This window comes from Leptodactylus fuscus, chromosome 1 (assembly GCF_031893055.1).
Source record: "Leptodactylus fuscus isolate aLepFus1 chromosome 1, aLepFus1.hap2, whole genome shotgun sequence".
NCBI classification, from domain to species: Eukaryota; Metazoa; Chordata; class Amphibia; order Anura; family Leptodactylidae; genus Leptodactylus; species Leptodactylus fuscus.
This window is the reverse complement of record NC_134265.1, coordinates 24,073,979-24,146,067: the sequence shown is the minus strand read 5'-3', so window position 1 is coordinate 24,146,067 and position 72,089 is coordinate 24,073,979. Positions and strand designations below refer to the sequence as shown.

General features: G+C 42.6%; 1 protein-coding gene across 1 annotated transcript; it reads left to right on the top strand.

Moving 5' to 3' along the window:
- The first annotated feature begins 35,536 nt into the window (after positions 1–35,536).
- Positions 35,537–64,317, top strand: ST8SIA3 (ST8 alpha-N-acetyl-neuraminide alpha-2,8-sialyltransferase 3). Its single transcript, XM_075268704.1, has 4 exons — positions 35,537–36,006; positions 53,045–53,167; positions 54,434–54,991; positions 63,870–64,317. Exons 1-4 carry the CDS (start codon positions 35,828–35,830, stop codon positions 64,150–64,152), a joined length of 1,143 nt encoding a protein of 380 aa, XP_075124805.1. The 5' UTR covers positions 35,537–35,827; the 3' UTR covers positions 64,153–64,317.
- The last annotated feature ends 7,772 nt before the right edge of the window (positions 64,318–72,089 follow it).

The following is a 72,089-nucleotide window of genomic DNA, read 5'->3' as shown; positions in this document are numbered from 1 at the left end:
TCCTCCATCTCGCTGGCGGTGTCATTTATGATATAGAGCCTATGTATCTTAGTTCAGCAATCTTCTGACTTCTATTAGAAACACCCTGTTAGAATATGAACCTTTCCATAGGAGCAGATTCCTCGGGGAACCCAAAACAGCCTGATAGAGTATTGATTTGTGTGTGAATGAAAAATAGATGGAATTTTTTTTCTGCTTTTGATGTGAAGTCGGCACCTAACGTGCAAATTCTTACGTCTCGTCATCCGGCAGAGAGAAAGCGGACGGAAACCCTAAATCCGAGACGTCAAATCTAAGGATTCATTTTAGTGATGTTTTATCCTTGGACCCTTCAGTCAGGTGATCGGCCTGGAGTCGGATCCTCTTGATCTAATATTGATGACCGTCATATCAAAGTCCTGGAATACGACTTTAATTATACATGACAACATACACATGTGAACACATCCTCATGGAGGGAGCCCCAGAGAAGCTCCAGCTCTCATTAAAGGGGTTGTCTCCACATGACAACTCTTCCTTGAAATCAGTTCTGATCGCCAAGGGAACCTCCAGCTGGCAATAGAATTCCCGCGACGTGGCCACTGGTTGTGTAGGCTAGTGACATCACTACTGTGCTCTCTGAGGTATGTTACTGTGACATCACTACTGTGCTCTCTGAGGTATGTTACTGTGACATCACTACTGTGCTCTCTGAGGTATGTTACTGTGACATCACTACTGTGCTCTCTGAGGTAAGTTACTGTGACATCACTACTGTGCTCTCTGAGGTATGTTACTGTGACATCACTACTGTGCTCTCTGAGGTATGTTACTGTGACATCACTACTGTGCTCTCTGAGGTAAGTTACTGTGACATCACTACTGTGCTCTCTGAGGTATGTTACTGTGACATCACTACTGTGTTCTCTGAGGTATGTTACTGTGACATCACTACTGTGCTCTCTGAGGTATGTTACTGTGACATCACTACTGTGCTCTCTGAGGTATGTTACTGTGACATCACTACTGTGCTCTCTGAGGTAAGTTACTGTGACATCACTACTGTGCTCTCTGAGGTATGTTACTGTGACATCACTACTGTGCTCTCTGAGGTATGTTACTGTGACATCACTACTGTGCTCTCTGAGGTATGTTACTGTGACATCACTACTGTGCTCTCTGAGGTATGTTACTGTGACATCACTACTGTGCTCTCTGAGGTAAGGTACTGTGACATCACTACTGTGTTCTCTGAGGTAAGTTACTGTGACATCACTACTGTGTTCTCTGAGGTAAGTTACTGTGACATCACTACTGTGTTCTCTGAGGTAAGTTACTGTGACATCACTACTGTATTCTCTGAGGTAAGTTACTGTGACATCACTACTGTGTTCTCTGAGGTATGTTACTGTGACATCACTACTGTATTCTCTGAGGTAAGTTACTGTGACATCACTACTGTGCTCTCTGAGGTATGTTACTGTGACATCACTACTGTGCTCTCTGAGGTATGTTACTGTGACATCACTACTGTGCTCTCTGAGGTATGTTACTGTGACATCACTACTGTGTTCTCTGAGGTAAGTTACTGTGACATCACTACTGTGCTCTCTGAGGTAAGTTACTGTGACATCACTACTGTGCTCTCTGAGGTATGTTACTGTGACATCACTACTGTGTTCTCTGAGGTAAGTTACTGTGACATCACTACTGTGCTCTCTGAGGTAAGTTACTATGACATCACTACTGTGCTCTCTGAGGTAAGTTACTGTGACATCACTACTGTGTTCTCTGAGGTATGTTACTGTGACATCACTACTGTGCTCTCTGAGGTAAGTTACTGTGACATCACTACTGTGCTCTCTGAGGTAAGTTACTGTGACATCACTACTGTGCTCTCTGAGGTAAGTTACTGTGACATCACTACTGTGCTCTCTGAGGTAGGTTACTGTGACATCACTACTGTGCTCTCTGAGGTAAGTTACTGTGACATCACTACTGTGCTCTCTGAGGTAAGTTACTGTGACATCACTACTGTGCTCTCTGAGGTAAGTTACTGTGACATCACTACTGTGCTCTCTGAGGTATGTTACTGTGACATCACTACTGTGCTCTCTGAGGTATGTTACTGTGACATCACTACTGTGTTCTCTGAGGTATGTTACTGTGACATCACTACTGTGCTCTATGAGGTAAGTTACTGTGACATCACTACTGTACTCTCTGAGGTAAGTTACTGTGACATCACTACTGTGCTCTCTGAGGTATGTTACTGTGACATCACAACTGTATTCTCTGAGGTAAGTTACTGTGACATCACTACTGTGCTCTCTGAGGTATGTTACTGTGACATCACTACTGTGTTCTCTGAGGTAAGTTACTGTGACATCACTACTGTGCTCTCTGAGGTAAGTTACTGTGACATCACTACTGTGCTCTCTGAGGTATGTTACTGTGACATCACTACTGTGCTCTCTGAGGTAAGTTACTGTGACATCACTACTGTATTCTCTGAGGTAAGTTACTGTGACATCACTACTGTGCTCTCTGAGGTAAGTTACTGTGACATCACTACTGTGGTCTATGAGGTAAGTTACTGTGACATCACTACTGTGTTCTCTGAGGTATGTTACTGTGACATCACTACTGTGCTCTCTGAGGTAAGTTACTGTGACATCACTACTGTGCTCTCTGAGGTATGTTACTGTGACATCACTACTGTGCTCTCTGAGGTATGTTACTGTGACATCACTACTGTGCTCTCTGAGGTATGTTACTGTGACATCACTACTGTGCTCTCTGAGGTATGTTACTGTGACATCACTACTGTGCTCTATGAGGTATGTTACTGTGACATCACTACTGTGCTCTCTGAGGTATGTTACTGTGACATCACTACTGTATTCTCTGAGGTAAGTTACTGTGACATCACTACTGTGCTCTCTGAGGTATGTTACTGTGACATCACTACTGTGCTCTCTGAGGTATGTTACTGTGACATCACTACTGTGCTCTCTGAGGTATGTTACTGTGACATCACTACTGTGTTCTCTGAGGTAAGTTACTGTGACATCACTACTGTGCTCTCTGAGGTAAGTTACTGTGACATCACTACTGTGCTCTCTGAGGTATGTTACTGTGACATCACTACTGTGTTCTCTGAGGTAAGTTACTGTGACATCACTACTGTGCTCTCTGAGGTAAGTTACTATGACATCACTACTGTGCTCTCTGAGGTAAGTTACTGTGACATCACTACTGTGTTCTCTGAGGTATGTTACTGTGACATCACTACTGTGCTCTCTGAGGTAAGTTACTGTGACATCACTACTGTGCTCTCTGAGGTAAGTTACTGTGACATCACTACTGTGCTCTCTGAGGTAAGTTACTGTGACATCACTACTGTGCTCTCTGAGGTAGGTTACTGTGACATCACTACTGTGCTCTCTGAGGTAAGTTACTGTGACATCACTACTGTGCTCTCTGAGGTAAGTTACTGTGACATCACTACTGTGCTCTCTGAGGTAAGTTACTGTGACATCACTACTGTGCTCTCTGAGGTATGTTACTGTGACATCACTACTGTGCTCTCTGAGGTATGTTACTGTGACATCACTACTGTGTTCTCTGAGGTATGTTACTGTGACATCACTACTGTGCTCTATGAGGTAAGTTACTGTGACATCACTACTGTTCTCTCTGAGGTAAGTTACTGTGACATCACTACTGTGCTCTCTGAGGTATGTTACTGTGACATCACAACTGTATTCTCTGAGGTAAGTTACTGTGACATCACTACTGTGCTCTCTGAGGTATGTTACTGTGACATCACTACTGTGTTCTCTGAGGTAAGTTACTGTGACATCACTACTGTGCTCTCTGAGGTAAGTTACTGTGACATCACTACTGTGCTCTCTGAGGTATGTTACTGTGACATCACTACTGTGCTCTCTGAGGTAAGTTACTGTGACATCACTACTGTATTCTCTGAGGTAAGTTACTGTGACATCACTACTGTGCTCTCTGAGGTAAGTTACTGTGACATCACTACTGTGGTCTATGAGGTAAGTTACTGTGACATCACTACTGTGTTCTCTGAGGTAAGTTACTGTGACATCACTACTGTGCTCTCTGAGGTAAGTTACTGTGACATCACTACTGTGCTCTCTGAGGTATGTTACTGTGACATCACTACTGTGCTCTCTGAGGTAAGTTACTGTGACATCACTACTGTGCTCTCTGAGGTATGTTACTGTGACATCACTACTGTGCTCTCTGAGGTAAGTTACTGTGACATCACTACTGTGCTCTCTGAGGTAAGTTACTGTGACATCACTACTGTGCTCTATGAGGTAAGTTACTGTGACATCACTACTGTACTCTCTGAGGTAAGTTACTGTGACATCACTACTGTGCTCTCTGAGGTATGTTACTGTGACATCACTACTGTGCTCTCTGAGGTATGTTACTGTGACATCACTACTGTGCTCTCTGAGGTATGTTACTGTGACATCACTACTGTGCTCTCTGAGGTATGTTACTGTGACATCACTACTGTGTTCTCTGAGGTAAGTTACTGTGACATCACTACTGTGCTCTCTGAGGTAAGTTACTGTGACATCACTACTGTGTTCTCTGAGGTAAGTTACTGTGACATCACTACTGTGCTCTATGAGGTAAGTTACTGTGACATCACTACTGTGCTCTCTGAGGTATGTTACTGTGACATCACTACTGTGCTCTCTGAGGTAAGTTACTGTGACATCACTACTGTGCTCTCTGAGGTAAGTTACTGTGACATCACTACTGTGGTCTATGAGGTAAGTTACTGTGACATCACTACTGTGTTCTCTGAGGTAAGTTACTGTGACATCACTACTGTGTTCTCTGAGGTAAGTTACTGTGACATCACTACTGTGCTCTCTGAGGTAAGTTACTGTGACATCACTACTGTGCTCTCTGAGGTATGTTACTGTGACATCACTACTGTGCTCTCTGAGGTAAGTTACTGTGACATCACTACTGTGCTCTCTGAGGTAAGTTACTGTGACATCACTACTGTGTTCTCTGAGGTAAGTTACTGTGACATCACTACTGTATTCTCTGAGGTAAGTTACTGTGACATCACTACTGTGCTCTCTGAGGTAAGTTACTGTGACATCACTACTGTGGTCTATGAGGTAAGTTACTGTGACATCACTACTGTGCTCTCTGAGGTAAGTTACTGTGACATCACTACTGTGCTCTCTGAGGTAGGTTACTGTGACATCACTACTGTGCTCTCTGAGGTAAGTTACTGTGACATCACTACTGTGTTCTCTGAGGTAAGTTACTGTGACATCACTACTGTGCTGTCTGAGGTAAGTTACTGTGACATCACTACTGTGCTGTCTGAGGTAAGTTACTGTGACATCACTACTGTGCTCTCTGAGGTAAGTTACTGTGACATCACTACTGTGTTCTCTGAGGTAAGTTACTGTGACATCACTACTGTGTTCTCTGAGGTAAGTTACTGTGACATCACTACTGTGGTCTATGAGGTAAGTTACTGTGACATCACTACTGTGCTCTATGAGGTAAGTTACTGTGACATCACTATTGTGCTCTCTGAGGTAAGTTACTGTGACATCACTACTGTGTTCTCTGAGGTAAGTTACTGTGACATCACTACTGTGCTCTCTGAGGTAAGTTACTGTGACATCACAACTGTATTCTCTGAGGTATGTTACTGTGACATCACTACTGTGCTCTATGAGGTAAGTTACTGTGACATCACTACTGTGCTCTCTGAGGTAAGTTACTGTGACATCACTACTGTGCTCTCTGAGGTAAGTTACTGTGACATCACTACTGTGCTGTCTGAGGTAAGTTACTGTGACATCACTACTGTGTTCTCTGAGGTAAGTTACTGTGACATCACTACTGTGGTCTATGAGGTAAGTTACTGTGACATCACTACTGTGGTCTATGAGGTAAGTTACTGTGACATCACTACTGTGGTCTATGAGGTAAGTTACTGTGACATCACTACTGTGCTCTCTGAGGTAAGTTACTGTGACATCACTACTGTGTTCTCTGAGGTAAGTTACTGTGACATCACTACTGTGCTCTCTGAGGTAAGTTACTGTGACATCATAACTGTATTCTCTGAGGTAAGTTACTGTGACATCACTACTGTATTCTCTGAGGTAAGTTACTGTGACATCACAACTGTATTCTCTGAGGTAAGTTACTGTGACATCACTACTGTGGTCTATGAGGTAAGTTACTGTGACATCACTACTGTGCTCTATGAGGTAAGTTACTGTGACATCACTATTGTGCTCTCTGAGGTAAGTTACTGTGACATCACTACTGTGTTCTCTGAGGTAAGTTACTGTGACATCACTACTGTGCTCTCTGAGGTAAGTTACTGTGACATCACAACTGTATTCTCTGAGGTAAGTTACTGTGACATCACTACTGTGCTTTATGAGGTAAGTTACTGTGACATCACTACTGTGCTCTCTGAGGTAAGTTACTGTGACATCACTACTGTGTTCTCTGAGGTTACTGTGACATCACTACTGTGCTCTATGAGGTAAGTTACTGTGACATCACTACTGTGCTCTCTGAGGTAAGTTACTGTGACATCACTACTGTGCTGTCTGAGGTAAGTTACTGTGACATCACTACTGTGTTCTCTGAGGTAAGTTACTGTGACATCACTACTGTGCTCTCTGAGGTAAGTTACTGTGACATCACTACTGTGTTCTCTGAGGTAAGTTACTGTGACATCACTACTGTGCTCTATGAGGTAAGTTACTGTGACATCACTATTGTGCTCTCTGAGGTAAGTTACTGTGACATCACTACTGTGTTCTCTGAGGTAAGTTACTGTGACATCACAACTGTATTCTCTGAGGTAAGTTACTGTGACATCACTACTGTATTCTCTGAGGTAAGTTACTGTGACATCACAACTGTATTCTCTGAGGTAAGTTACTGTGACATCACTACTGTATTCTCTGAGGTAAGTTACTGTGACATCACTACTGTGCTCTATGAGGTAAGTTACTGTGACATCACTACTGTGCTCTATGAGGTAAGTTACTGTGACATCACTATTGTGCTCTCTGAGGTAAGTTACTGTGACATCACTACTGTGTTCTCTGAGGTAAGTTACTGTGACATCACAACTGTATTCTCTGAGGTAAGTTACTGTGACATCACTACTGTGTTCTCTGAGGTAAGTTACTGTGACATCACAACTGTATTCTCTGAGGTAAGTTACTGTGACATCACTACTGTATTCTCTGAGGTAAGTTACTGTGACATCACTACTGTGCTCTCTGAGGTAAGTTACTGTGACATCACTACTGTGCTCTCTGAGGTAAGTTACTGTGACATCACTACTGTGCTCTCTGAGGTAAGTTACTGTGACATCACTACTGTGCTGTCTGAGGTAAGTTACTGTGACATCACTACTGTGCTGTCTGAGGTAAGTTACTGTGACATCACTACTGTGTTCTCTGAGGTAAGTTACTGTGACATCACTACTGTGCTCTCTGAGGTAAGTTACTGTGACATCACTACTGTGTTCTCTGAGGTAAGTTACTGTGACATCACTACTGTGCTCTATGAGGTAAGTTACTGTGACATCACTATTGTGCTCTCTGAGGTAAGTTACTGTGACATCACTACTGTGTTCTCTGAGGTAAGTTACTGTGACATCACTACTGTGCTCTCTGAGGTAAGTTACTGTGACATCACTACTGTATTCTCTGAGGTAAGTTACTGTGACATCACAACTGTATTCTCTGAGGTAAGTTACTGTGACATCACTACTGTATTCTCTGAGGTAAGTTACTGTGACATCACTACTGTGCTCTATGAGGTAAGTTACTGTGACATCACTACTGTATTCTCTGAGGTAAGTTACTGTGACATCACTACTGTATTCTCTGAGGTAAGTTACTGTGACATCACTACTGTGCTCTATGAGGTAAGTTACTGTGACATCACTACTGTGCTCTATGAGGTAAGTTACTGTGACATCACTATTGTGCTCTCTGAGGTAAGTTACTGTGACATCACTACTGTGTTCTCTGAGGTAAGTTACTGTGACATCACAACTGTATTCTCTGAGGTAAGTTACTGTGACATCACTACTGTGTTCTCTGAGGTAAGTTACTGTGACATCACAACTGTATTCTCTGAGGTAAGTTACTGTGACATCACTACTGTATTCTCTGAGGTAAGTTACTGTGACATCACTACTGTGCTCTCTGAGGTAAGTTACTGTGACATCACTACTGTGCTCTCTGAGGTAAGTTACTGTGACATCACTACTGTGCTCTCTGAGGTAAGTTACTGTGACATCACTACTGTGCTGTCTGAGGTAAGTTACTGTGACATCACTACTGTGCTCTCTGAGGTAAGTTACTGTGACATCACTACTGTGCTGTCTGAGGTAAGTTACTGTGACATCACTACTGTGTTCTCTGAGGTAAGTTACTGTGACATCACTACTGTGCTCTCTGAGGTAAGTTACTGTGACATCACTACTGTGTTCTCTGAGGTAAGTTACTGTGACATCACTACTGTGCTCTATGAGGTAAGTTACTGTGACATCACTATTGTGCTCTCTGAGGTAAGTTACTGTGACATCACTACTGTGTTCTCTGAGGTAAGTTACTGTGACATCACTACTGTGCTCTCTGAGGTAAGTTACTGTGACATCACTACTGTATTCTCTGAGGTAAGTTACTGTGACATCACAACTGTATTCTCTGAGGTAAGTTACTGTGACATCACTACTGTATTCTCTGAGGTAAGTTACTGTGACATCACTACTGTGCTCTATGAGGTAAGTTACTGTGACATCACTACTGTGCTCTATGAAGTAAGTTACTGTGACATCACTATTGTGCTCTCTGAGGTAAGTTACTGTGACATCACTACTGTGTTCTCTGAGGTAAGTTACTGTGACATCACAACTGTATTCTCTGAGGTAAGTTACTGTGACATCACTACTGTGTTCTCTGAGGTAAGTTACTGTGACATCACAACTGTATTCTCTGAGGTAAGTTACTGTGACATCACTACTGTATTCTCTGAGGTAAGTTACTGTGACATCACTACTGTGCTCTCTGAGGTAAGTTACTGTGACATCACTACTGTGCTCTCTGAGGTAAGTTACTGTGACATCACTACTGAGCTCTCTGAGGTAAGTTACTGTGACATCACTACTGTGCTGTCTGAGGTAAGTTACTGTGACATCACTACTGTGCTCTCTGAGGTAAGTTACTGTGACATCACTACTGTGCTCTCTGAGGTAAGATACTGTGACATCACAACTGTATTCTCTGAGGTAAGTTACTGTGACATCACTACTGTATTCTCTGAGGTAAGTTACTGTGACATCATAACTGTATTCCCTGTGGTAACTTATTGTGACATCACAACTGTAATTCTGGAGGTAAGTTACTGTGACATCACTACTGTGTTCTCTGAGGTAAGTTACTGTGACATCACTACTGTGCTCTCTGAGGTAAGTTACTGTGACATCACAACTGTATTCTCTGAGGTAAGTTACTGTGACATCACTACTGTGCTTTATGAGGTAAGTTACTGTGACATCACTACTGTGCTCTCTGAGGTAAGTTACTGTGACATCACTACTGTGTTCTCTGAGGTAAGTTACTGTGACATCACTACTGTGCTCTATGAGGTAAGTTACTGTGACATCACTACTGTGCTCTCTGAGGTAAGTTACTGTGACATCACTACTGTGCTGTCTGAGGTAAGTTACTGTGACATCACTACTGTGTTCTCTGAGGTAAGTTACTGTGACATCACTACTGTGCTCTCTGAGGTAAGTTACTGTGACATCACTACTGTGTTCTCTGAGGTAAGTTACTGTGACATCACTACTGTGCTCTATGAGGTAAGTTACTGTGACATCACTACTGTGCTCTCTGAGGTAAGTTACTGTGACATCACTACTGTGCTCTCTGAGGTAAGTTACTGTGACATCACTACTGTGCTCTCTGAGGTAAGTTACTGTGACATCACTACTGTGCTGTCTGAGGTAAGTTACTGTGACATCACTACTGTGCTGTCTGAGGTAAGTTACTGTGACATCACTACTGTGTTCTCTGAGGTAAGTTACTGTGACATCACTACTGTGCTCTCTGAGGTAAGTTACTGTGACATCACTACTGTGTTCTCTGAGGTAAGTTACTGTGACATCACTACTGTGCTCTATGAGGTAAGTTACTGTGACATCACTATTGTGCTCTCTGAGGTAAGTTACTGTGACATCACTACTGTGTTCTCTGAGGTAAGTTACTGTGACATCACTACTGTGCTCTCTGAGGTAAGTTACTGTGACATCACTACTGTATTCTCTGAGGTAAGTTACTGTGACATCACAACTGTATTCTCTGAGGTAAGTTACTGTGACATCACTACTGTGTTCTCTGAGGTAAGTTACTGTGACATCACTACTGTGCTCTATGAGGTAAGTTACTGTGACATCACTACTGTATTCTCTGAGGTAAGTTACTGTGACATCACTACTGTATTCTCTGAGGTAAGTTACTGTGACATCACTACTGTGCTCTATGAGGTAAGTTACTGTGACATCACTACTGTGCTCTATGAGGTAAGTTACTGTGACATCACTATTGTGCTCTCTGAGGTAAGTTACTGTGACATCACTACTGTGTTCTCTGAGGTAAGTTACTGTGACATCACAACTGTATTCTCTGAGGTAAGTTACTGTGACATCACTACTGTGTTCTCTGAGGTAAGTTACTGTGACATCACAACTGTATTCTCTGAGGTAAGTTACTGTGACATCACTACTGTATTCTCTGAGGTAAGTTACTGTGACATCACTACTGTGCTCTCTGAGGTAAGTTACTGTGACATCACTACTGTGCTCTCTGAGGTAAGTTACTGTGACATCACTACTGTGCTCTCTGAGGTAAGTTACTGTGACATCACTACTGTGCTGTCTGAGGTAAGTTACTGTGACATCACTACTGTGCTCTCTGAGGTAAGTTACTGTGACATCACTACTGTGCTGTCTGAGGTAAGTTACTGTGACATCACTACTGTGTTCTCTGAGGTAAGTTACTGTGACATCACTACTGTGCTCTCTGAGGTAAGTTACTGTGACATCACTACTGTGTTCTCTGAGGTAAGTTACTGTGACATCACTACTGTGCTCTATGAGGTAAGTTACTGTGACATCACTATTGTGCTCTCTGAGGTAAGTTACTGTGACATCACTACTGTGTTCTCTGAGGTAAGTTACTGTGACATCACTACTGTGCTCTCTGAGGTAAGTTACTGTGACATCACTACTGTATTCTCTGAGGTAAGTTACTGTGACATCACAACTGTATTCTCTGAGGTAAGTTACTGTGACATCACTACTGTATTCTCTGAGGTAAGTTACTGTAACATCACTACTGTGCTCTATGAGGTAAGTTACTGTGACATCACTACTGTGCTCTATGAAGTAAGTTACTGTGACATCACTATTGTGCTCTCTGAGGTAAGTTACTGTGACATCACTACTGTGTTCTCTGAGGTAAGTTACTGTGACATCACAACTGTATTCTCTGAGGTAAGTTACTGTGACATCACTACTGTGTTCTCTGAGGTAAGTTACTGTGACATCACAACTGTATTCTCTGAGGTAAGTTACTGTGACATCACTACTGTATTCTCTGAGGTAAGTTACTGTGACATCACTACTGTGCTCTCTGAGGTAAGTTACTGTGACATCACTACTGTGCTCTCTGAGGTAAGTTACTGTGACATCACTACTGAGCTCTCTGAGGTAAGTTACTGTGACATCACTACTGTGCTGTCTGAGGTAAGTTACTGTGACATCACTACTGTGCTCTCTGAGGTAAGTTACTGTGACATCACTACTGTGCTCTCTGAGGTAAGATACTGTGACATCACAACTGTATTCTCTGAGGTAAGTTACTGTGACATCACTACTGTATTCTCTGAGGTAAGTTACTGTGACATCATAACTGTATTCCCTGTGGTAACTTATTGTGACATCACAACTGTAATTCTGGAGGTAAGTTACTGTGACATCACTACTGTGTTCTCTGAGGTAAGTTACTGTGACATCACTACTGTGCTCTCTGAGGTAAGTTACTGTGACATCACAACTGTATTCTCTGAGGTAAGTTACTGTGACATCACTACTGTGCTTTATGAGGTAAGTTACTGTGACATCACTACTGTGCTCTCTGAGGTAAGTTACTGTGACATCACTACTGTGTTCTCTGAGGTAAGTTACTGTGACATCACTACTGTGCTCTATGAGGTAAGTTACTGTGACATCACTACTGTGCTCTCTGAGGTAAGTTACTGTGACATCACTACTGTGCTGTCTGAGGTAAGTTACTGTGACATCACTACTGTGTTCTCTGAGGTAAGTTACTGTGACATCACTACTGTGCTCTCTGAGGTAAGTTACTGTGACATCACTACTGTGTTCTCTGAGGTAAGTTACTGTGACATCACTACTGTGCTCTATGAGGTAAGTTACTGTGACATCACTATTGTGCTCTCTGAGGTAAGTTACTGTGACATCACTACTGTGTTCTCTGAGGTAAGTTACTGTGACATCACAACTGTATTCTCTGAGGTAAGTTACTGTGACATCACTACTGTATTCTCTGAGGTAAGTTACTGTGACATCACAACTGTATTCTCTGAGGTAAGTTACTGTGACATCACTACTGTATTCTCTGAGGTAAGTTACTGTGACATCACTACTGTGCTCTATGAGGTAAGTTACTGTGACATCACTACTGTGCTCTATGAGGTAAGTTACTGTGACATCACTATTGTGCTCTCTGAGGTAAGTTACTGTGACATCACTACTGTGTTCTCTGAGGTAAGTTACTGTGACATCACAACTGTATTCTCTGAGGTAAGTTACTGTGACATCACTACTGTGTTCTCTGAGGTAAGTTACTGTGACATCACAACTGTATTCTCTGAGGTAAGTTACTGTGACATCACTACTGTATTCTCTGAGGTAAGTTACTGTGACATCACTACTGTGCTCTCTGAGGTAAGTTACTGTGACATCACTACTGTGCTCTCTGAGGTAAGTTACTGTGACATCACTACTGTGCTCTCTGAGGTAAGTTACTGTGACATCACTACTGTGCTGTCTGAGGTAAGTTACTGTGACATCACTACTGTGCTGTCTGAGGTAAGTTACTGTGACATCACTACTGTGTTCTCTGAGGTAAGTTACTGTGACATCACTACTGTGCTCTCTGAGGTAAGTTACTGTGACATCACTACTGTGTTCTCTGAGGTAAGTTACTGTGACATCACTACTGTGCTCTATGAGGTAAGTTACTGTGACATCACTATTGTGCTCTCTGAGGTAAGTTACTGTGACATCACTACTGTGTTCTCTGAGGTAAGTTACTGTGACATCACTACTGTGCTCTCTGAGGTAAGTTACTGTGACATCACTACTGTATTCTCTGAGGTAAGTTACTGTGACATCACAACTGTATTCTCTGAGGTAAGTTACTGTGACATCACTACTGTATTCTCTGAGGTAAGTTACTGTGACATCACTACTGTGCTCTATGAGGTAAGTTACTGTGACATCACTACTGTATTCTCTGAGGTAAGTTACTGTGACATCACTACTGTATTCTCTGAGGTAAGTTACTGTGACATCACTACTGTGCTCTATGAGGTAAGTTACTGTGACATCACTACTGTGCTCTATGAGGTAAGTTACTGTGACATCACTATTGTGCTCTCTGAGGTAAGTTACTGTGACATCACTACTGTGTTCTCTGAGGTAAGTTACTGTGACATCACAACTGTATTCTCTGAGGTAAGTTACTGTGACATCACTACTGTGTTCTCTGAGGTAAGTTACTGTGACATCACAACTGTATTCTCTGAGGTAAGTTACTGTGACATCACTACTGTATTCTCTGAGGTAAGTTACTGTGACATCACTACTGTGCTCTCTGAGGTAAGTTACTGTGACATCACTACTGTGCTCTCTGAGGTAAGTTACTGTGACATCACTACTGTGCTCTCTGAGGTAAGTTACTGTGACATCACTACTGTGCTGTCTGAGGTAAGTTACTGTGACATCACTACTGTGCTCTCTGAGGTAAGTTACTGTGACATCACTACTGTGCTGTCTGAGGTAAGTTACTGTGACATCACTACTGTGTTCTCTGAGGTAAGTTACTGTGACATCACTACTGTGCTCTCTGAGGTAAGTTACTGTGACATCACTACTGTGTTCTCTGAGGTAAGTTACTGTGACATCACTACTGTGCTCTATGAGGTAAGTTACTGTGACATCACTATTGTGCTCTCTGAGGTAAGTTACTGTGACATCACTACTGTGTTCTCTGAGGTAAGTTACTGTGACATCACTACTGTGCTCTCTGAGGTAAGTTACTGTGACATCACTACTGTATTCTCTGAGGTAAGTTACTGTGACATCACAACTGTATTCTCTGAGGTAAGTTACTGTGACATCACTACTGTATTCTCTGAGGTAAGTTACTGTGACATCACTACTGTGCTCTATGAGGTAAGTTACTGTGACATCACTACTGTGCTCTATGAAGTAAGTTACTGTGACATCACTATTGTGCTCTCTGAGGTAAGTTACTGTGACATCACTACTGTGTTCTCTGAGGTAAGTTACTGTGACATCACAACTGTATTCTCTGAGGTAAGTTACTGTGACATCACTACTGTGTTCTCTGAGGTAAGTTACTGTGACATCACAACTGTATTCTCTGAGGTAAGTTACTGTGACATCACTACTGTATTCTCTGAGGTAAGTTACTGTGACATCACTACTGTGCTCTCTGAGGTAAGTTACTGTGACATCACTACTGTGCTCTCTGAGGTAAGTTACTGTGACATCACTACTGAGCTCTCTGAGGTAAGTTACTGTGACATCACTACTGTGCTGTCTGAGGTAAGTTACTGTGACATCACTACTGTGCTCTCTGAGGTAAGTTACTGTGACATCACTACTGTGCTCTCTGAGGTAAGTTACTGTGACATCACTACTGTGCTCTCTGAGGTAAGATACTGTGACATCACAACTGTATTCTCTGAGGTAAGTTACTGTGACATCACTACTGTATTCTCTGAGGTAAGTTACTGTGACATCACTACTGTATTCTCTGAGGTAAGTTACTGTGACATCATAACTGTATTCCCTGTGGTAACTTATTGTGACATCACAACTGTAATTCTGGAGGTAAGTTACTGTGACATCACTACTGTATTCTCTATTGTAAGCTACTGTGACATCACAACAATATTCCTTGAGATAAATTACTTTCCATATTGTTAACTGTTGTGATATCACCACTGTATTCAGATAAGCTGCTGTGATGTCACACCTGCCTATCCTGGAGATAAGTAACTGTGACATCACAACTATCTTCTTTGTGGTAAGTTACTGTAACGTCAGATAAGTTCCATCACCTGCTATGACATCACAGGTGGGTTTTAGTAAGGTAAGCTGCTGTCACATCACATTACACCCTGTAAAGGGGGCACTTACTATATGGAGGCCCGTAAAGGGCGTAATCTACCATGTGGAATTCAGTAGAGGGGGCATTATATTCTGAGGGGGCAGTAAAGGTGACATTAGACCATGCAGGGTCCAGTAAAGCGGGCATACCATGTGGGCACCAGGGTGCTTTATATCATGTGGGGGTCATATTACCACGAGGAGGCCATTAAAGTGGGCATTATACCATGTGGGCACCAGGGTGCGTTATGCCGTATGAGGACCAGGAAAAGGGCATTGTGCAGTGTGGGGCCCAGTAATGGGGCCAGGAAAGGTGGCGTTATATAGTGTGGAGATGAGCAGAGGGGACATTATATCTGATCTGTTGGGGTGCTTGCTATGGTGCCCATTCTTATCTAGTTATACCCCTTCCTCCCTGTAACACAGTCCTCGATCGCAATACAAATTCTGTTAAAAGTTTTTGATTTTTTTTTTTTAAAAAAATTCAATTTGTTTCTAAATTCATCCTCAAAAATAAAGAAAACCAACAGGATGACGAACAAAACAAATTTACTGCAGATGAAAATTTTTTAGCTCAAACGCTGAACAGGATTGAAACCGGCCAAATTCAAACCCAACCTCTCCAAAATGCAGCGGCCGCAAGAGGCCATTACTCTTTCCTGCAATCAGCGACCCCAGAGCGACCAAATGGCCATAGATATCCTAGAAGACACCTAATCATCTCCTAAATGAGCCGTCTCCTCCTTAAACTGGCCACTTGAAGTTCACTTGATGTTCAATCTTGCAATATCCTGCCACGGTTAGATGCCACCTTATCCCCAGCTCTCGCAGATCAATACGGCATCAGAGCCTGGCCGAAGAAATTTATCAAGAGTCAGAGGTTCAGGGTAATAATCATCCTTAAAAATACAGCCGGGCTCCTCCGAAGACGGACAATGCCCCTCTCAGCAGATTCTGTGTGTAGGTTGCGTGTTCACGTTCCGGATATTAACCCTTTAGGATGCAGATTTTTTTATTTTTTTTGTTCTTCATGCCCCCCATTCTTTTTTTGTTTGATGACATTGCTGTATCAGGTTGGGGGTTTCAACATGTTTTTTTTTTTTTTTCCACACACAAAAAAATATTACTTTTAAAAAAATTTCAATTTCAATTTTTTTTTTCATTTCAGACCTCAGATTATAATAGGTGGAGGCCAAGGTGAAGTGACAAAAAAACAAACAAAAAAAATTCATACTCGCTTTCCGTTACTTCTTTTGGGCCTCTTCATGTCGCCTGGTGCTTTCCTATGATGTTAAGCGCCCGGGGTCACTGCTAAGGCCTGTGTATGGGCCACCAGCAGTCACTTGGGCACTTAGAGCGTTAAAGGGATTCTACCATTAAAACCTTTTTTTTTTTTTTTTTTTTTGTGGATAAGACGTTGGAATAGCCTTTAGAAAGGCTATTCGTCTCTTACCTTTAGACGTGGTCTCCGTTGCGCCGTTCCTTAGAAATACAGTTTTTTTTACCGGTATGCAAATGAGTTCTCTCGCAGTGATGAGGGCGTCCCCACCGCTGCCAGAGAAGTGTCTCCAAGCGCCGCCTCCTTCTTCATCCGCCGCGTCATCTTCAATGTCTTCCGGTGCAGGCTTGTAACCTCTAGCAGAGCAGACTGCGCAGGCGCACAGGTCACGAGAAAATGGCTGCTTGCACAGTATTGTTAGTGGCTATTTTCCCCTGGCCTGTGCACCTGCGCAGTCTGCTCTGCTAGAAGTTATGAGCCTGCGCCGGAAGAAGACATTGAACATGACGCGGCGGACAAAGAAGGAGGCAGCGCTTGGAGACCATTCTCTGGCAGCGGTGGGGACGCCCTCATCGCTGTTTGAGCGCTGGGGCCTGCCCCCATCAATGCGAGAGAACTCATTTCCATACCGGTAAAAACCGGTAATTCTAAGGAACGGCGCAGTGGAGACCACGTCTAAAGGTAAGAGACGAATAGCCTTTCTAAAGACTATTCCGACGTCTTATCCACAAAAAAAAAAAAAGTTTTAATGGTAGAATCCCTTTGATTTAAGTTATGGTTTGACCAAAATTTGTTCGACCCAAAAGCTAATCTTGGACCTAAGCCACCCAAACCCAAAACTAAACAAATCCTAAGAGATTCGCCCCTAATAATTTTATTTTTTATGTCACTATATTTTTTTAAAAAAATGTGTTATATCCTGCGATTTTCACTCTTGCCACTATGCCTAATAATAGACTGACAATTCTGTAGGAATATTCATTGCAGCACTTGGGTCACTTACATAACAGACAAGACAGACAGGATTACAATAGAAGATCACATCACTGCAATCACTACTGACAATAGATGATGTCACAGTTTATCTCCTCCCCCTCCCTGCACTGAGCATGTCTAGGAAACTCTCCCATAGATCTCAATTGCTACCTATGGCCATGAGACTGCTGTAAAGCAGATCACTAAATGCTGTTAACAGAGCAGAGGAGAAGCTCAGGCAAGATGGCCGCCCCCATAATCACGGACGGAAAATAGAATAAGAAATCTACAATCAGAAAATAAAAACCTTAGAAAAATTTATAAATAAATGTAAAAAATGGCGACACATTCCTTCTAAGAGATTAATAAGGAATTTGTAATATCTGATTAATAATTATTAATTAAGAATCATATTTAATACCAATGACCTGTATACGGAAATTCCTCCATTGTGGCGAACATTACTTGAGTGGATTTACACCTCAGGCAAGGGGAACTTGGAACGGAAACTCTACAGGGTCCGTGGGAGGGGGGAGGGGTTAACCTCAAAGATAAGGTCAAGTGGGGTCAAGTGATGTCTTCTATATAATTAGTGACTATTTTCGAGAAGTGGGTAATTGGATACAAAAAATTGTAATAGTAAAACACAGAATAGGTAAAAGGGGCACGGAGGACAAAGGGGAGAAAATCAATGAAGGGCTGAACTGTCTTCACCTACAGTGTTGTGCAAAAGTTTTAGGTAGTAGTAGGAAAATGCTGCAAAATACGAATGCTTTCAGGAATAGAAGGGTTAATTGTTTATTTTTTTCAATTAACAAAATGAAGCGAATGAAGTAAAGAGAAATGTAAATCCCATCACTATTCGGCGTGACCTTTGCCCTTTGCCTTCCATCAGTTCTACTTGCAGACAGTTTTTGGCAGAACTCGGCAGGGAGGTTGTTGAAGAAGCACAGATCTTCTGTGGATGTTGCTTGCTCCAATCCGTCTGTCTCTTTGTGTCATCCCAGACAGACTGGATGATGTTGAGATCAGGGCTATACCTGTGGGTGCCATATCATCACATATGTAAGTGCCATTTTTCTTGTAGCTGCAGGCATTCGCAGTCGGGTCTGTACCAGGCCTAGAAGTTTTCATGCTCCACAGTGACCTCCACATAGTATTATATGCTCACAGTGGCCCCACACAGTATCATGTGCTCCACGGTGGCCCCTACACAGTACTAAGTGTTCCGCAGAGGCCTCCACACTGTATTATATGCTCACAATGGCCCCCACACATTATTACATAATCCACAGTGGCCCCCACACAGTATTAAGTGCTCCACAAGATGCCTTCACCCAGTATTATATGCTCCACAGTGACCTCCACATAGTTTTATATGCTCACAGTGGCCGCACACAGTATTATATGCCGCACAGCAGCACCCACACTGTATAATATGCTCACAGTGGACCCCCACATGTGCTCCACAGTGGCCCCTACACAGTACTAAGTGTTCCGCAGAGGCCTCCACACTGTATTATATGCTCACAATGGCCCCCACACAGTATTATATGCTCCACAGTGGCCTCCACATATGCTGCACAACGGACACCCACACTGTATAATATGCTCACAGTGGACCCCACACAGTATTACATGATCAACAGTAGCCCCCACACAGTATTACGTTCTCCACAGAGGCCTTCACCCAGTATTATGTGCTCCACAGTGGCCTCCACATAGTATTATATGCTCACAGTGGCCGTACACAGTATTATATGCTGCACAGCAGGCACCCACACTGTAAAATATGCTCACAGTGGCCCCCACACAGTATTACATGATCAACAGTAGCCCCCACACAGTATTATATGCTCCACAGTGGCCTCCACATAGTATTATATGCTCCACAGTGGCCCCCACTCAGTATCATGTGCTCCACAGTGGCCCCCACACAGTATTATGTGCTCCACAGTGGCCCCCACACAGCATTATGTGCTACAAAGTGGCCTCCACATAGTATTATATGATCCATAGTGGCCCCACCACAGTATTATATGCTCCACAGTGGCCTTCACATAGTATTATATGCTCCACAGTGGCCTCACCACAGTATTATATGCTCACTTTGGCAGAATTTGGGTAAACTCATATAGAGGAATTGGCCGCGGAGATGGGGGCTGAAAACAAAGAGGAATTTCTCTTCAAATTTGGTAGCTGATTTTGAGGCAAAATCTGGCTCTGTGAAAGTTAAAATAAAATAAAAATATATTGCTTTTGGAACATGGAAGGAAACATTAAAAATGAGAAATGGAAGGGGTTAATATACAAAATGTTCTGTATATAGTTCAGTTTAACAATCCTATATATCCTTGGAAATTCTCGTTTCTTATGGACAATTTAATCTCTTCTATGGGAAGAAGTTAAGACGTCTCATCTTATGTCTCACGTCTGATCTTCTAGGAAATCGGCGATCTCCATTCTTTATGATATTTCACTCATTTTTCCAATTAAACACGGGCCGGCGCTTTATTAACCTTTTGACTTTTTTACAATTTTTGTAGGACTCCATTAGACGTTGATTGTAAACTGGATTCTGAAGCCGTATATTACCCAGGAATTCTGTGTCATCTTCCAGATAACGCGTCATCCTTCACTTAAAGGAGACAGGTTTTCTAATCTATGACCTCCAAGAAACCTTGCGGTGATCATTACCTCTGCAGATATCTCCTATTTGCTCTTCCCAAGGTGTAGAAATAAATACATGTATACCCTGACTCCATATATCAGGAGATGTTATTTAGGGTCAAGTCATTGTTAGTTCTCTACTTGTGATGATCATCGGTAAATGTAATACCTATCTTCTATGTAATACATAGGTTGCTTCTGATACATGGAAACCATCAGCAAGCAGGCTAGGTAAAAATTGCATTAGATAGTAATCTGTATATGAGGAAAATTAGGAATATTGATGATCTCCCCTACAAATATGTTATCAATTCTCGATGTGGGGGGGGGGGGCGTCCGACACCCAACACTCCAACTACTCAACTGTTCTGAACAGCTGATACACAGAGAATGGAGCAGGAAGCAGGCAGCTCCGTTCTCAGTGTAATGGACAGATCGGACAACGCAGATCAGCCCATTTTGTAACAACATCGTTTTCTTTATAATGCTCTTTCTGCCAACGGTGTAGGAAAGTTCTCCCTGGAGCTGACGGCTGACTAGGCCCTGCCTGGAGGGTGTTGGTCAGCTGTACCCAAGCTAAGCATGGCCCCGACAACTTCTGACTCTCTAAACGTGAAGACCTAAGATCCAGGTGGGGAGAGAGCTGAAAGAGGCTAGGGACTGGGATAGTAAAGGCGGTCACCCCTAATGAAATAATAGGTGCAGCTGTAAACAGAAACAACCAGGATGGGACGTGCTGGAAAACAAACAGACGCAGCACAACCATAAACACACAACAGGAGCTAGAAGAGGAGAACTGTGGAGTAGTGAGGAAAGGGTATCACAGGACAGGGGCAAAATAAACCTGAAGCCCTAAACAAAATCTCACTAATACCCAGACAGTGTCAGGCAACCAAAAATGCAGGACAGGGATTGAGTAGAAATGTTGAGGGTTAAACAGACTCTCACACGAGGCAACACTCACACCACTTCCAAATCAGCTCCTGAGACCGTACAACTTCCACTAAACTCTCCCACTAAACTGGGCCAAGAATCCTGGTTGGTAGCAACGAAAACCAGCAAGGACTGAAGCCAACAGTGAGTCTTTTACAGACCCCGGAACTACTTGATTGGTTGATGACAATGTCAAACACCTGAAGCTCGCATCTACTGAGACATCCAGCCAGCTCAACTATATACTAAGGCAGATACCCAACCCCTGACTCCACAGCTCAATGGCAAAGAGAACGACCAGAGAGCCACAGGACACCGGATCAAATCCACAGACAAACACCACCAGCAAACTCAGGTCCTGACACAGTCGTTCTGAAAAGAACTTATTACTTCATATTCAGAAGCATCTTCTTCTGGAAGGAATTCCTTCTCATGTTCCACTGAACGAAGCTTTGGGTCATTTACTGTGCAAAATCTTCAATGGGGATCCAGTTCACCCCCTTCTAAATTAACCTGTCACACAAATTTGGAAGAAGCTGAGGGATCTGCTGCATTATTCATTGTTCAGAAGAGCCAGTGGATGATGACTATGTTGACAAAACTTGGTCTCCACGTGAAGAGGATCAGGGAACTAGTTCTGATGATGAGGTTCAAATTCGTTTGCCAGTGCCACCAAAATGTCATCCAATTAATGCACAAATCCCAGTTATAACACGAACACCAGTAAACGCTTCTCCTGCTGGCACTCTGCGACCCAAAGCGCCTAAACGTGCTAACCTGAAAAGAAAAGCTCCAAACAAAGTGTGTGGTTATATTTCACAAAAGATAAAAATGACCCAATGAGGGTGATATGCAAGACGTGCAAGCAGTCACTTAGCTGAGGCACCTCAATACAAATGCTAGGCCTAGGCATCTGAAATCTGTACACCCAGCACTTCTTAAAATATTTAATCAACAAGAAACTGAAGAGAGGGATGTGCCTGTGAACGTTGGCCCACCACAAGCTTTGGTGAGTTCTTCCACCTACCTTTCCAATGCCAGTGCCACGTACACACCAACTTCATGTGTGTCAGGTAGCAGCGCTGGACAACAATCAAGTAATTGGCATAAAAGAATTACAGGAACCAATGGCCAAAAAGCCACGTCAGAATTCCGCATGCCAATTGCTCCAACATGTTCCTATCTTTCTGGCTCTAATATTCAGCCCAACCTCCAGCAAGTAATAGAAAGGAAAAAATCCTATCCAGCCACACATGAGCGTGCTAAGCTGCTTACCTCCAGCATTTCAAAACTACTTTCCTTGGAAATGGTCCCTTTCCGCTTTGTGGAATCAAAGGCTTTTCACTCCCTCATGGCCCATGCTGTGCCCCAATATGTTGTACCCAGCCGCCATTACTTTTCACGAAAGGCGGTCCCTGACTTGCAGGAACATGTCAAGCAACAGATCAAACGTTCCCTAAAGCAATCTGTTAGTGCATGTGTGCATTTTACAATGGACACGTGGACTAGCCAGCATGGGCAGGGCCATTACCTATCTCTGACCGCACATTGGGTCAACATTTTTGACCCTTGTCAGAATGTGGAAGGCAGTTTGTCGTCTGTTCTTCCAACATGAAGGAGGGTCGTTCAGAAGTCATTGGTGGCATCAGTATCATCACCGCCCTTATATAGAGGGGTGTGATGATGCTGCCGACAACCAATGAGATTACTGCCCATAGCTAACATGGTACCTGAGTTTCAGGCATCATGTTAGCTGTTCCCACAATGATTGGCCAGTAGGCAAGCATTGTGGGAACATAATGTCCGACCTCGATCCTGCCGGAAAAGATCGCGATCATTAAATTTACTTGATCGCCGATCGGAATCCGATCTTTTCCGAACCCGATCGCTCACAACCCTAATCCTTAGGATAGGTGGTCTGATATGTGGCGTTCCCACCATTCAGCTGTTCTCAGCAACTGATACATAGAGAATGGGGCAGGAAGCGGACAACACTCTCAAAAAAGGGGGAATGGTGAGGGCGTGTAGGGGGCGGCGCCATTGGACATGCCAAGTATATTATCAACTATGCCAGAAATCTGCAAGAAATTATGCGGGTAATCAACCCCAGATGGCATAGTGGTGTGTCTCATTTATAGTACACCCTGGCTGGCAATGGGGTTATGAAGACTGACATTGATAATGCCAGTCCTCATATATCTACCCCTATGGGAATCAGGTCACTGTGTGTATATAGCATCTTGTGCTCTGTATAGCCTATAATCCTGTGCGTGTAACATCTGGTGAATATAACATCTTCGGAATAAAGCCTATCATCTTGTGCATATAGCATCCTCTGCATATAGTCTATTGTCATGTGTATGTAGACTATCACTCTGTGTATATAGCATCTTTTTTATATAGCATATCATCCTATGTATATAGTGTATCATCCTGTGTATACAACCTATCAACCTTTGTATACAGCAGCCTATCGTCCTATATATACAGTCCATCACCCTGTATATAGCCCATCATCCTGTGACTATAAGGATAATCCATATGTTAGATCTTCTTACTGACCATATAAAGCGAAGGACACATCAGCTGCACATATTATATGGATGGGGCTGCCATAAAGGAGAGACTCTATCCGGTATACTCACGTCCTACAGATCAATATACCTCTGCAAGTCATAAATCTGCCACTTTTATATGTTGTAAAGCGGTGACGCTCACATACCTGTAAAGACACAGCACGCCATAGAAGTGTTTTTATGATTAATTTCTTGTAATATTCCAAATGTCTCCTGTTTGGGGGGGGGGGGGGGGAGAACACCCAATAAGTGATACAGAAGAGAGCGATGTCCACAACATGGAATTCTCTGTTCTCTTTACTTTATAGAACCTGAGGTGTCCTCTGTTGCGTGGCGTCATCTTTCCTGGCATATATGGGGTTAAAACATACTTGGGGGAAATTTACAGAAGTGAAGCATGAAGCCACAATGGTTTCTTTTTTTTCTTTATTATTATTAATTATTATTATTAATATTATTATTATTAATATTATTATTAACTTAGTATTATTATTATTATTATTATTATTATTTTATTTATATAGGGCACGTTCTCATCCTAAGACATTTCAATCACAAGTAGTGAATATAGTTCCCTTCTTTATATCCCAAAATGAATATAGACCTAGACAATACCCCTTTAATAAATACAACCCCCCATAAATAATGACCCCAGACCCATTAAACATAGTCCTTAGACCAGACTCCTGCATAAATACATACCCCACATCCTGTAAAAAGTATAGACCCCCTAAACAAATACAGACCTCTGGACCAAATGACTTAAACAAATACAGATAACAAATATAGGTTTGTGTACACACATTTGCATATTATCTGATCTGCTCCAGGCAATGCAGACAAAGTGACATGGGCAAACACCTTTAATCCAAATTGGCAGTTTCTCAATTTTAAAGATGCCGGGAATAAAATCTAATTTGTCGCAAACAACAATAGCTAGGAAGGAAGCCAGAAGTCACAGAGTTCTCCTCAAGCAGAGCTGAGGGGGATCATTGACTCCAACACCACATGCATTATATGGCATCACAGTGAGCTGCTGAGATGACGGCACAATTACAGGCACGGTGTAAAGAACAACTTCAGTGCCAGGCCAACTTGAGAGCTGCCGAAACGCTGGAGCAGGCGGATCAACAACGCCCAAAACATGATCATTATATGGCATCCCAGCGAGTTGCTGACACGCCGCAACAATCACGGGCACAGCGGGAGGAACAAGTTCAGCGACAGGCCAGCTTGACAGCTATCGAAAAGCTGGAGCTGGTGGATCATCAACACCAACAAAATGCTCATTATATGGCGTCCCAGTGAGCTGCTGAGATGCTGGAACAATCACAGGCACGGTGTGAAGAACAAGTTCAGCAGCAGGACAGCTTAAGAGCTGCCAAAACACCGGAACAGGCAAACCATCAACGGCAATTTTCTGAATATGCTCATTATATGGCGTACCAGAGAGCTGCTGAGATGCCGGAACAATCACGGGCACGGTGCGAGGAACAACTTCAGTGCCAGGCCAACATAAGAGCTGCCGAAAAGCAGGCGGATCATCAACGCCAACAACACGCTCATTATATGGCATCCCAGCAAGCTTCTGAGATGCCGGAACAATCACAAGCACAGTGCAAGAAACAACTTCAGCGGTGGGACAGCTTGAGAGCTGCCCAAACGCCGGAGCAGGCAAACCATCGATGGCAGCAATTTGCTAAATTTAGGCGGATCATACACGCCAACAACCCGCAGACGATTATTATTATTATTAATAATAATAATAATAATAATAATAATAATAATAAAATAATAATAACAATAATGATAATAAAATAATAATAATAATAATAATAATAACACTATAACAAGTATAATATAAAAATAATAACAACATAAAAAATATAATATAAAAAATGATAAAAAGTATAAAAATGTAATATCAAAAATTACAACAACATAATAATAATAGTAATAATAAAAATACTTAGAATATAAAAATAATAATATGATAATAATAATAAACATAAAGTATACTATAAAATAACAATAACTTAATAATAATCAAAACAACAATAATAATAATGTATGGGCATTAAATAAAAATGTAATAATTGTTCCTAACATATTTATATGTATATATATATTTTATTTTATTTTTTTTTTCTATGATATTTCCTGATATAAATCTGTTACATTCGGCCTCTCTATTCGTTTTGCCTTACAGTTTTTAGCTATCACAATATAATGAATAGTAAAACAAAAGACAAATAATCCAAACCATCAAACATAATCTCCGAAGATAATAAAAAACACAATATATAAACAAATGACCCATTATAAAGTAAAATTACCCCTGAAATTTAATTTGGGGGGGAGAGACATAGATGGCGGAAATGAAATATTCAGTAAATCATTGTCCGGCTCTCTCATCGGGTATTGAGGTCTCATTGATTGAAGGAGTCTGCAGGCTACGAGAGAGCGCACATAGGGGGCAGCGGGAGGTCTCTGGTTGATTGGTTGCTAGGCGACAATCCCCTTCGCTGGCGGGGTCGGGTCTAATGTCCATCGGTTCGGGGGTCTCATTTATCGGCCACTTTCACACAACAAACTCCGCACTAAACGCGACATTTCAGGTTTTATGCTGTGGCGATTGTCCTTGTACCCGAATCAGCAGTAGCCGCCATGATCCTGTGTATTGTCTATGGGGTGTTTACCCAGCGAGGCCTAACTCGATCACCCTGGACCAGGCCTATCCAGGTCACGCCCCAGGGGACGCCGGCCAAATTCAGACTTTCACTAATTAATATGCAATAAGCCAATTACTTTGTGGAGCTCATCCCCCAGAACACCGTGTGCGGGGCCTTGTTAGCTGAGATAATTGGAAGGTCGTCCAAAGAGACAGCGATGTAATAATATAAGAGTGGGATGAAGGCAGCGACATATCATATATTACTGTATGGGGAGGAGGGATGTATATAATATATATAATATAGAAGTAAGATGGTTACTAGATACATATAGTAGGGCGCAAAGGCATAGGATCCATCATGGCTGCCCACCAACATCTGCACAATCTATTCATAGTGTATGTTCCCAATAGCAGGTGATATCTCAGGACGTGACCCAATACAGATGTAGCAGATGATTTATGATTGGGCATGTAAACATTATCCATTCCTACTAAATAGGCCACAGACAAGTGACCATGTAAAATACAGTATACACCCAGTACAGGGATAATACACACAGTGATGTCACAGTACAGGGATAATACACACAGTGATGTCACAGTACAGAGATAATACACACAGTGATGTCACAGTACGGGGATAATACACACAGTGATGTCACAGTACGGGGATAATACACACAGTGATGTCACAGTACGGGGATAATACACACAGTGATGTCACAGTACGGGGATAATACACACAGTGATGTCACAGTACGGGGATAATACACACAGTGATGTCACAGTACGGGGATAATACACACAGTGATGTCACAGTACGGGGATAAAACACACAGTGATGTCACAGTACAGAGATAATACACACAGAGATGTCACAGTACAGGGATAATACACACAGCGATGTCACGGTACAGAGATAATACACACAGTGATGTCACAGTACAGGGATAATACACACAGTGATGTCACGGTACAGAGATAATACACACAGTGATGTCACGGTACAGAGATAATACACACAGTGATGTCACGGTACAGAGATAATACACACAGTGATGTCACGGTACAGAGATAATACACACAGTGATGTCACGGTACAGGGATAATACACACAGTGATGTCACAGTACAGGGATAATACACACAGTGATGTCACGGTACAGGGATAATACACACAGTGATGTCACAGTACATGGTAATACACACAGTGATGTCACAGTACAGGGATAATACACACAGTGATGTCACAGTACATGGTAATACACACAGTGATGTCACAGTACAGGATAATACACACAGTGATGTCACAGTACATGGTAATACACACAGCGATGTCACAGTACAGGGATAATACACACAGCGATGTCACGGTACAGGGATAATACACACAGTGATGTCACAGTACAGGGATAATACACACAGTGATGTCACAGTACAGGGATAATACACACAGTGATGTCACAGTACAGAGATAATACACACAGTGATGTCACAGTACAGGGATAATACACACAGTGATGTCACAGTACAGGATAATACACACAGTGATGTCACAGTACATGGTAATACACACAGTGATGTCACAGTACAGGAGATAATACACACAGTGATGTCACAGTACAGGGATAATACACACAGTGATGTCACAGTACAGGGATAATACACACAGTGATGTCACAGTACAGGGATAATACACACAGTGATGTCACAGTACAGAGATAATACACACAGTGATGTCACAGTACAGGGATAATACACACAGTGATGTCACAGTACAGGATAATACACACAGTGATGTCACAGTACATGGTAATACACACAGTGATGTCACAGTACAGGAGATAATACACACAGTGATGTCACAGTACAGGGATAATACACACAGCGATGTCACGGTACAGGGATAATACACACAGTGATGTCACAGTACAGGATAATACACACAGTGATGTCACAGTACAGGGATAATACACACAGTGATGTCATAGTACAGGGATAATACACACAGTGATGTCACAGTACAGGATAATACACACAGTGATGTCACAGTACAGGGATAATACACACAGTGATGTCACAGTACAGGGATAATACACACAGTGATGTCACAGTACAGGGATAATACACACAGTGATGTCACAGTACAGGGATAATACACACAGTGATGTCACAGTACAGGATAATACACACAGTGATGTCACAGTACAGAGATAATACACACAGTGATGTCACAGTACAGGGATAATACACACAGTGATGTCATAGTACAGGGATAATACACACAGTGATGTCACAGTACAGGGATAATACACACAGTGATGTCACAGTACAGGGATAATACACACAGTGATGTCACAGTACAGGGATAATACACACAGTGATGTCACAGTACAGGGATAATACACACAGTAACTTTGCACTACTGTGTCTCAATGGTGCCCTAGGCATCTGTCTACTTCTCATCCCAGAAATGCAGCAAAAAAATGCAGCTTAAAAAAACGCGAAGAAAACGCTACATTTTCTGTCATGGAAAAAATGCGCATGTACATGCATTTTTCATTGCGTTTTTCAGTTTTGTGCTGTGGAAATTCATATGAGTTTTCTGTTGAGTTTTTCATCGTGTTTTTGCTCAAGTTTCTCATGTGCAATAAAGGTAATTGAATGGCTATGTTGAAAATCCTAAGGAATTATGGCCCTCTGCTATTCATGCGAATCCCATGCCCACTTTGCGGAAAAGAATCGCAGCATGTCAATTATATCTACGAAAACGTCGGCGACTTTCCCGTAGATAAAATTGTAACAGAAAGTTAGCGGAGGAAAACTCGGTGAACTTTCTGTTCAAAGCACTGCAGGAAGAACCGCAATGCGTTCATGCCGCGGTTGTTCCCGCAGCGCTTTAGCGCGTCGGTTCTGGCCCGTGAGGCCTTAACCTCAGCCAAGCAAAACAGTGAGTTTTTGTCTGCAGATTTTGATGCTTTTCCGCGATGTTTCTGCAGAGTTTCCGCAACACATTTATCATGCTGCGTTTTTGGACACTTTCCATAGAAATATATGGAGGGAAAAACTCAGCATTTCCGCAACTATAATTGACATGCTGTGTTTTTCAAAAACTCGAACTCAGCTTTTCCGAGTGTTTTTTTTCCCGCAGTGTGGGGCTAGGATTAGACAAAAATTGCACTCACTATGCTGGTACTGTAAAATGCAGTGTTTTTTTCTGCTGCGTTTCTGCAATGCCCAAAAATGCTGTGTGTCCGCCAGTGGGGCCTTAGGGCTAGTTCACATGGGGGCAAGGAGGCGGATTTTGATAGCGGATTTCACCTCAACATCCGCCTCTATACAATGGTGGTCTACGGAGACCGCTAGCATGTTGCCGATAGCGGAAAAAAGAAGTGAGCTGCCCTTTCTTCAGGCGGATTCCGAGGCAGCAACCTCTGGTGTTGGCTCATTCATTTAAGCCGACTCCGGAAAGGAAAGCCGCGACGGTCGTGGCAGGCGGGTTTTGACCCAAGAGTGATGCGGGGTGCCAAAATCCGCCCCATCATCCCCCGTGTGAATGAGCCCTTAGGGTAAGCCACGTCATTCTCGGGTCAAAACCCGCCTGCCACGACAGTCGCAGCTTTCTCCTCCGGCTGAATGAGCCAACTCTGGAGGTTGCTGCCACGAGGTGGACGTCATGCCGCAACATGCCGCTCACGGGAAAAAGTAGCCTGGCGGTCTCCATAGACCACCATTGTGAGGGGGAGGATTATGACGTGGATTACGCACCATAATCCGCCCCCTCTGTGCCCGTGAGAACGAGCCTTACATGGGATTTTACCTTATTTCTTCCGATGGTGTTCCCGCTATTTCAGCAGTTGCATGCTTTACTGTATCTAACCCTCAGTAGTGCAGACTGATCAGAGCGTAACCTGGGTGTGTGATCGGTAAAATACGGGTGCTGTGAATGTTCTAGTAACTAGCGGGGTGCTTTTACTTCCTGGGTGGCTACATAGAAACTTGTGTATCCAGCATAACACGGCGCGGCGTCTTCAGAATGTAAATGGACGTAATGTTTCAAAGAGCGATTAACATGGGAGTTATTGATCAACAAATTAAAGATTTCTGTAAAATAAAATACAAGCAATCTCTTAGATGTTATAGAGGATACACATGTTCTGCGGTTTGGGGAATAGGATCAGTAAAGGAACCCAATAGTCAATACACAGGCCAGGGCTTGCTGAGATTTGCACACCGCACCACACTGGGGTCCTAAAGACTCTTTAGATGCCTCAGATTAACCACTTCATGTCCTGGCCAATGTGTCTGTTTTTCACATTTTTCAGTACTACTAAATATTTTATGAATTGTTTTCCATCTCTATCATAGATATTTGTATGTAGGTGACACTGAATGTTTGTATCAGCGGGGACAGGCCTAGAACCTGTGAAGTTTGTGACGTTGCCATGCTTTGTAAACATTTTTTTACTGATTTATTTTTTACACATTGTGTTCACATATTTTGGTTGCTCTTAAGCTGTCCTGCTGCTGAACTGGTTCCTCACGCAGTGTCTGTGATTATTCTGGCATCTCAGCCGCTCGTTGGTCATGGTCATGATTAGGAATTGAGGGACCGTGCAGGATTAGTTTTGCAAATATTCTCAAGGTTTGTTCTGGACCAAACTTGATTGTTCTAAATCCGAAGTGCTCTTATCCTACTAATATTATGAATGTGAACGTTTGTGTGTTTGGATGTTTGTTACTCTTTCATGCAAAAACAGCTGAATGGATTTGGATGAAATTTAGATACTTTGTAACCTCGATTAAAACATATTCTACTTTTTTAAATGACATGGCTTCACGAGTGTTATGAATTTATGTTCACATACTATATTACACTGCTCTTGGCAGCAGGACTTTCTCAGTTAATTGGAGTTTGCTGATAAAACCTGGTTAGTAATCTCTCTATGTAAACACACAGATAACACTGAGTCCATTGTGTACAAGCATTTGCATATTATCTGATCTGCTCTAGGCAGTGCTGACACACTGGATGGGAAAACACCTTTAATCCAAATTGGCAGTTTGCTACTTTTAAACATGCCGGGAAAAAGAAAATCTAATTTGTCGCAAAATTCTAAAACAACAAGAGCTAGGAAGGAAGCCAGAAGTCATAGAGTTCTCCTCAAGCAGAGCTGAGGGGGATCATCGGCGTCAAAAACACACTCATTATATGGCATCCCAATGAGCTGCTGAGATGCCGGAACAATCACAGGCACAGCACGAGGAATGAGTTCAGCGGCAGGCCAGCTTGACAGCTGCTGAAAAGCCGGAGCAGGCGGATCATCAACGCCAACAACACGCTCATTATATGGCGCCCCAAAGAGCTGCTGAGATGCCAGAACAATCACAGGCACGGCGTGAGGAACAATTTCAGCTGCAGGACAGCTTAAGAGCTACCAAAACGCTGGAACAGGCAAACCATTGATGGCAGCAATTCCCTGAATACAGGTGGATCAACAATGCCAACAATATGCAGATGAAGTCGCGGGCAAAGTTATACTAATAAGTGTCTAAGGGTATGTTCACATGTGGGAATTTGCAGCAGATTTTTGTGGATTCTGACCCTGAATTCATTGCAGATTCTGCCTGGAATCTGTTTAAGAGATCACAGCAGTGTGCTGAAAAAATAAGCATCCTGCTCGATCTTCCTGTGGAGTCAGATGAGACTCATTCATCTCGGCCCAATTGGGTATCCGGATGGTGTCCTACATTCTTCTTCATTTTCTGCCATGTGCCCTCATAAGTGGTAGGCAGGGGAGGTGAAACCATTTTCCGGTCTCTTCTGTCCTCCTGGGTGGGTCATGGGCCTTGGAGGCCTTTAATTGGGCCCAGTAGTCACACGGGACTTGTCGACATTAACGTACGCATCCTATCAGCGTGCCTCATGGCCTCAGGAGTCACATGGGCCTTGTGATGTTGGAAGAGACTGGTCAATGACCAAAGAAGACTGCGAGGGAGCCCAGGTTAGGTGCCGGAAGGTGAGTGTCAGTATTTATTATATCTCTGCACCTCCCCGGGGCCTCCCATTAGAGTATATATACTAGAGTATAATGATGAATCATGGGTGGCGAGCCCCAAAAGTTTCAGGTTCGAGCATAAAATTTTGTAAAGCTTGTAATCAATGCGGCTGGTTACAAACCGATTCTCTCATCTTTAGTCCCAGTAGAAGCTTTTTGCTTATTTCCTCTGTATCTTGGACAGATATAATACTGCTACAGGAATCCAGACCCCGGCCATGATATGTCTCCTCTAGGACCCAGCAGCTCCTGCACCTTCTGCTACATGGCGGTCACATGACAGCTGGTGGGGAGGACGATGCATCATGGCAGCCCCCATAGCCGTACACACAGCGCTCATTGAGAAAGGCAGGAACAGAATTAGAAATCCCTGCCATCTCTATGGGGACTCCGGCTGTCGGTGACAGTCACCTCCCTACTCCGGCAGCTGCAATCTCTACAATAGACCACCACTATGTCTTTGTAGAGTTACAGCAAGGGCAGTATATAGTATAGTCAATGGCCAGTCAGTATAGGGTATGTAACACATATGTATGCATTGTGCAAAAGTTTTAGGCAGGGATGGTGATGGGGAGAATGCTGCACAGTAAGAATGCATATTGTTACTTCCAGGACTCCCCCTCCAAAGAACCCAGACCCCTACCACTTGGTTTCCCGCTACCAAATATATAAAATATTGCTTCAATGGAGTAATGAAGAGCAAATATTCCCCCCCCATATAAGATAATGGAGGCTGAAATAGGGATCTGTAAATACAGCGTGGAGAGGTGTGAGAAGAAAAATGACACTACAATTCACTTATTATAAGGAAACATCCTCCCGTTCTGTGTATACAGTTCCCATGCACAGCTATGTATCTCCATGTTATCAGCTATCTGTCTCATGCTTCTCACTACTATACTGTGGGTAGGATATAAAGTATCCAGCTGCAAGATCGGACCACACACATGTTACCATGAAGACACATAGGTCTGTATAGGAGCTGTATACACAAACTGTAGGGGATTTTGAATCTTGAATTTGCTTATTTTTTAATTATTTTATGAGTATCGGAACAATAAAACAAATGGTTAAATAAGCGGAAATGGATATTATGTTATTGTAGCTCAATTTTATTCCAAATTATGATGTTCTTTTACACGGAGAGATTATTGATGTAGCGAGAACAAGCGCCATACGATGCCGGACCCCACAGTGTTTGCTACGGTATATAAAGGGTTGGGTTTCCCATCGGTCACAGTAGAGGTGTCCATAGATAAGGCAACCACAGACTGATCCTACATCAATCCCAGAGCCGGAGCTGGGCATGATAGGGGGGCCGGGAATGGGTGCCCATGTGTATCATATACACGGTCCAGTCACATTATTGTGACCACCGCTCAATATCCAGAATAACCCCCTTTGGCAGAGCGGACGCTGTGAGACGTGCAGGAAGAGAGGGGATGTTGTGATGATGTCACTGGGATGTAGAGCCATTCCGACTCCAGTGCCGTGGCCAGATGCGCTAGGTTACACGGTTGAGCATCCATGGTGCAAACCCGATCAAGGTGGTCCCACAGATTCTCGATTGGGTTCAAGTCCGGGGAACTTTCTGGCCAAGGGAGTACGGTAAACTCACCCTGGTGCTCCTCGAACCACGCACGTACACTGCGAGCTTTATGACACGTCGCATTGTACTGCTGGTAGATGCCTTCATCCTGAGGAAAAGCAAATCGCATGTAGGGGTGAACATGGTCCGCAAGGATAGATGCATACTTGTGCTGATCCATCGTGCCTTCCACAATGATGAGTGCACCCAGATGGATGATGACACGTGGCCTCTGCGATTGGTTATTTAACGGTGACGTCAAAAGTAGGCAGTGGTCACATTAATAGGACTGGACTGAGTATATGGGAATAAACTGGATAAGAGTGCGTATAGGGGACGTCCCGCTATGACTACTGGGGATAAAGCAAGGAACTCTGCTATAAGTAGTGGATGAACAATGCTGAGGCTAGTGGATATATATATATATATATATATATATATATATATATATATGTACAGTATCATGGGAGTGACTTTACATGGCAGGTGTTCTGGCACTGTATTGGGTTTTCCAGCCTGGTTTTTAGGAAACAGGTGTAATGACAGATTTCCTCCTATGATATCCCTGGCAATAATAATAATGATAATAATAATTCTATGATGTCTTTTCTTTGCTCTAGAAATAATGATCAGTCTGGTTATACATAGAAATCTGGGGTGTCCTCCTATGGCATCCCTGGCAATAATAACAACACGATGATAATAATAATAATAATAATAATAAAATAAATTATTATTTTATAGTATTTTCCTTTGCTATGGCTATCATAGTGGATCCTGGGGGTGAGGGCAGATCCTCCTATGACATCCCTGGCAGTAACAATAATATTAATGATAATATTAATATTAATACTATTATGTTTCATGTCAGTATGATAGTTCCTGCAGGATCCTGGGGGCAGATCCTCCTATGGCATCCCTGGCAGTAACAATAATATTAATGATGATATTAATAATAATAATGCTATTATGTTTCACGTCAGTGTGATAGTTCCTGCAGGATCCTGGGGGCAGATCCTCCTATGGCATCCCTGGCAGTAACAATAATATTAATGATAATATTAATATTAATGCTATTATGTTTCATGTCAGTATGATAGTTCCTGCAGGATCCTGGGGGCAGATCCTCCTATGGCATCCCTGGCAGAGGAGACCCTTGAGTGTGAGCTGCAGTACGCATGCCCCCTGCCTCCTCCTACCCTCCATATGGAGAGCCTGGCTGTGTGAGGGGATTCCTGGGCTGTCTGGGGGTCTCCTTGTGCTTTGTGTGGTGCATGCAGTGGTCTCCATTATTCTAGCAGCAGGCAGGCACATTAGTCCTGGGCAGGCAGGCTGGCAGCTGGCAGGGCAGGCACAATGAGGGGGGCTCCCAGCACAGACGCATCAGCTGCCATTTCCCCAGTGCAGCTCTGCCCTCCATCTTCTTCCTAAATCTCCCTGGCTCTGGGCTCTCCCTCTGGATTATCTCTTATTATTTCGTCTCCCATCGACCTAGTTCTTATGTGGCTGCTGCATTGAGCAGGGATGAGAATCTGCAAGATGGTGCGGGTGGCAAGTGTGCTGGGTCTGGTGATGCTGAGCGTTGCCCTCCTCATCCTCTCCCTCATCAGCTATGTGTCTCTGAAGAAGGACAACATCTTCACCACCCCCAAGTATGCCAGTGCCGGGGGCCCCAGGATGTACATGTTCCATGCAGGCTTCAGGTATGTAGCACATTGATACATTGTATCAGCTCATCAGGGGAGGGGGAGGGGTGATACATTGTATCTGAGGGATCAGCTCATCACACTATGGGGAGGGGGCCTGGCTGGCTGGCTGTCAGGGTCTTTATGGCACCTATAGATGGGTGCTGGCTTGTCACTGCTGACATTATACATCATAGTCCCTGCCTAATATATATTCTGTGGCCATCATCCTGGCGCAGGCGCAGTGTGGAGGGCTAAGCTCTCATTAGAAGAGGTCATCATATAATACACAGTGATGTTATAATTATCAGCTCCTCCCTGTCTAATACACAGAGGTGACATCATGGTGGAGTTAACCCTTCCCTGCCTGCAGACTGGGGTGCTGCTGTCCCAGGTGCTGATCAATAGAAGACATGATGGAGTCAGTGGATTGTTAGAAATGGACTCCAGTCTGTGGCTGAGGAACTACAACTACCAGCTGTCAGAGTATACTGGGAGTTGTGGTCATGCACTAAATAGGGAGGCACAGGATGGATGCCAGAGCTGTAGAGAAGAATCCTATAGCACAGATGAGGAGTGCTCCTTACTCCTCATATAAAGTTTGGTGTCAAGAATAGTAAGCCAACCATTTCCTTAGGGATCCAGTACAGCAAGAAAAACACCAGCAAAAATTTGGAATTGTCTGTAGATCCTTATCAGAAAGCTGAGTAATAATTAACATTAATAATTAATATAGTCACCCAACTTTCCCTAAGGTCCTGAGAGGCAAGCCTTCCTAGTGGTATAGGAGCTGGAGCGAAGTAGACTGTGTATGAATATGCTTGTAGGTGCTGTAATGGTGGGTTGGATAGCACCCAGCTTTCCTGAGACCAGATGTAACTTGCAAGCAATTTGTAACAACTTAACCAGAAAAGAGCAACATGTGTCAGGTATATTGGCGCATGTCACATCCCTTGTATATATATGTCCGGTCAGCTTCACTTATTGATATTTCTAATAACATAGCAAATATAATATATCTTATCATCCATGTTCTATACTATTTTACATTCCAAATGTTCAGAGTTACATCCTGTATTATACTCCCGAGCTACACTCACTATTCTGCTGGTACAGTCACTGTGTACATACATTACATTACTTATCCTGTACTGATCCTGAGTTACATCCTGAATTATACTCCAGAGCTGCGCTCACTATTCTGCTGGTGCACTCACTGTGTACATACATTACATTACACATCCTGTACTGATCCTGAGTTACATCCTGTATTATACTCCAGAGCTGCGCTCACTATTCTGCTGGTACAGTCACTGTGTACATACATTACATTACTTATCCTGTACTGATCCTGAGTTACATCCTGTATTATACTCCAGAGCTGCACTCACTATTCTGCTGGTACAGTCACAGTGTACATACATTACATTACTTATCCTGTACTGATCCTGAGTTACATCCTGTATTATACTCCAGAGCTGCACTCACTATTCTGCTGGTGCAGTCACTGTGTACATACATTACATTACTTATCCTGTACTGATCCTGAGTTACATCCTGTATTATACTCCAGAGCTGCGCTGACTATTCTGCTGGTACAGTCACTGTGGACATACATTACATTACTTATCCTGTACTGATCCTGAGTTACATCCTGTATTATACTCCAGAGCTGCGCTCACTATTCTGCTGGTGCAGTCACTGTGTACATACATTACATTACTTATCCTATACTGATCCTGAGTTACATCCTGTATTATATCCCAGAGCTGCGCTCACTATTCTACTGGTACAGTCACTGTGTACATACATTACATTATTTATCCTGCGCTGATCCTGAGTTACATCCTGTATTATACTCCAGAGCTGCGCTCACTATTCTGCTGGTACAGTCACTGTGTACATACATTACATTACTTATCCTGTACTGATCCTGAGTTACATCCTGTATTATACTCCAGAGCTGCGCTCACTATTCTGCTGGTGCAATCACTGTGTACATACATTAAATTACTTATCCTGTACTGATCCTGAGTTACATCCTGTATTATACTCCAGAGCTGCGCTCACTATTCTGCTGGTGCAATCACTGTGTACATACATTAAATTACTTATCCTGTACTGATCCTGAGTTACATCCTGTATTATACTCCAGAGCTGCACTCACTATTCTGCTGGTACAGTCACAGTGTACATACATTACATTACTTATCCTGTATTGATCCTGAGTTACATCCTGTATTATACTCCAGAGCTGCGCTCACTATTCTGCTGGTACAGTCACTGTGGACATACATTACATTACTTATCCTGTACTGATCCTGAGTTACATCCTGTATTATACTCCAGAGCTGCGCTCACTATTCTGCTGGTGCAATCACTGTGTACATACATTAAATTACTTATCCTGTACTGATCCTGAGTTACATCCTGTATTATACTCCAGAGCTGCGCTCACTATTCTGCTGGTGCAATCACTGTGTACATACATTAAATTACTTATCCTGTACTGATCCTGAGTTACATCCTGTATTATACTCCAGAGCTGCACTCACTATTCTGCTGGTACAGTCACAGTGTACATACATTACATTACTTATCCTGTATTGATCCTGAGTTACATCCTGTATTATACTCCAGAGCTGCGCTCACTATTCTGCTGGTACAGTCACTGTGGACATACATTACATTACTTATCCTGTACTGATCCTGAGTTACATCCTGTATTATACTCCAGAGCTGCGCTCACTATTCTGCTGGTGCAGTCACTGTGTACATACATTACATTACTTATCCTGTACTGATCCTGAGTTACATCCTGTATTATATCCCAGAGCTGCGCTCACTATTCTACTGGTACAGTCACTGTGTACATACATTACATTACTTATCCTGCGCTGATCCTGAGTTACATCCTGTATTATACTCCAGAGCTGCGCTCACTATTCTACTGGTGCAGTCACTGTGTACATACATTACATTACTTATCCTGTACTGATCCTGAGTTACATCCTGTATTATACTCCAGAGCTGCGCTCACTATTCTGCTGGTGCAGTCACTGTGTACATACATTACATTACTTATCCTGTATTATACTCCAGAGCTGCGCTCACTATTCTGCTGGCACAGTCACTGTGTACATACATTACATTACTTATCCTGTACTGATCCTGAGTTACATCCTGTATTATACTCCAGAGCTGTGCTCACTATTCTACTGGTACAGTCACTGTGTACATACATTACATTACTTATCCTGCACTGATCCTGAGTTACATCCTGTATTATACTCCAGAGCTGCGCTCACTATTCTGCTGGTACAGTCACTGTGTACATACATTACATTACTTATCCTGTACTGATCCTGAGTTACATCCTGTATTATACTCCAGAGCTGCACTCACTATTCTGCTGGTACAGTCACTCTGTACATACATTACATTACACATCCTGTACTGATCCTGAGTTACATCCTGTATTATACTCCAGAGCTGCACTCACTATTCTGCTGGTACAGTCACTCTGTACATACATTACATTACACATCCTGTACTGATCCTGAGTTACATCCTGTATTATACTCCAGAGCTGTGCTCACTATTCTACTGGTACAGTCACTGTGTACATACATTACATTACTTATCCTGCACTGATCCTGAGTTACATCCTGTATTATACTCCAGAGCTGCGCTCACTATTCTGCTGGTACAGTCACTGTGTACATACATTACATTACTTATCCTGTACTGATCCTGAGTTACATCCTGTATTATACTCCAGAGCTGCACTCACTATTCTGCTGGTACAGTCACTCTGTACATACATTACATTACACATCCTGTACTGATCCTGAGTTACATCCTGTATTATACTCCAGAGCTGCACTCACTATTCTGCTGGTACAGTCACTCTGTACATACATTACATTACACATCCTGTACTGATCCTGAGTTACATCCTGTATTATACTCCAGAGCTGCGCTCACTATTCTGCTAGTGCAGTCACTGTGTACATACATTACATTACTTATCCTGTACTGATCCTGAGTTACATCCTGTATTATACTCTAGAGCTGCACTCACTATTCTGCTGGTACAGTCACTGTGTACATACATTACATTACACATCCTGTACTGATCCTGAGTTACATCCTGTATTATACTCCAGAGCTGCGCTCACTATTCTGCTGGTACAGTCACTGTGTACATACATTACATTACTTATCCTGTACTGATCCTGAGTTACATCCTGTATTATACTCCAGAGCTGCACTCACTATTCTGCTGGTGCAGTCACTGTGTACATACATTACATTACTTATCCTGTACTGATCCTGAGTTCCTCTTACTCTGTATGGATTCTGCTGGTATGACTTGCATTATAATTTGCCCTCTTTAGTATGTTTAATGTCTGTGCTGTATAACAGGGCAGTAGATATCTCATGTCTGTCTAGCATAGAATTATTGAAGGCCTGAGCTACATTAAAGGGGTTTTCTGGGACATATATTGATGACTTATCATTAGGATTGGCCATCAATATGTGATCAATGGGTGACACCCACGGATCAGCTGGTTGAGGCACTGAATACTGAGCACAGCGCTATACATATTGTAATGGCTGTGCTTGGTATTGCAGCTCAGCACTATTCACTTGAATGGGACTGAGCTGCTGCTGTACCATGGGACTGATGATGTGATTTCATTAGAACTGGAATGAGGCCTTCACGCTCATGAGCAACACAGCCTCTATATCCAGCTGAATAGCCGGGTCCCCAGTTGTCATACCACTACCGATGACATATTGATGACCTATCTTAAGGACAGGACATCAATATGTAAGACATGGAGAATCCCTTTAATGACTCTCGACATTATCAGGTCTAATAGCACTTAAAGGGATGATTATAATATTCTGGTATGTGATCACTTCAGGATTGGTAGGGGCCCCTAGGACCTCCGCTGATCCTGAGCATGACGGGGCCGCAGCACTGGTCACCTTCACTCTTTTGCAACTTTCATATCCGGTCTAGACAATGCTCTGTGAGCTTAACACAGGCCATGCACATTAGAACAAGAGAAGAGGGCAGAGACAAGGATCGGGAAGTTGGATTTCAGCATGACCGGGGCTTTATGTTTTGGGGCTTTCTCCACACTCCTTGGTCAGACTACTTGCATGCCTGGCAAATCCAAGTGTGTATGTTGGGGGGACATGTCGGGAGAGATAGCTGCTGAATACAGCGTCAGCCTGTAGCGATATAAAGTGTAAGGCCTGCGCATCAGTAACATCTATCTGTCCAGTGTATCATTGAAACCAAGACAGACACTACAACAGTGACTATAAAGCTGACACTATTGTCAGGCTGAGGAGACACGATAAGACTGGCGCCATTGTCATGAACGTCAGGCTGGGACCATGACTAGAGACGGGTGAACTGCACAAGATCTGTTTTGCGAATATTCAGGTTCATCCATTTGGTTCTGGTCCGAACAAGACGCCCTATAGGTGTGAAAACATATTAAAAACTTATTCACCTTCACTAACCCCCCCTCGACTACTTCGAGATGTCCTTTGATCCCTTGGGGTCCCCTTCTAAACTTTTCCGGCCTCATGGGTGACATCACAGGCCTCAGGGGACAGATGAGGCCTGTGATGGGGCACAGTAATCCCATGGTACCCTAACAAAAGCATGGTGACGTGCTCAGTGTGCTCGATGAGGTGCAGGGGTGTAAATAAAGTCTGGTGGGCCCCGGTGCAATCTTTTGTCCCTACCTCATGCCTATAGCGAATTCTTGGTATTGATGGTTACAGGTGCTAAGGAGTTTAATCCGCCTTAGTGTGATTCGGGTAATCTGTGGGTCTCCTTGGTTTATGGGCCACATGGAAGCTGCAATCTCAGTACTGATGTCAGTGCTTATGGGCCCCCCTAAGGCTCCTGGGCCCAGGTGCGACTGCACCCTCTGCACCCCCTCAAGTTACACCCCTGCTGAGGCCCAATAACAGGCTTATGGCCTGATGGCTTATGCTTAGGATGGGCCATCAGTATTACATCTGAGTACGGTCTGACACCCGGGACCCCTGCAGATCGCTGATACCAAGACAAAGCATCAATATTAGATCTGGGTGAAGACCCAACACCCGGGACCCCATCTATTTGAGAAGTTGTGTCTCCCAGTATTGTTTATGCACTTCTCACTCATTTATAATGGCAGGTTTCGCTGCCCCATTGAAGTTTATGGGACGATGCTACTCACTCGCTGCTACACTGTAAACAATGCTCAAAGCCGTATCAGACCTAAAAGGAATGGTTTATCATAATGATAGGCCTTCAATATTAAACAGTGGATATAATCACTTTATGGGTGCACTCACATGGAGTAACGTGCCGCATGACCTGGCACGTATACGCCGTGTGAGATTTTGAGCGCCGTATACGCTCCCATTGATTTCAATGGGAGCCTGGATCGTATATGCCGCGTGATTTTGCAGCCGCAAAATCACAGCCGCAAAATAACGCGGCGTATACGAGACTAACTCCCATTGAAATCAATGGGAGTGTATACGGCGCTCAAAATCTCACACGGCGTATACGTGCCAGGTCACGCGGCACTTTACACCATGTGAATGCACCCTTATAAATCAAAGGGGACAGAAACAAACTAAATATTACAGAATAATAAACCAATCCTCAAATCTTATGGCTCGTTCACATGGGCACAGAGGGGGCGAATTATGGTGCGTAATCCACGTCATAGTCCGCCTCCTCACAATAGTGGTCTGTGGAGACCGCCAGGCTACTTTTTTCCATGAGCGGCATGTTGCCGCTCACGGAAAAAAGAAACAGGCCAGGCCGCCTTTTCTTCAGGCGGATTCCGCGGCTCGCTGAACCGCGGTGTCCGCCTGGCGGCAAAAATCTCCGGAGTCGGTCCATTCATTTGAGCCAACTCCGGAGGGGGAAGCCGCGACAGTCGTGGCAGGCGGGTTTTGGCACGAGAGTGATATGGCTCCCCGCGTCACTCTCGGTGCCAAAATCCGCCATTACGCCCCCTCGTGTGAACTAATGTTGCACACCTAATGAACTAACACTGGTGTGGTTGGGGGGGTTTATATTCTTTATTCACTTTATCTGTAATCATAAGGGACATGCATCAATATGGAGAGCAGGACCTCCCTTCTTCTTGCTATCTGAGGTGCACTACAATAAGTGTCCTTACATACTATCTAGTAGTTATACATTAGCATCAAGTTCTCAGTCATTCCTAACATCAGTGACTGTATCAACATATACTGAACAATACAATATGAGAATATAACAACAACATGGCTGCAGCAATTAATCACTGTACCTGTAATCATAAGGGACATGCATCAATATGGAGAGTAGGACCTCCCTTCTTCTTGCTATCTGAGGTGCACTACAATAAGTGTCCCACCAGAAACACACCTCTGAGATACATGGTCCCACTCTAGTGTCAGATTACAGGACCTGTAAACTGCTAGTCTGACACTAGGTAATATCCAAATTTTTGTGTGGTGGATCTTTCTCTATATATATCTCACATTCTTCCCCACTAAATTAATGTCGTCCTCGACATTCCGCATTTCCACAATTATGTGGGTTGTCTTAAGGTACTTTAGTAATTGAGAACAATCAATTGGTGGTGATATCTCCAATAGAGGTCAATGCCTCATTGTAACATATGTTCCCATAAAATGTCACAAGTTACTTCTAGGTCCGTTGCTAGCTAAGAGACCTAGAAGAGCCAATGTTAGCACTGGTTCTCAGTAGTATTGGACCACCATGCATAACAATGCTACTACAATATCTGAACCTCACAGTTTCTATCGCTAAACAACTAGAAACATTGCCAAATAAACAAACTAATTGTAAACGTAACAGTGCAATTGCTTTGAAGGTAAATAGTCTTTATATCCGCTCACAGTTCTCCAGAAAATATGCTGGTGGTAGGTACCATTCAGGTTGTTTCTCTTGGCCAATGGTTTTCACTACCTGTTTAGCATGAAAACTTCTTGGTACCCTACTTGGTTCTCCCATGGTATCATAAGTAAGTGTAACCGGCCTTCGCCTTTTGAACAGCTCACATTTCTTCGGTGTTAGCTTGATTCCATGCTGTTGGTAGCGCTGAAGCACAGTCCGTACATGTTCCACATGTTCAGTGAAAGACTTACTGTGAACCAGGTTGTCATCAAGATATGGTTGACAGATACTGTCTCTCAGTCCTTCCAAGCATTCTTCCATGCTTCTCTGAAATTCCGCTGGAGCTGAGCTGAGCCCAAAAGGAATACGGATCCATTCATATAATCCCCAAGGTGTTATAAAGGCTGTCAAAGGCCTACTGGATTCTTCCATAAATCCTTGGTGATAGGCTTTCCCTTGATCAAGCACAGAAAACCATGAACTTCCTGACAAACTATTCAGCATATCTTGGATTCTCGGTATAGGATGACGGTCAGGAACTGACTTCTGGTTTAGTTCTCTATAATCACAGCAGAGTCTCAGGCTACCATCTCGTTTTCTTACACATACTATAGGAGAAGAGTAGGATGATTTTGACTTTCTAATCCATCCTCTATTTATCAGGTCTTGTAGGTACTCCTTCACTTCGTTATGAAGCGGTTTCGGCACGGAAGTATATGTCTTCTTAACGGGGGTGGTGTCTTTTAGATTAATCTTTAATTGGAGTGATGGAATATATCCAACATCAGACTCATCTCTGGAGAAGGCATGACATTCTTCTCTTAACATCTGCCTTACTATGCACTGTTCGTCTGCATCAAGATGATCCATAGGAACCGGAGGATCCCATTCCTCTTTAACTGAACACACTTCACCCTCTGCTTTGTCAACATTTTCCACTGTTTGTATGTTTGCAGTCAAAGAAGAAACTTGAACAGGTTTTATGCAAGCTGGGTATACCGCTTTGACTGTTTCCAAGTGACCCAACACGGTTTTTGGATCCAGTACAATATCATGTTTAGTGGAGTTCATTACTGGAATGGTTACCCGAGCATAGTTGTCATAAGGTACAATCACAACTGTCTCATCTGTATATATTCCCTCTGGTAACTGTGCAGTGCTACTTGGCACAAAGAGCTTTTCCTGGTTCTTCTTATGAGGTCCCACATGGACACCACACTTGACACCCATTATAGTACCTGCAGGAATAATGGTACGACGTACTCCAGTTCTTACCTCCTTCACAAATGTTTCTGCTTGGCTCACTTGGACGGCTTTTACCACCATCTCTGCTCTTCTTGTCGGCAGTGAAAATGATGCAGCCAGTGTACTCACCAAAGATGATGAAGGGATTTTTCTCAGGATGACTTCCTCAATCACATTATATCCAATGATTGGCTCTTCAGCTACATTATTGTCACTAGATACTAGAAAAGGCACCAGAAGTTCTATGTTGTCATTACCAGAGGACAGCTGAAAGGTTACTTCTATCCAACCAATGAAAGGAATTTCGGTCTTGTTTACCGCTCTCCCGCAAAATGGTTCAGAGCCTAGTAATTCTTCCACTGCCCTTACTTCTGTTTGAGGAAGGTACTGCTGCCGCCAACTTTCATTGATGATACTTGCTTGAGCTCCAGTGTCCCATAATGCCTGAAGAGGAACCCCATTTAGTTTACATAGGACCATACACCTTTTTCCTATTAAATTGATGAGTTTTCTTTGGCCTCTCGACACACTTTCACTCATCTGTAAGTTAGTTGTCGTGCACTTCCTAGAAGTGACTTGCTGTATATTGTTCTGTTGAAGCTCCAGTTGTTGGATACGATCACATACATTTTGGAAATAAGTATGTAGCAGATTTTCTTTGGCTTCCATACCTGAAGATGGTACTTTCTTTGGTTGGGACTGGGGCTTGGCACAGGTTACTGATTGTCCCTCATCAGCAACCTCCTGTCTTTTAACTGTGCAGATCTGGGTGCACAACATCCCCTAGCATAATGTCCTTCTTTACCACATTTGTAGCAGTGGCGACATGTATGACCTTGATTTGATGTCTTGCAGGCCTCACAAATTGGATTCTGCTTATTTCTGGAAGTTACTTGGGATGAAACCAATCTTGGTTCTTGAGAAGTCTTAAGTAACTTTTTCAATTCTGACATCTCATTCCTCAGTTCTTTCACAGCCTCCTCCCAGTTTGTCACTTCTGTATCTCCTGAAGGTGGAACTTTCTTTGATTTTAGCGTAGGTGGGGCGGTTTGAGTTGTAGATGACTCTACTTTTGTAAGTAATCCTTGTTGTGTGGTACCAGCCTGCATTTCGCCAAGTTTGCTGATTTTGCTGGAAGAGTACTTCTTTAATTTCTGTTCCCTCTCTTGTTCCCAACTGGCAGCTTCATTCATTTTCTTTATTAATACGTCATCAGTGACAGTGGGATCATCCAAATAAGGTTTCATTTGGAATGTAATGTGTCCACTGAGCAGTCCTGTTCCTACTGATCTCAGGAATTTCCTTTGAATCAAATCTGTTTCAAATTTTTCCTCTGCTCCCACTTCTCTAGAGGCAAAGAGAAGTCTGTCCTTTAGTTCTATAGCCCTGAAGAGGAAATTTTGAGGAGATTCTTTGCTGTCTTGCGAGATATTTACCAACCGGTGGTATAAGTCCGAGTTGCTCTCCTCCTTGTAGTGTCCTTTTAGGATAGTCTTCAGCTGTGGCAGTGTTAGATCACTTTTCATCTCTAACATATTTCTTATACTCATGCCGGGGCTTATTGCTTTAACTACTGCCTCAATCACTTCTAATTCACTGTAGCCCTTTTGCAGTCCCATGTCTATCTGGTGCATGAGATTTGTGTAAGACAGTTTGTCTTTTTGACCTCTTTCACCAATTTGACCACTAATTTTAAAGTCTTTCCGTATTGTCATTTCTGGCCACATGTTCTGTGGAGAAGTCCTGCAGTAAGTCTCTCTCTCTGACACCTCTTGCTTTGCTTGACTTGATGTCTCAGAAACAAGGGCTTTTTCTAACAGTTTGCTAGATTCCTGGAATGCTTTCTGCAAAGCAAGGTACTGTGCCTTTAAATCTTCCAATTGAGTCTGGGTCTTAGTCTCTTTTGCCTGTGCCCCGACCTCTGCCTCTGAATGCAGATCTGTAATGAACTGTTTGCACTTTTGGAGGAACAGACAGGTAACATCTTCATCCTCTGTTTCTCCCACTTCATCAAGCAGTTTATTGATAGCATTCAGCAGGTGCCTGCGGGTTCTGGCTTTGGAGATTTGCTCCCCTGGCACTTTAAGATATTTGCTAACAGCACCCAGTTCATCAAATGTTAGATGCATCAAGGACTCACTAATCTCATTAATACAGCTCTCCACATCCATTGTGAGTCTGCTGGGCAGGATCTCACTGAGGGGACACTCACAGGATATCACTGAGATGGCTGCACTGTACAATTGGTTCTTTTCTATCTCTTATTGAGTGAATTCTGCTCTGTATCTTCTATGAATTGTCACTACATCCCATCCTCGTCGCCATTTTTGTTGCACACCTAATGAACTAACACTGGTGTGGTTGGGGGGGTTTATATTCTTTATTCACTTTATCTGTAATCATAAGGGACATGCATCAATATGGAGAGCAGGACCTCCCTTCTTCTTGCTATCTGAGGTGCACTACAATAAGTGTCCTTACATACTATCTAGTAGTTATACATTAGCATCAAGTTCTCAGTCATTCCTAACATCAGTGACTGTATCAACATATACTGAACAATACAATATGAGAATATAACAACAACATGGCTGCAGCAATTAATCACTGTACCTGTAATCATAAGGGACATGCATCAATATGGAGAGTAGGACCTCCCTTCTTCTTGCTATCTGAGGTGCACTACAATAAGTGTCCCACCAGAAACACACCTCTGAGATACATGGTCCCACTCTAGTGTCAGATTACAGGACCTGTAAACTGCTAGTCTGACACTAGGTAATATCCAAATTTTTGTGTGGTGGATCTTTCTCTATATATATCTCACACTAAGCCTATCAGTAGGAGTGAAGGCCCCGCTCACAAGAGCTCACCAACATATCAGGAGATCCCTTTTCCCAATATATACTTTATATCCATAGTATCTGAAATGATGGAACACTTTGTGGTCATACATTGGTGTGGTCATACATTGGTGTGGTCATATATGATGCTAAACTTTATGGTCATACATGGGTGTGCTTATACATGATAGATTTCTTAGGGAACATATATAGGTGTGGTCATACATAATAGAACACTTTTTAGCCATACAAAGGTGTGGTCATACATGATGGATTGTTTAATGGTTATACATGGACATGGTAATACATGATGGAAACACTTTGTGGTCATGTATTGGTGTGATCATACAAGATGGAAGACTCTGTGGTTATACATTGATATGGTCTTACAAAATGGAGCACTTTGTTGTCATACATTAGTGTGGTCATACTTAATGGAACAATGAAGTAGTCATACATGATGGAATGTCCTTTGGACCATAGATTGTGGCCCTATATTGTTGTGGTCGTATATGATGGAACACTCTATGGTCCTATATTACTATGTTCATACATAATGAAACAGTGGTCATACACGATGCAATGTCCTTGTAGTCATACATTTTGGAAAGCTTTCTGATCATACATTGGTGTGGTCACAATGGATCTTCCTGGGCATACATAGATGTGGTGATACATGACTGAAAGCTTTGAGGTCATACGTTGGTATAATAATAGAAGATGAAACAATTAGTGGTCATACATTAGTGGAGTTATACATGATCACTTTATGGTCATACATTATGTGGTCATATATGATGGAACCCCCTGTGCTCATATATTGTTGTGGTCATACATGATTATTTTGTGGCAATACATTCATGTTGCTGGAAATCTATGTTGTCATGCCTTTGTGTGGTCATACATTTTGGAAAGCTTTGTGGTCATACATTTGTGGTCCTGATGGATCTTTCTGGTCATACATGACTGAAAGCTTTGATTTCACACATTGGTCTAATCATAGATGTTGAAACAATTAGTGTTCATACATTTGTGTGGTCGTACATGATCACTTTGTGGCCATATATGATGGAATGCCCTGTGTTCATATTTTGATGTGATCATACATGATTATTTTGTGGCAATGCATTAATGTTGTGGTCATACATGAAGGAATGCTTTGCGGTCATCCACTGGAGTGGTCATACATGATAGAAATCTATGTGGTCATGCATTGGTGTGGTCATACATGATGGAAATCTATGTAGACATGTATTGGTGTGGTCATACATGATGGAAATCTATGTGGTCATGCATTGGTGTGATCATACATGATGGAAATCTATGTGGCCATGCATTGTTGTGGTCATACATGATGGAAATCTATGTGGTCATGCATTGATGTGGTCATACATGATAGAAATCTATGTGGTCATGCATTGGTGTGGTCATACATGATGGAAATCTATGTAGACATGTATTGGTGTGGTCATACATGATGGAAATCTATGTGGTCATGCATTGGTGTGATCATACATGATGGAAATCTATGTGGCCATGCATTGTTGTGGTCATACATGATGGAAATCTATGTGGTCATGCATTGATGTGGTCATACATGATGGAAATCTATGTGGTCATGCATTGGTGTGGTCATACATGTTGGAAATCTATGTGGCCATGCATTGGTGTGGTCATACATGATGGAAATTAATGTGGTCATGCATTGGTGTGGTCATACAAGAAGGAAATCTATTTGGCCATGCATTGGTGTGGTCATACATGATGGAAATCTATGTGGTCATGCATTAGTGTGGTCATACATGATGATAATCTATGTGGCCATGCATTGGTGTGGTCATACATGATGGAAATCTATGTGGTCATGCATTGGTGTGGTCATACATGTTGGAAATCTATGTGGCCATGCATTGGTGTGGTCATACATGATGGAAATTAATGTGGTCATGCATTGGTGTGGTCATACATGATGGAAATCTATGTGGTCATGCATTGGTGTGGTCATACATGATGGAAATCAATGTGGTCATGCATTAGTGTGGTCATACATGTTGGAAATCTATGTGGCCATGCATTGGTGTGGTCATACATGATGGAAATTAATGTGGTCATGCATTGGTGTGGTCATACAAGAAGGAAATCTATTTGGCCATGCATTGGTGTGGTCATACATCATGGAAATCTATGTGGCCATGCATTGTTGTGGTCATACATGCTCGAATGCTTTGTGGTCATACATTCTAATCTTGTTTTCGCCCCAGTCCTAGCCCTGAGCTGAGTATAATTCTGCTGCATTATGATGGAAGCTTTTGTGAATTGGAGAGAGGTGCGGATTCTCTGCATCTCAGGTCTGCGCCCCATCCCCCCATTTCTCATTGTAGTCCTTTTAGAGAACACACTGGTAAAATGCTTGTAATCTGGCATTTGGCAGCTGCTGTGCCTGTTTAGATTAAATGCGAGCATTTACCAGCAGCACGAGCGCAATTCCAGTCACGTGTATCATATAAATCCTCTGGTCTGAGCAGATTAAGCTAAACAACTGGAGTGTTTGAGAGGAACGTACGGCATTGTGCAGGAACAGCTGGGGATGAGCCTCTTCCATCACCGCCAATGGCTCCACAAGTGCAATCGCAAAACGGGCCGTGAAATTGTGATCAGATTATCATCCAGCTGCCCAATGCACCAGGGTATCACACCATGTAGTGAATCGGGGGCTATTGTAGACTCCTACTGCAGAGAGCAGCAGGTACAATGGTCAGGATATGTTGGGGGTTGTAGTTTCCAAACAGCTGGAGAAGCCAAGCTCAAGACCGCAGCTCTAGAGGAGATTTCATACTGCTGCATGTATTCTTTAACATTTTATTTTATTATTATATTTTGCCTATAAATCATGTCCCTGAATTGCCCTCGTCCAGCCTTCTCCTGTAACCCTACATGAATGGCATAGAATTCTGTACAGTCATGTAGATTTGCATCTTCTGACCCCTGGGAAGAACAAGTAGTCACTCTGAATTCTAGATGTAAATACCAAATTTGGGTGAAAACCACTATAGATCCTTTTTTTCTGGGTCCTTTTTATAATGGGTCCTTTTATTATGGGTACTTTTTACAGGTCCTTTTTTTTTTACAGGTCCCTTTTTCTGGGTCCTTTTTGTCATGGGTCCTTTTTATTACAGGTCCTTTACTCTGGGTCCTTATTTTTTTTTTATCAGGGGTCCTTTTATTATGGGTACTTTTTCCAGCTCCTTTTTTTTCCCAGCTCCTTTTTTTCTGGGTCCTTTTTATTATGGGTCGTTTTATTATGGGTTCCTTTTTACAGGTCCTTTTTTTTACAGGTCCTTTTTTATCATGGGTCCTTTTTTAAAGATCAATTTTCCAGTTCCTTTTTATTACATGTCCTTTATTCTGGGTCCTTTTTTTTATCATGGGTCCTTTTATTGTGGGTACTTTTACCAGGTCATTTTTTTCACAGGTCCTTTTTTTCTGGGTCCTTTTTATCAAGGGTCCTTTTATTGTGGGTACTTTTTCCAGGTCCTTTTTTTCCAGGTCCTTTTTTCTGGGTCCTTTTTATCATGGGTCTTTTTATATAGATCTGTTTTTCCAGTTCCTTTTTATTACATGTCCTTTATTCTGGGTCCTTTTCATCATGGGCCCTTTTATTATGGGTACTTTTTCTAGGTCCTTTTTTTTTTTTTTTTCTTTTTTTTTTACAGGTCCCTTTTTCTGCATCCTTTTTACCATGGGTCCTTTTATATAGATCTGTTTTTCCAGTTCCTTTTTATTACAGGTCCTATACTCTGATTCTTTTTTTTTCTTATCTTGGGTCCTTTTATTATGGGTACTTTTTGCAGATCCTTTTTTTTTACAGGCCCTTTTTTTCTGGCTCCTTTTTATCATTGGTCCTTTTTTATAGATCTGTTTTTCCAGTTTCTTTTTATTACATGTCCTTTTTTGTGGGTCCTTTTTATTTTGCATCCTTTTTTCATGGGTCCTTTTTTCCAGGTCCTTTTTATTACGGGTCTTTTTTTTTTTCCGAGCATCATAGAAATGTAATCATTGGCCGACATCAGAGAGCTCTTTGCTATCCAGCTGGTCAAGAGTTTACGAAGCGGTCATCTTGAGACTACTCCATATTGGATCATGTTCTGGGGAGCACACATTTTAATAGGGCCCATCAGTTTGACATGGCTTGATAGAATTGGCACAGCTCACTAAGCATATTAGCCTCACACCCTCTCCTATGACATCTCATGGCTGCAACCCATCACTGGCCTGAGGAGTTTGGGTGGGTGAGGCCAGTGATAGAAAACAGTGGTGCTCAAAATCAGTGGAGAATGTAGGTATTGTAAGCCATGTCTTGAACCTCACCTATGCCTGCTGTATTTTCGCCCATTCTCAACCATGTTCCTTTGTGCCCCCACATAGTAAAATGCCCAATTTAGTGGCCCTGACCTGGTATCATGCTCCTTGTGGAGTAGAACCCAAAGCCTTGAAGCCAGAGCTCAAAATCTGTGACTGTCCTGCAGAATCTGATGGTTAGGAGGTATGGAGGTGCTGTCATTGGCGCTGCCTCTCTTTATACAGAATGACTAATTTAATTTTTTTCTTAACTACCTATAAATTTTTCAGGTTTCACTTTGGCCACTAAACCAACGGTCTGACACTTCCTGTTCTGTAGAGATCACTTCTCGGTAGTCAATGCATTATCGGCACGGGCGGGATTACTATGATATAATTATATAGCCATTGACTCTCTGATTCAGTATCACTGCCAGGGGTGCAACAATAAGGGGGTACATAGGTAGGTGTTTGCATGTGGATTTGGTGTATGAGGGAGCCTCAGTGATCTTCTGCAACGCAAGAAACACCAGATCCAAAAATGGCACATCATAGTTGGTTGACACAATCATGCTAGTTGGAAATGCAACCATGCTTCCTAGGAAGAATTGGAAATTTAAGAAATTGACCTTAAATGCTCTTTCTGCGTCATGTCACAGACCATAATGCTGATCTATCTGTATATTATCAGGTCACAATTTGCTATGAAGTTTTTGGATCCTTCTTTTGTTCCAATAACAAATTCCTTGACTCAAGAACTACAGGAGAAACCTGCAAAGTGGGTGTTCAACCGGACAGCGTTCGCTCGTCAGAGGTAAGTGGAAGAATTCCTACAAATATAAACCAATCTGCACCACAATGCCCAGTTTGTTTCCCCATATTGGCCAGCTCCCCTAATGGTAACAGGTCTGGGGTCTGAATTTTGGGGTCTGGGAACTGAATACTGGATTTGGTCTCAGATATGAATTATGGATCTGAATTTTTTATACTTGAATGATGGGATCTGTTGTAGGCTCTGAATTCTAAGATCTAGTCTGGGATCTGGATACTGGGTTTGATCTGGTCTCAGGTATGAAATAAGGGATCTGGTCTGGATATTCAGTTTTTGGATCTGAGTTATGGGGCCTGTTGTAGGATCTGAATTTTTAGATGATCTCGAATCTGAATGATGTGGGCTGTTTTAGGATCTGAGTTATGGACTGTGGGCTCTGAATTATGGGGTCTAGTCTGTGGACTAAATTTTGAGGTTTGGTATCTATATTTAAGGATCTTCATTGGGGTCTAAATGATAAGATCTTCACTCTAAATATTAAGGTCTAACTTGTAGGATTTGTGGTCCAAATTATGAGATCTGGGGTTTGCATTATATGATCTGGTCTCATTCCTGGAATTTTGGATTATGGTGTCTAAATCATTAGTTCTTGTTCAATTTATGGGATCTGGCCTGGAGGTCTGAATTTTAGGGTCTGAATTATTTGGTTTGTTTAAGGGTGTAATTTATGGAGTCTAGGCTCTGAGTCATGGAATCTGGACTGGGGTTTAAATTTTGGGGTCTGGAGTCTGAATGTTGGTGTTTCAATTTTGGAATTTAGACTGTGGTCTGAATTTTGGAGAGTGGAATAATTTTAGGGTCTGGTCTAGATTAAAGGGGTTGCGACACTGATGACGCTTATCGGCTGTCCCTAGGATGGGAGATAAGTGTCTGGGTCCTCCAGTGATCAGGAGTACAGGGTCCTAAAGTTCTCCTCTTTTCTCCCCATGAGTGAAGCGCCAGTGCTCTTGTGTGATTGTGGACAGTTCCTTCCCTCTACATTACGTTGTCCGTACCATATGGTCCATATATGGGGAGGACAGTGTCTAAAAAATATTCAGAAAAAATTTACAAGACTCATCCCATGGAAATCCATAACCCACCAAACAACGCTGAAAATTTTTGAAACAGATCAGATCAATGGGGGTTTGTGGGCCCAGACCTGCAGCGATCAGCTGATCCTTCAATCTGAAATACAAGCAACCACATGATATTTGGTGAGATAAAAAAGACAGAATCATGTAATTTTTCTTTTTGTTTTTTTTTCAGACGAGAGATCCTGCAGAACGTGGACGTCATCAGAAATTTTTCACTGACCAAGAACAGCGTACGGACTGGGCAGCTAATGCATTACGACTACTCCAGTCATAAATATGTATTCTCCATCAGCAATAACTTCCGATCGCTTCTTCCAGAGGTGTCGCCCATTCTCAACAAGCATTATAACATTTGCGCCGTGATCGGAAACAGCGGCATCCTCACGGAAAGTCAGTGCGGCCAGGAAATAGACAGCGCAGACTTTGTCTTTCGTTGCAATTTTGCCCCGACGGAGGCTTTTCAGAAGGACGTGGGCAGGAAGACTAACCTGACTACGTTCAACCCCAGCATCCTGGAGAAATATTACAACAACCTCCTGACCATTCAAGACCGGAACAATTTTTTCCTACATTTGAAAAAGCTGGATGGGGCCATATTGTGGATCCCGGCATTCTTCTTTCACACATCAGCGACGGTCACCAGAACACTGGTCGATTTTTTTGTTGAACACCGGGAACAACTGAAAGTGCAGCTGGCTTGGCCTGGGAATATCATGCAACATGTCAACAGGTAAGAGACTGTCTGAGTTCTACTGTAGGGATCAGTGAACCCATCAATGGACAATATTTAGAGTCACTGCCTAAAATAGTCACTTGCTATAAAATTTTGATTGGTGGGATCTCCAATGATCTAGAGGATGATGGGTCTCAGTTATTGGTGAGGAAGTGGCCACGCATGTGATTGGGTAACGTGTACATCTTAAAGAAGACCTTTCACGTCCTCCAACATTGGTGGTATTATATAGCGTTAGAAAGCTGAATGATTGAAATAGTGTTTTCCCCTTGTGAATCACTGTCTTCTTTGTCCAGATAACACAGTTTTTGTCAATATGCAATTAGCTCTTTGGTGCAATAAGGGTGCCGCCACTTCTCTCTATGGAGCAATATCAGTGCCCTTGTGACTCCAAAGAGCTAATTTGCAGAATAACAAAAATGATGATATCTCATCAATGGAGGCAGCAATTTACAAGGGAAAGATGACTCTAACCTATCTATCTGCAGTGCTGGGGTGATATGCTGGTTCTGGTGACACTAACCTATCTATCTGCAGGGCTGGGGTGATATGCTGGTTCTGGTGACACTAACCTATCTATCTGCAGGGCTGGGGTGATATGCTGGGTCTGGTGACACTAACCTATCTATCTGCAGGGCTGGGGTGATATGCTGGTTCTGGTGACACTAACCTATCTATCTGCAGGGCTGGGGTGATATGCTGGGTCTGGTGACACTAACCTATCTATCTGCAGGGCTGGGGTGATATGCTGGGTCTGGTGACACTAACCTATCTATCTGCAGGGCTGGGGTGATATGCTGGTTCTGGTGACACTAACCTATCTATCTGCAGGGCTGGGGTGATATGCTGGGCTTTATAAATCACTCAATTTAAAAATGATGATATTGATGATATAGTTGGGGCTTTTCACTTTGCTTATTTTATACTATACTTCTATCTGTAGCTGGCAATAGCGTTCATCCATAACCTACTCCTAAATTCTCCATACACATGTATACTGCAATTGACCAAGTGTGCACATGTTTTTAGTGGGGAAAGAGTAGCAAGTAGTTGCTTGATATCTCTGTAGGCAGCATAGTATCAAATACGTTGAATTACTGAATAATTTTTCCCTTCAGCATACACTGACTATGTATTTCATGCATATTTGATGGTTGACTGGCCCGCTAAATTTAGCAGGTTCTGCCAACTGAAATCTAATAGGTATGGACACCTTTAAAGTCTTGACTGACTTGTCGAGTGGTTCTCTACTCTGGACAGTCCCTGTTTGTAAAAATGGTCTCCTGTATCCTGAAGCTGGGAGGAACTGCAAGCCGATGTTCAATTCGCTGCAGCGCCCCCAGAGGATAATGTAAAGCCTACGGCACCATTTGTATGAAATCATTAGTACAGTGTGACTAACACTCTCTCTGGGCATTATATGACTTAGAATTTTAGCAGTTTTCTCCTCTGCAAGCTCTATCTATGAGTTCTCCCTGAGCTGGTGGCCAGACTAACTACTCTGATGTCTGTTACACACTGCCCACAGAACATAGAGGAGGAATCTGCAGCACTATCATACAGAGAAGCACTTGGGGTGTGATAGAAACTTCCTATTAAGCAGCAGTAGCCTCTATCAGTGTGCACCTCCTGCTGACTCCTCCCTCCTGTAGATATCTATTGTGAGTTGTAATCTGACACCTCTGTGAGCTGCAGGCCTGTCTTACTCTAGCAAATGAGTGAAGAGTTCAGGGGAGGAGTAACAGATCCATATAAGTGGAGAAAGAGGCATTTTTCTTTGATTCAATATCCTACAAAGCTTCCTCTAATCGCTCGTGTTATTGATTTATGCAAAAGTTGCTTAAAAGTTAGTGACCATTTAAGGATTTTTAAGGATTACACAGCTAGTATTGGAATCAATAGCAGAAAAGAAATTCCAGCAAGGTTTTTCAAAAAAGCTAGTAGACATGGGATTTTTTTTATTTTTTTCCAGCATCTTAATGCTGAAATTATATTCAGACTATTTGCTTCTAATGGATATTGGTCTCCTACCATGGATGGACCTGTTGGGTCCTCCAAAGCAAGAGATAAAATCTATCACTTTTATCTAATCTGTTTTTATCGTCTGATTATATATTTTTTTTTATTCTATATTCTATACATGACTATGGGGGCGGCCATCTTGCTTAAGTTTCTCATCTGCCCTGTTAACAGCATTTAGTGATATACTTTACATCTGTTTCATGGCCATAGGATGCAATAGCCTGGAGACAACTCACTGAGATCTATGGGACGGTTTTATAGACATGATCTGTGCAGGGAGTGGGAGGAGCTAAACTGTGACATCATCTATTGTCAGTAGTGGATGTACCGATAGCTCAGTGGTGTTATCTATAGAGGTGTTATCTTCTATTGTAATAATGTTTGTGATGTACATGATGTAATTGCTGCAAAGAATAGCCCTACATTAGGATTTGCGTCAAATATCTAGAATAAAAATTGGTTTAAAAAATAAAAAAAAATTTGGCAATACATCCCTTTATACGATTTTATATACCACTGAAAAGCCAACAGTGCGCTGAATTGTCAGTTTGTCGGCACTATCAGCAATCCTGTTATGTGCCCTGGGGCTGGAGACATCAGTGCCGTTAATTTTGGCACCGATCTCTCCCCGCTAGAGATGAGCGAACAGTAAAATGTTTGAGGTTCGATATTCGTTTCGAGTAGCCCCGCAATATTTGACTACTCGAATCGAATATCGAACCCTATTATAGTTTATGGAGGGAAAATGCTCGTTTCAGGGGTAGGCAACGTTCGATCAAATTATACTTACCAAGTCCACGAGTGCGGGTCGGGCTGGATCCTCCGAGCAGTCTTCTCCTTGCAGCGTCCTCGCGGCATCTTCCGGCTCTTCATTCACTCTGCTAGGCATCGGGCCTGGGCAGAGCCAACTGCGCATGCCCGCACTACAAGCGGACATGCGCAGTCGGCTCTGCCCAGGTCCGATGCCTGGCAGAGTGAATGAAGAGCCGGAAGACGCCGCGGGGAAGCTGCAAGGAGAAGACTTCTAAAGGTAGGAGAAGAACCAGCATTGATTGGCCGACTGTATAGCATTCGGCCAATCAATACTGGTTCTGCATCGAACTTTTATATTCGAATAGCGAGTGGTACTCGATCGAGTACGAATATTTCGAATACCGTAGTATTCGATCAAATACCTACTCGATCGAGTACTACTCGCTCATCTCTACTCCTCGCTATCAGAGGGGCAGGCCTCATAACTCAGTGTCATCACTGGGCTGTGATAAAGGCCTGTCTCTCGCCCCCTTGACAGTATTCTAACATAGCCTTGTACTGTCAGATGGAGCGTTCCTTACCACCTGCCGATGACGCCGAGCTCTGACGCCACCCAGATGAGTACTGTCAGGGGCAGGGAGCATTCTTCAGAGCCCAACGATGATTCTAGACTGTCAGGAACACCTTTCTGACAGTGGGGAGAGATCGGTGTTGAAATTAATGGCACCGATATTTACAGCCTTGGGGCACGTAACGGGAAAGCTGACTGTATGGGGTTGAATAATGCAAGGGACACTTTATGAGCCATATAATGTTTTCTTTACTGGACCCCCCCAGCAATATTAGGTCACTACTTACTAGTCTGATGCCTGGGTATCTTCTATCTCCCTGCTCCGGCGCACTGTTGTGGCGTCATGTGTGCCCGGAGCAGAAAGAAGCGGGAGGCTATGGAAAGCAAAACCGGAGGGAACCCAGCTGCATTCACTTACCACTTGCTGCCCTTGCTTGTGGCCTCCTCTTACCTCTTCAGCCTTCAATGGGCCCTGTGCGCCACACATGACGTTGTGATGACATAATGTGCATGCATGGGGGCCTCCAGGAGGCTGAAAAGGGAAGAGGAGGCCACGAGCAGGAGCAGGGATAGGTAAGTTAATAGGGGCCATTACTGCTCCTATTAAAAAACAGTGTCAGTCCAATAGGGCCCCATAAAGGCAACAGTGTTGGCAACCTGGTGGAAATTCGAACATGGATTTGGCCCGTGGGCCGGAATTGGAACATGCCCATACATTCAGATATTGGGTATACACCTGCAGTCCTATGTAATATGACAATGAGTTGTCCAAATGACAAACTCAGCTCTCCTACATGTTGGGAATCCTATTAAACCATCATTTCGTTGTATCCTGTGGGTTTATTTTAAGAAATGCTCGACAATAGACAAAATTCCCATACAAACCCAATATGCCTCCTGTATAAATGCAGGTTGGTATTGGCTGCGGGAGATTTTTGTGTGCGCAGCAATAATGGCTGACACCTGTACTTTCCCTGACGTCTCCGCATCCACTGCCGACTGACAAACCGCAATGTGACACATTAATAATCTCAAATTATTTTCCCGTCCTCGCTTTTCCCATTGTCAGATTCCAACTCCAGCCTTAAATATGATTTGGCATTTCATCAAGATCTGTAACCCGACCAAATCTGATTTGCCAGTTTTTATTACGAGGCTCCATCCATTACGGTTTTATAGTCCTCTCTTGCAACCCGCCCTAATTTCATTGCTCGACCTTTATTGAGTCTTCGTTGCCACAGTTGGACGGACCCCTAACCGAGACTGGCAAATGATGGCTGGCGCTGGTTATCAAATGTTATATCACCCGGGCTAAGGGTCTCATGTCAACTGGGAAGAAGGGGGAAGATTGAAATTTGGGTCAAATTTTTGGGTTATCTTTCTTGTATCTGGTTTTGCCCATTATGAATCACTCTAGGAATACAGATGTAGCAGAGCTGACTTGGTTATTTTCTTGTTTCCTTTGTCATTGTGATAGAGAAACATGACGGAGTGCAATGCCACCTTAAAGGGAGTGTCACCAGAACCTGCATATTGTCACATTATTTATTCAGTATATGGCAGTATTTCATTTGGTGAGATTATTACTGTTTGGTGAGATTATTTATTCACTGTATGGTGGTATTATTTTGGTACTGTATGGTGAGAATATTTATTCAATGTAGGGTGGTATTTTGTAAGTGCTGGATGGCGGTATTATTTATTCATGGTGTGGTGATATTGGTTATATCATCGCTGTATGGAGGTATTATATAAGTACTGTGTGTAATTATTACATAAGCACATTACGATGTTATTTTTTAAGTACTGTGTGGTGGCATTATATAATTGCTGTATGGTGATATTATAGAATTTGGCGTCATTTAAATATTGTATGGTTGTATTATATAATGTAGTATAATTTAAGTACTGTGTGATGGTATTGAATAATCACTGTATGGTGGTATCATTTAAGTACTGTATGGCGGTATTATAGAATTTGGTGTTGTTTAAACACTATATGGTTGTATTTTATAACATAATATCATTTAAATACTATATGGTAGCATTATATAATTATTGTATGGATGTGTCATTTAAGTAGTGTATAGTGATATTATTTAATCATAGTATGGTGATATTATTTCATCAGTGTATGGTGGTATTATTTACTGTATGTTAGTATTATTTAATCACTGTATGGTGGTATTATTTCATCAGTGTATGGTGGTATTATTTACTGTATGTTAGTATTATTTAATCACTGTAGGTTGGTATTATTTCATCAGTCTATGGTGGTATTATTTACTGTATGGTAGTATTATTTAATCACTGTATGGTGGTATTATTTCATCAGTGTATGGTGGTATTATTTACTGTATGTTAGTATTATTTAATCACTGTAGGGTGGTATTATTTCATCAGTGTATGGTGGTATTATTTTCTGTATTTTAGTATTATTTAATCACTGTATGGTGGTATTATTTCATCAGTAAATGGTGGTATTATTTACTGTATTTTAGTATTATTTAATCACTGTATGGTGATATTATTTCATCAGTCTATGGTGGTATTATTTACTGTATGGTAGTATTATTTAATCACTATATGGTGGTATTATTTCATCAGTCTATGGTGGTATTATTTACTGTATGGTAGTATTATTTAATCACTGTATAGTAGTATTATTTCATCAGTGTATGGTGGTATTATTTACTGTACTGTTTGGTAGTATTATTTAATCACTGTATAGTGGTATTATTTCATCAGTGTATGGTGGTATTATTTACTGTACTGTGTGGTATTATTTAATCACTGTATAGTGGTATTATTTCATCAGTGTATGGTGGTATTATTTACTGTATGTTAGTATTATTTCATCAGTGTATGGTGGTATTATTTTCTGTATTTTAGTATTATTTAATCACTGTATGGTGGTATTATTTCATCAGTCTATGGTGGTATTATTTACTGTATGGTAGTATTATTTAATCACTGTATAGTGGTATTATTTCATCAGTCTATGGTTTTATTATTTACTGTACTGTATGGTAGTATTGTTTAATCACTGTATAGTGGTATTATTTCATCAGTGTATGGTGGTATTATTTACTGTATGGTAGTATAATTTAATCACTTTATGGTGGTTTTATATAAGAATTGGTTGTATTATTTATTATTCTTGGATACCCCCTTTATGATCTCCTAAACCTCCTTCTTCTGCCTGGATTTATGCGATACCATCATATAAAAGGTTTTTAGCACTGTTTGGAAAGCAGAGAATGGGCCAGGTTGTCAGCAGTTGCCCTTTGCCATTTTCTTGTTTAGCACCCAATGGATCCCTTTGACAATTCAGTCTGGAAATAATAATACTGCCACATACATCGCTATTCCTTCCATCAACTCTGACAGAATTTGCAGTAGATGTTCTGACCTAAACATATATGGGAACAGAGCCTGACAGGTATTTAGGTATTTTACTTGGTGAAATATTGTATATTCCTCCCCCAGCGGCTCACGTACATGGCCATATTACACATGTCTCTGAGTTATAGTGCAGTGTATATAGGTATCTATGACAGAGGCCTGAGTACGTATTGTAGGTAGAATATGGCGCTATGCATGGGCACCATATGGCCAGATATTGCTGTTGTACAGGTCACTATGTAGCATGTGGGCTAAAATATTGTGATAGCCCTAACATTTTTGTGCATTGACTCAACCTGTCGGCCATTGGAGGGACTGGTCAATCAGTTAAGGGTTGGTCATTTGGGATTTCAACATGTCTACTCCGCCTGTCCTTGTGGAGATACATCACTAGAGATGCCAGAGAGTATCTTACTCCACACTCCCTGCTCAAGGGGAGCCAAGCATGCATGTGTATGGCAGGGTCTTGAGTAGAGATGGGCAAACCACTTCACCACAAGTCAGATACAAACCCAATATTCTGAATTGTTTTGTTTTTAATTAAAACCGATTGGGGATTCATCTCGGACAAACTAAATTGGCCACCATGACAGGCATTGGAGTAAATTATTATATTCAAGAGAGGCCTGGGGTAAAGGAAAAATAATTAAAAAAAAAAATTAGACCTTATCTTATCTCTTGTGGGCCTCTTCGCAGAGTCTGGCACTCTCCTCGTGACATTATGCACCCGTGGTCACTGCTGAGACTTATGATTGGGCCACAATAGCCACATGGGCATGCCAAGCATGATGACATCATCACCAGGGGGGGGTAGCAGGGGTAGCGGCTGCCACAGGACCCCGGACATTAGGGGCCCGGTGACAGCCACTACTGCCGTTTTTTTTTCCTTAATAGGCCGTTTTTCTCCAGCCAGTAACAGGCCCTATTTACTTACCGATCCTGGCAGGGGCCGGGATCGGTAAGTGACGCCGTGGGCCCCACAAACACTATTAGTATACTTTTCAGACCCCCGAGTATAATGATCGGTGGCCCGGGAGAGCTAAGGGAACATAAAAAATAGTGTTACTTACCTCTCCAGGCAGGCTTCGGGCCTAGTTGTGGGACGTCCACAGGTTATGTGATGTCCCGGACGTCATTAAAGATGGCTGACACCACCAAGGAGTGCAGTGGAGCCGGAGATAGGTAAGTAACAGTGTTTTTTATGTTGGTCCCCCCAGTCTCCGATTATTAAAGGGATTCTACCATGTAAACATTTTTTTTTGTGGATAAGACATCGGAATAGTCTTTAGAAAGGCTATTTGTCTTTTACCTTTAGACATGGTTTCCTTAGAAATACCGGTTTTTACTGGTATGCAAATGAGTTCTCCCGCAGCGATGAGGGCGTCCCCAGCGCTGCCAGAGAAGTGTCTCCAAGCGCCGCCTCCTTCTTCGCCCACCGCGTCATGTTCAATGTCTTCCAGCACAGGCTTGTAACTTCTAGCAGGCGCACAGGTCATGGGAAAATGGGCGCTTGCACAGTATTGTTAGTGGCCATTTTCCCGTGGCCTGTGTGCCTGCGCAGTCTGCTCTGCTAGGTTACGAGCCTGCGCCAGAAGAAGTCATTGAACATGATGTGGCGGACGAAGAAGGAGGCGGCGCTTGGAGACACTTCTCTGGCAGCCCTCATAGCTGTTTGAGTGCTGGGGCCCGCCCCCATTGCTGCGAGAGAACTCATTTGCATACCGGTGAAAATCAGTATTTCTGAGGAACGGCGGACACCATGTCTAAAGGTAAGAGACGAATAGCCTTTCTAAAGGCTATTCCGACGTCTTACCCACAAAAAAATAGGTTTTAATGGTAGAATCCCTTTAAAAGACCCCAGAGTATAATAATTTCACTTCCATTTCTATGCAAACTTGTTCAAAATCAGGGACCCCGAGCCACCCGAACTCAAAACTAAACAAATCTTGTAAGGTTTGCCCATCTCTAGTCATGAGATATAGCTGGTGGCTGAGTAAGCATGTGGCCAAGATATCTCATATATCAGCCTAGGACATCTATATAGAAATATGTAAATTGCTTTCATTTGCATAATTTAATGTTTTTTGCATTTTATGTTTTTTTTCTTCTTTTTTTTCCTTCCAGGTATTGGAAGAACAAGCACCTTTCTCCCAAGAGGCTGAGCACCGGCATTCTCATGTACACGCTGGCCTCTTCCATCTGTGATGAAATACACTTGTATGGGTTCTGGCCGTTTGGCTGGGATCCTAATACAGGGAAGGATCTTCCATATCATTACTATGACAAAAAAGGAACAAAATTTACCACGAAATGGCAGGAATCCCACCAACTTCCTGCGGAGTTCAAACTGCTGTACAAGATGCACAGAGAAGGACTGACCAAGCTGACGCTGTCACATTGTGCCTAAGAACAAAACAGGAAACATGAAGTGCCAATTGTTATTAAAGTGCCCAAAAGTAATTGAATAGACACCGAAAAACACACAAAAATGTACTTCATGATGACGTAGAATGTAGATTCCTGAGAGCAGGGCGTGTCAAACTTCTGAGGGTTGGGGAATTCATCTCTAGCCCCTTGTATAGTTTCAGTGAACACAAATGTATCGATTTGTCCCTCTTAAAGGGAGTATGTCAGTAGAACCAACCTATCAACCCAGCCCTGCAGATAGATAGGTTAGGCTCACCTAAATCAAACGGTGTTTTCCCCTTGTGAATCGGTGCCTCTGTTGCTGAGATATCACAGTTTTTTCCATATGCAAATGAGCTGTTGACGCCGCCATTGCTTCAAAGAGCTCATTTGCATATCAACAAAAGTGGCGATATCTCCGCAATGGAGGCACCGATTTACAAGGGGAAAACACCATCTGATTCAGGTGACCCTAACCTATCTATTAGCAGAGCTGAGTGGATATATGGGATCTGGTATCACACTCCCTTTAAATCTGAATTGAATTTCCATGCCAAACCTGCTGCCAATACACAATACACAACAGTGCCCCCAACTGTGAGTCCTGATTAGAAATCTAATAACTTTACAGTGTATCATCCTGTGCCATACATGTTCTGACCAGTTTATTTTGTTCTCACTTTGGAGAAATCCAATTCATCTGATGTTCACTCTGACCCTGCGGCATCGGGGGTTGGGTCCTCAACTGCAATTAGGGTAGCAGTTGAGGGTCATTTTTATTATGGATTTTTTCCCTGTTTTGCAGTGTTTTTCATCATTTTGTTTTTGGTTATTTTTGCAATTTTGCAGTGATTACAAAAATTGCAGCCTAAACAAAAAGATGTCAAGAACCACTGCTAAAAAGACCAATGTGAATACGCCCAAAGTGGCCCAAAAAGGGACAGATGTATCAGATGGATTGGATCTTTTGTACTAAATTGATGCAGGATCCATTGATATGGGCAAGATGCCCAAATGGTTGGGAGATGTTCTGTTGAGTTGAGTTGAGATGGCCTCTTACCCATATCTTTGGTGGACCATTTTGCCCATGTGGCCCACCATTAGACATCCTCTTTAGCTACATGTAATTTTTTTCCATACCATTTTGTATCCTTCCTAAGATTTGGCTTCATCATACAGTCCCGCTCTCGCTGCCCCTTGAGTTTGACACGCCTGTAAATAAACCGTACTTTAAAATGTTAAAAGTGAGGCTCCCTCTTTGACCAACATTGACTCCATGTTTAGTAGATATAGAATTCATCTCGGGTCTTATATACATATCTTTTGCTATTTTTAATTTATTTTTCAGTGGTTTTCTACAGTTTACAGTTTAGATTCCTTTTTTGCTGTATGGAAACCATCAGCAAGCTGCTCTTGACAGATCTATTCGTTCCATGTCTCTGTTTTAGTCCTTTTGTATAGAATGGTATCCAACTGTGAATGGTTTCTGGTTTCCATTAAAATAGTGAAAAGTCCAAACAGGCAAGAAACCATATCTTAACTGGAAACCATAAACAAGTAGGTTATATGATGTTAATGTTTCATACTAATGATACCCTGCAGCTGCAGGTGATGAATACCACTGGATTGGTTGACAAGCCAATGTGTATGGAGGTTTCCTGACGATCTTCCAAGGGAAGATGTTGGGAAACGAAAGATTGGGCATGTTGGATGACCTAATTTTTTTCCTGTGTAGTTGAGCAGTACCTGCGGGGGGTTAAATGAGTCTCCAGGGAGTGTTTAAACATTTACTACTTCTCTGGCTCCATTTGGAGTGAACCATGGGTTTCTGGACTCGTACCAACCTTGGGTCATGTGTTATCAAAACCAGCACTCAAGTCGCTCTGCCCCATCCTTCCTCTCCCATGTTCTCTGCTATGGGGACCAGGGACTACCAGTCCCTATAGTACAGGTAACTAGTACTGAACATAGAAGAAGAGGGAGGAGGAGGAGCTTCCAATTACACGACCAGTCCAGAAACCCGAGGGTCATCCCAAATAGCACTGCAGAAGAAGTAAGTGCTTAAAACTCCCTGGAGAACCCCTTTAAGGAAAACAGCCCATTCCTAGCAAGACCTCACTACTAAAGAGAGACCTAATAAGACGGATAGTGGCTTGCTGATGGTTTCCAAAGAGATGCAAAGTACAAAGTAAGGGAAACGGTAAAGAAGATGTATTATTTTAATGCACTAGATTTTATATTTTTGGATTTCATAGCAGCCCCTGTAAGGAATAAGCAAAAGCAAAAAAATACGATGAACAGATCAGACAACAGCAGCTTGCTGATGGTTTCCAAAATCGAAACCAATTACAAATGAACTAAAAAGAGGGAAAATATAAAATGCATATATAGAACATGGATAACGATGATGATAGATTTAATATTCCCAGACTAAAGCGACCATGTTGAGCAAAGTCGGAGCTGCACTTTAAGATTTGTTTCATTTTAGCAATGGAGGAATTATTGGTTTTCACTAACTGGGAGAAGACGTTGAAAGTATTTTCTAGGTAAAACACTGTTTTCATTCCTGCATCTGCTGCTAATTATTTATTGTCATGTATTCCGTTAACGATCAGGAGTCTCCATGGCATTCCGATACTCCGCCATCGTCACCTGTAACCCGCCAAGCAGACATATCATCGTACGTGAGCTTTAATGTAGGCGTGGTCATTGTGTCTAATCCTCACAAGTCTACACAAGATATTGGTATTTTATATCGTCCCAGGTATTGCAGTAAAACCGTCTTTCCTGTCCATTAGACAGTGGGGGGCGCCATCTCTACCCTTAGAATGACGCTTAACTAAGAGTCTAGTCTCGTATAGGTGCGCCATATTGTTCTGAAATTTACCATGTCATTTTTACGTTCCATCCATGGGTCTCAGGAAATGGTGCCTACTTGCCAATGCTCGTGATTTCATGGGGCGTAAAATGGGGGTGGGTTATGGATGACCTTGTATTTTTGGGGTGCTTCGAGGCTTACTTTTTTTTTTAAGTACTGGAAGAATAATGACAAGGCCACTAAAGTAGAAATATTAGTCCAAGATTGGGGTTGAGCGATCGGGATTGGAAAAGATCGGGTTCCGATCCTGGTATTTTTTGGCAGGATTGAGGTCTCGTGTTAGTTCCCACAATGCTTGGCTACTGGCCAGCAACCAATGTTGTTAGCTTGTCCCACAATAATTGGCTAGTAGCCAAGCATTGTGGGAACTAACGTGCGACCTTGATCCCGCCAAAAAATATCGGGATCGGAATCCGATCTTTTCCGATCCCGATCGCTCAACCCTATCCAAGATCAAACTGGATGATTTTTGCCACTACCAGGGTTCCAACTGGCCCAACCAAAGGGTGCCCAACAGCTCCACTGCCATGTAAGAGAACACCAGTAGCACGGGGGGTCCATTTTATTATAGGAAGTGCAGAGGATGCAGTCATATCTAGGACCCCAAAGGTCGGCCTGCCTCATATGAGGATTGGGGATATTTATTGGGGAGCGAGAGCTTCAAGTTACATCTCATGTTGGAATCTGACCAGTTGCCATATAGATTAACTTAACTCGTACTTGCCAGCACTTCCAAAATGTCCAGGAAGCAAAAAGGGGTGACTTTCTGGCATCCCCAAAGAGTCAGCAATCTCAGGCCTGGTGGACTGCTCCTGAGTTCCCCATGTTCTCGATCGTATTTTACAGTATGGCGCACCTTATAAGCCAGTCACATCACAAAACAGGGGTATGTCACGCTATATAATGGACATATTATGCCACCATGGGGCTGGGGCTTCTGTAAAAGGGCGCATGGCCAAACATTTTCATGGAATGCAGGTTTACCTGGCAAGAAAATTGGATCAATGGGGGCCTGACTGTCTGGATCCGTCAGGATTTAGTTATCATTGTATTGCATAACATAAAGCTCTGGGGTCTCAATGCAATATCTGTACCGGCCCCCTACTATTATGTATTGTTTATGGTACTGGTCTCATATTGGGAAAAGACAACTTATGGACCTCTTACATCCCCTGGACCCAGATGCGATTGCACCCTCTGCGCCCCCTCAATTTGTGCTCTTGGGCCTAACCTCAAGTTCCTAGGCCAAATGTAATACCTGTAATGGGGCCCACATCGTTCATGTGCCCTTTATGATATTCTTATGCGGACAGGGGCATTTCCCCCATCAGACACCAGGTCCTGGGTAGGTTTACTCTCTCTGAACCCCTAATTCCCCTTCTAGGTGCTGATTTTACACCACTGGTCCCAGAGGTGAACCTAGCTTTTATGCCGCCTGAGGCGGACGACAGAAAGCCACACACCCCCATCCGGGAGGAGGGGGCGGGGCAGAGGGGGCGGAGTGAAGGGGGTGGGGTGGAGCGGACGGGGTGGTGTTAGCAGGCAGAGAGCAGGCAGGGAGAGGACCTGCTCTCTGCCTGAGCGTGAGGGGAGGCCGGTGGAGCAGCGCTGCGTCCACAGGGCCTCCCCAATCCACCGCTCGCTTCCCGAGCCGGGCTGCCGAGACGGTTACACTAAGCCAGTCCAGGACAGCTTGTCCTGGACTGGCTTAGGTCAGCAAAAATACCGTTCTCCCCGGGGGCCCGGCATAGCGCCGCCTGAAGCAGTCGCTTCAGGTCGCCTCATGGGAGGTGCGGCGCTGACTGGTCCCCTCCATGATGATCCATAGGGCCCGGACATTGGAGATTAGTCCATGTTTATCGCCTCAGTATCTCTCTATGATACAGGGAGTTTATAGCAAACTGTGAATTTTACAATGACTGATGTGATATGTGCCAAGCGGTGCCCGCTCTCAAAGTATTATTAGAGATTATATTGGTCAATAAGGGGACACGTTGCCCATAGCAGCCAATCACAGTGTGGCTTTCAGTTCTTATAACATTCGTGAAAAATGGAAGCTGTGCTGTGATTGGTTGCTATGTCCCCATAATCTTCGGTCTGTTTTTTGTTAGTGCCATTACCCACTACAGACACAACAAGTGGGGGGGTCTTAGATACTCATAGCATCCAATTACAACACTGCTTTCACTTTGTATTCTGCTCTTCAAAAATGAAAGCTGCGCTGTGATTGGTTGCCATTTTCATAAATCTGCCCCAACTTTAGAAGATTCGGTAACTTCTGGTTTGCTTATATACGGGCGACTTTTAAACTTTTGTTTTCATTGCCAAAAAAACCCCCTCTACCCCAATGTAATAAATACTTTGCCAATGGAGGGAATTGTCACGTACGACTATTATATAATATGATAATTCTTAACTTATTTTCCTGATACTAATAATCTACAAAAACCAATGCATGATTCTGTGTTACATCTTCTCACCAAGACCTCTGCTTGTTGTCAGTGAATAGGGATCTGGTTCTGGCCTAGTCCAGGTGACACAGCTGCGGGGCCTCCTACACTGAAGCGCTGGGCCAATGGGACTAGGCCAGGACCCACTTTTCAGGCATTTGATTCAGGACGGTCACAAGGAGCTCCAGCCGCAGTCAGGTGTGTTCTCTTAAAGGGAGTGTCACCAGAACCCAGCATGTCACCCCAGCCCTGCAGATAGATAGGTTAGCCCTTCAAAAAGTTTGTCAAGATTTACAAACATATTTCAACTTTTTGCCAAAGCCTGTGTTGACATTGCAGGTCAGCTCTTTTGTATTGATTGGGACTGAGCTGCAGTACTATATACTACCTATGGACAGGTGTGGTGCTGTTTTCAAGGAAAAAAATCCCAAAATTCTTGTAACTTGTCCATTCACGGACAGCATGCAGAGCTCTTGAAAATGATGAGAATTTGAAGCACAAGGGACAGAAGGGGAAGATGAGTTACTGCCTAGAGGTCTTAGTTTGAGCCGTTGAGCTACAGTCCTATGAAAAAGTTTGGGCACCCCTATTAATCTTTATCATATTTAGTTCTAAATATTTTGGTGTTTGCAACAGCCATTTCAGTTTGATATATCTAATAACTGATGGACACAGTAATATTTCAGGATTGAAATGAGGTTTATTGTACTAACAGAAAATGCGCAATATGCATTAAACCAAAATTTGACCGGTGCAAAAGTATGGGCACCTCAACAGAAAAGTGACATTAATATTTAGTAGATCCTCCTTTTGCAAAGATAACAGCCTCTAGTCGCTTCCTGTAGCTTTTAATCAGTTCCTGAATCCTGGATGAAGGTATTTTGGACCATTCCTCTTTACAAAACAATTCAAGTTCAGTTAAGTTTGATGGTCGCCGAGCATGGACAGCCCGCTTCAGATCATCCCACAGATGTTCAATGATATTCAGGTCTGGGGACTGGGATGGCCATTCCAGAACATTGTAATTCCAAAAAGAAACAGCATTCCAAGAAAAACACATGCTACCCACTGTAAAATTTGGTGGAGGTTCCATCATGCTTTGGGGCTGTGTGGCCAATGCCGGCATCGGGAATCTTGTTAAAGTTGAGGGTTGCATGGATTCCACTCAGTATCAGCAGATTCTTGAGAATAATGTTCAAGAATCAGTGACGAAGTTGAAGTTACGCCGGGGATGGATATTTCAGCAAGACAATGATCCAAAACACCGCTCCAAATCCTCAGGCATTCATGCAGAGGAACAATTACAATGTTCTGGAATGGCCATCCCAGTCCCCAGACCTGAATATCATTGAACATCTGTGGGATGATTTGAAGCGGGCTGTCCATGCTCGGCGACCATCTAACTTAACTGAACTTGAATTGTTTGTCCAAAATACCTTTATCCAGGATCCAGGAACTGATTAAAAGCTACAGGAAGCGACTAGAGGCTGTTATCTTTGCAAAAGGAGGATGTACTAAATATTAATGTCACTTTTCTGTTGAGGTGCCCATACTTTTGCACCGGTCAAATTTTGGTTTAATGCATATTGCGCATTTTCTGTTAGTACAATAAACCTCATTTCAATCCTGAAATATTACTGTGTCCATCAGTTATTAGATATATCAAACTGAAATGGCTGTTGCAAATACCAAAATATTTAGAACTAAAAATGATTAAGATTAATAGGGGTGCCCAAACTTTTTCATAGGACTGTATATCTACTATAAATGCCACTCCATCTGTACGTATAGACTCTTCCCTTGAGAGTCCGCCACCATTGTTACATTACCTTCATCCTGCGCATCCTTTAGAACTTGATTTTCAGTTTTTGTAATTTTTTGTTTGTGATGTTGTATGGCAGTGTTATCGAAACTTTAATCTGTTCGCCAATACGGCTGAAGTGAACCGTTGTCCGCCATGTTTGATAGACCTACAGGCCACAGTCATAAATTTTTTTGGCCCTATATGCAAATTCATCAAAGCTCATTTGCATAAGGGCCTCCATGACCTTGTCCTTGTCTGACCATTTCTTTGTGTCTGTACACTTAGGGGGAATTCTGCAACTTTTTGTTTTCCTATAGATCTTCTTATTACAGGGTTCACTTTAAGCACACAGCAAAGTTTAGACATAAAGCACATCGCCACCTAAAATTAAAAAAAAAAAATCCCCAATAAAAATTAACAAAAATTCTATCAAGCCCATTAATTGAGCCCTGTTTCTAGGAAAGCGGGTCGACAACCAATAGGACGATTAAAAGTCAAGGTTTTTGCAAATTTGCGTAAATTTTTTCCCCCACCCAGATCCATTAGAGCAAAAAAGTTGTTGCAAAATTTTAGAACCCCTTTAATAACGTGACCGATTGGATGTGCCCAATGACCTCTGTGATTTTAGGGGGTGATGTGTTTCAGTGGCACAGCACAATAATAGCATCCACTGGCTTCTCTGTGAATGTCCGCTATCATCGCCCGCTCATCTGTACAGACTGGTACGGTGTTTTCTATGCGACTTGTACAATACAATCATTATATGAAGGCCATATTCTGTATTCTCGAAGCTGATGTACATATTT

Excerpts from the sequence above, each read along its gene's own strand:
- ST8SIA3 (XM_075268704.1), top strand. The coding sequence starts at position 35,828 with ATGAGAATCTGCAAGATGGTGCGGGTGGCAAGTGTGCTGGGTCTGGTG. Across the intron at positions 53,168-54,433 it reads ACAGCGTTCGCTCGTCAGAG|ACGAGAGATCCTGCAGAACG; the intron begins GTAAGTGGAAGA and ends TTTTTTTTTCAG. Across the intron at positions 54,992-63,869 it reads ATCATGCAACATGTCAACAG|GTATTGGAAGAACAAGCACC; the intron begins GTAAGAGACTGT and ends TTTTCCTTCCAG.